Raw genomic sequence first — 60,948 nt, 5'->3', positions numbered from 1 at the left:
TTTCAGAATCTTTTTTTAAATGTTTACACGTAACCTGGCTCAATATAGTGGTAGTTTGTTTCAGTGTTACATAGAGGGAACGTGACACCTCCCACGAAGGCATGTCTGGTGTCATAATAATGTCACTGGTGTGTGTTAGGTGCATGTGAAAATAAGTAAGATATATAATATATAATATATATACTGTACTGTATGTATAATTCTTAAACTATATATACTTAGCTAACGGCAGTCCCCAAGGGTTTTATACTAGGCCCCCTCTTTTTTCCCTCTATAATCTACACGCTCACAAAGTTGTGTGCTTGTAGATCTGCTATTTCTGTTATACTGTTCTACGCTAGGATTCATGTGGTTAAGACACAAATGCTTCTTACTAGACCAGTCTCTCTTACACCCTCATCCATGACAGCCTGGTATGGACTGATATGCATCCCTTACACACTGTCCATTAGCAGACAGAGCTACAGTACGTGAGCAGCTCTGTTTTGAGTGAGTTCGATCTTATTAAGCTCTTTTTTAAATAGACCAGACTGCTGCACAGTAAATCGAGGTTGGATAAGACTAAAGATTGTTTGTTGTCGCTGTTAAAAAGTAAGTACAACTTCTGATGCTGGAAATGCCTCTACTTATTTTGCCAGCCATATGCCTGACATATATTTTGTTTTGTGTGAAAATAGCCGATCCCCAAGCTCAGAGGCACACTAGGTGTACACTGTGTCAGGATACAAAGTTCTTTAACATGTTTAATTTTTATCAGTGATACTATTAATCATTCACCAAACACCACTTTGATCTGCATACTGGGTTAGGCGTCTAGTGTTCCAAATCCTGTGTCTCCCGTGATTCCTCGACTGTGACATGACAATGTGGCGCGTTTTGCTCCTCCTTAGAAAAACAGTTTGTGGAATATCCCCCCCCCCCCTCCAAACAAACAAAACAAAAAACTATATCCAGGTAAAAATGTTTTAAGATTCATTCTCATTGTCCAATTGTTTTTCTTTTTCTGCAAGGAAGACACATAAAACAGAACCAGTTGGAAACCGGATGGGAATTAGCCGAAAGAACAAGAAGAAGAATTGTCCAATTATCTCATGGTCCTGTTTGAAAGACGGATCTTAGCTATCCTTGGTAAAGAACACCAGACGTACGGAGTAGACAGCGTCCACTGTATAAACAATGAAATTGACAATGGTCATGAAGGTCACCACCACCAGTCCATCCCAGGGACAGAATCGGGGACAGTCGGCGGGTCTCCCGCTGTAGCCCTTGAAGCTGTACAGTGGCCAGATCACCATGGCCGTCGTGTACATCACCGCCGCCACGACATTGTAAACAGTCGCCAGTTTGTCAAAGGAGAACGGGAAAAATGACCGCAGCTCTCCGATAGTCAGCAGGACGATGAGGAGGGCAAAGATGAAGCACAGGGAGTAGGCAGCGATGCACCACTGGAGCGCCGGCGACAGGGAGTAGTGGTTTGGTTTCAGCGATGTGAAGATAATGCAGGCCACGAACGTCTCCAGGATCTTCAGGACCCCTGGTACCGTGGTGAGGAACCCGCTGACCTGCCCAGCGGGGCGAATACGGGCCAGGACCACTATGCCGGCGTATGTGCCAAAACAAAACCAGGACACAACCGTGGCGCCGATCTGGCGGTAGCAGATCTTGCAGGTAAAGAAGGTGGGATAGATGACAGAGGCGGCCAGGCATAGGAGGGCCGCCAGCATGGCAAAGGCTGTGGTGAAGTCGTCCCAGGAGATGGGCACTTTGGCACTGAGGGTGGTGAACTCCAGGACGAGGATGAGGAGGGTGAAGAAGCAGCAAAAACACCAGGTGAACATGCACCAGGCCCAGTACGAGGACGCATGATATCCTACCGACGCCACCAGGCTCAGAGATAGACAAGTGAGGACGGTCGCCACGATGCGTAAGACGCCCTCAGGCTGGGTGAGTGAGCGCACGTCCACGTGCACCATGATGAGATTGGATTGGTGCGGAATGAGGTCAGTTTCTCACCTTGATGTGACTTTCATACAGCTCACGCTTCTTCTGTGTCTATGGTTCAAAGTTCTAAACGTTTCAGAACCTCGATGATTCCTTTCGACGATCTCCAGGAACCTTTATCTGCCATGTCGTTCAGTAGACACCTTGGCACCTTGTTTCCTCTCCTCTTTTCCCTCCGCACATGTTCTTCTTGCTGTGCATGCCCCCTCAGCACCTGACAGAACCTGTCAGGAATTGAACAGGAACAGGTTGGTTTTCCGCCCAATTTCCACACACTAGAAGCATTCCATGTAGACTACTATAGGGCCTAAAACGGGTGTGTTCTCTGAGTGAAACACTCAGGTGAATGATGGCATGTGTTCAAACAGAGCATCCTGTGTGTTTCTCTGGGCTTATCTGTGCAGTTTATGATCCTCGCTTCTAGTCCCTGATTGGACGCTGACAGACTGTTATCATGCTCACCTCACAACACAAGCACTGGACTCTGTTCCCAAACCATCAACCACGAACTGCTTAGATGCTAATCTCCATCCAATCCCTCAAGCACGGGTCCCCGCCCAAGGGAGGTCTAATTTATAATAAAATGGAAAAGAAAAGTCTCAATTTTTCCATTTTTGTCGAACGACACTCGAGTGGGACGTGTCGTGCGATACAGTCTTTTTGTTCTAAAGTCTCAAGTTCAGCCACTCCAGTGTTGTCTTGGTCAAAGTGAAACAGGGAGTGGGGATGATTCATAGAAGGGAAGGGTACAGCAGAGATGTTTCCACTGATAAGCAATGTGATATGGTATGATGATAACTGATATGGTTATTGATTTATTGATTTATTTGTATTGTTAATATGCCTCTAGGGATAAATCTGAAAGCTACAAAGAAATAATAAACATCTTGGGGGGGAAAGCATGATGGACATAAACAAAAGGCAACATCCACAAAATCTGCAACAGCGACCTTTAAAGTTTACAATGAATATAACAGCTTGTCGGCTGGTCTTGGTCTGTGATTCAGCATCTTACTCCTTTTCTTTATATATTTTCTCTCTCCCTCCTCTTCACCTTCCCTTTCCTGCCAACAGGAAGTGCTGTAAGATCCTCAGTTAGACCTTTGAAGAGAGTAATAATCCCTGGTCAAAAGTTAACCACTTTCAACCTGATGTCCCCATTTGGGGCTTGTAATTAATAGGCAAGACATTTCCAAAAATGCCAAAATGTTCAATAATAGCAGATAATCACTACACTTAGTGAGCTTGTAGATCGCCTTGTTTCACTATTCGTTGTGTGAAAAAATATATAAAACGAATCACCACCATGAACATAGGCATATAGCACACTGCAGAATTATATTTTACAAAGACTTTTGCTGTTTATTATAGTTTATTCATTGTAAATTGTTTGGATCACTTCTTCATACATTATTTTTATTTTAAGGTGTGTTGTGTTCATAGTATACTTGTATGCACTACTGATATTAGTTAAAGCATCCAGCCGCTAGAGGGTGGTAGAGTGTTAGAAGTGAGGAGAAGGAGGAAGTGAACGTGCTGCTCTGTTGTATACATGTGGGAGAGAAGTAAAGAGATGGTCCCCTGAATACCTTGTCCTTGTGATTAATCTTTGCACTAACATAACAAGGTGTTCACATGATGTCCACCTGCCATGACAGTGAGGTTGACTGTTTGTGGAGTGTGACCACGGTCCAGGACCCCACCTCCTCCTACACATTCCATCCTAATGGGTACACACACACACTCAGACACACCTTGTCAAACACACCGGGACAAAGGGTGACAATGTACAAGGACAACTACACATTTTCACACCAATGTACTGCACCAAATAGTGCAGTCAGTCAGTCCCATAGCAGTAAATTCATAATTGATATACTTATTTATATCTATTATGGCTGTATGGATTTAATATGCTAGATTACAACTACAACTTAAATAGTGAAGAAAAAAAACAGACAAATGATAAAACAACAACTTAAATAGCTTTATATCAAAATGCAAGATATGGTTCAAAGCTTCAAATGAAAAAGGCTGTCAACATTCCTATCCCTATATGTTAAACAAACATAATATCTTCTACACTAGGGGTTCCTAAGCAGTGTATGACCAGGCACACTGGTGTGCCGAGGCGTGCGCAAAGTCCAGGTGATGCGCCATTGGGATTTTGTGACAAGCACACATTATTGTTGTTGCAATATACAGTATACTGTACAACAATACAAAAAGTGCTGAATTATTCTTTTTTATTTACTGGATTTTTTATCCAACTGGCTCTGTTTTATGCGTCTTCCTTGCAGAAAAAGAAAAACAATTGGTCAATGAGAATGTAAAATATTGTAATCTTAAAACATCTTTACCATGGATTTTTTGGGGGGGGTATTCCACAAACAGTTTTTCGAAGGAGGAGCAAAACGCGCCACATTGTCATGTCAGTCGAGGAATTGGAACACTAGACGCCTAACCCAGTATGCAGATCAAAGTGGTGTTTGGTGAATGATTAATAGTATCACTTATAAAATTAAACATGTTAAAGAACTTTGTATCCTGATTCCTGACACAGTGTACACCTAGTGTGCCTCTGAGCTTGGGGATCGGCTATTTTCAGTGGCAAAATAAGTAGAGGCATTTCCAGCATCAGAAGTTGTACTTTTTAACAGAGACAACAAACAATCTTTAGTCTTATCCAACCTCGATTTACTGTCCAGCAGTCTCGTCTATTTAAAAAAGAGCTTCATAAAATCAAACTCACTCAAAACAGAGCTGCTCACGTAGCTCTATGTCTGCTAATGGACAGTGTGTAAAGGATGCATATCAGGCCATACCAGGCTGTCATGGATGAGGGTGTAAGAGAGACTGGTCCAGTAAGAAACAATTTTGTGCCTTAACCACATGAATCCTAGCGTACCGATTCTGGGGCGAACATTCAACAAAAATAGCAGATCTACAAGCACACAACCTTGTGAGTGTGTAGATTGGCTTTTATAGGTGAAGATATTTAGTGTATAGAGGTAAAAAATAGCAATAGCATTCATTTAGCGATTTCCTAATTCAGAGGCAGATTCTATACACCCAAAACTATATGCAGTATTTTAACCACTTTCAATCTGGCATGTCCCTATTTTGGGCTTGTCATTAGGCGAAACAAAGTAAAAAGAAATCTGAAAATAGTTGATCTACAAGCTCAAACAGGCAGGCAAACCTGCGACCTATTCTGAACGGACGAAAAAAGACAACTTGACAGAATAAACACTATCCACGATGTAAGCAATGAGGTTGAAACCGGTCAGGACGGCGACCACCACCGCCAGTTCGCCTGGATTTGGATTGTTCTTGAAGAAGTAATAGGGCCAGATCACCACAGCGGTCATGTACATCATCACAGCCAGCACGTTGCAGCCGGTCAGAACTTTCTCAAAGGGCGCGGGGAAGAGAGTCAGCAGACGGCCGATGGTGAAGATGATGACGAGAAGGGCGACGATGAAGCAGATGGAGTAGACGGCTATGCACCACTGGATCCCTGGGTGTGTGATTTTGCCGGAGCCCAAACACGTGAAGATAATGCAGGCCACGAACGCCTCGAGAACTTTGAGGAGGCCTGGGACTGTGGACAGGAAGCCACTGATCTCTCCAGGTTTGGCGCGGGTCAGCCCCACCTCTGTGGCGTACAGGATGAAGGCGATGCAGGAGGTAACCGTGGCTCCAATAGGCCTCCCACAGGAAGAGCAGGCAAAGAATCTGGGGTAGATGATGGAGGCTGCCAGCATCTGGTCGAATGAAAAGTCATAAGATGATATAACATGGAGGTGGTGGTGTTTAGAAAGTACTGTCACTACTTGTTTACATAATTACTGTACATTTTTTAGGTACTTTTACTTTAATGGAGTATTTCCATTTGTCAGTACTTTATACTTTATACTCCACAACATTTCACAGGCACTTTCTAATTATTTGAAAACCTTAGTTAGTTAGATGAAAGATTAAACCCTAGTATTTTATACCTTGGCTATTCAGAAATAGCTAGTAGATCTGCTATTTTTGAAAGATTTAGACAAATTTGTATTTTCTGCATAATAGTACTTTTACTTTTGGTGCTTTAAGTAATTGATGCCAATATTTTTGTACAATTTTGAATACAGGACTTTTACTTTCTAGATTGTGGTATTGCTAATTTTACTTTTAAAATTGTCACTGCTTTGTCACTCTGGCTTGAGAAACAACATGATCAGACATAAGGTCAGACATGATGATGATGACGAACTTTAGACTTGATTTTCTTACCTTAATAAACATAAATACTATATGCTTTCAGTCGCTAGTTTAAAGTCTTCTTTCAATCATCATGATATGCGTTTTGGTAACGTTCCCATTTATTTTAAAATTGACGATAAAGTAGGTTATGCTCTAGGAGGGGCGGGATGATTTGATTGACAAGCTACACAACCAATAGCATTCATTCCCTGCCCCCGCTCTTGATTGACAAGCTACCCAACCAATAGCATTCATTTAGCGATTGATTTCCGGTTGCTTTTTTTTGTATACATTAAAGATGGCGGATTTGAAATCGTTGATAAATAGGCTTCATTTACGGTCTGTAGAGTCTAGGGGTGTGACTTTGTCCATCTCTTTTATACAGTCTATGGTATATATATATATATTTCCTTCCTTTTAACACGACACAACTTTTTTATTTGACTACCGTGTGGCTATCCCGCCCCCCCCCCCCCCCCCCCCCCCCCAACCATCCAATAGTAGTCATTGAATGTCAACCCACCATGAGAGTGGCCAGCATGGAGAAAGCAGAAGTGAAGTCATTCCAGGAGATGGGTATCTTAGTGTGGAGCGTAGATAACTCCAGGCCCAGGATGAGCAGGGTGACACAGAAGCAGAAGCACCAGGTGAACATGCACCAGGTCCAGAAGGAGAAGGTGGAGTGTCCCACTGACCCCACCAGGCTGAAGGAGATACAGGTGAAGAGCAATTCCAGGAGCCTCACGATGCCCACGGGCACCGTCAGCGTGCCAACGTCCAGCGTAACCATGGTGATGGCGATCTGGTAGATAGTGTAAGCCTGTGCGCCAAAGTTTGGCTTCTTTTAGGATTCCCCAGCAAGTTGTCGTCTATGTTTTGTCTCCTCGGTATTGATCCGAGATGACTGCACCCTTGCGGTTTAATTCTTTGAATGAGCATTTGCTCTCTCTCAGTTTCCTTCTGTTAGGTGTGTCTAACACACATTTGGATTATAAAGCCGCTCCCTACGCAACCTTATCAGTCATTCTTTCTGAAATGGCCACCTGTGTGTGTGTGTGGGTGGGTGTGTGTGTGTGTGTGTGTGTGTGTGTGTGTGTGTGTGTGTGTGTGTGTGTGTGTGTGTGTGTGTGTGTGTGTGTGTGTGTGTGTGTGTGTGTGTGTGTGTGTGTGTGTGTGTGTGTGTGTGTGTGTGTGTGTGTGTGTTGAAGAGGATGTTGACTGTTGACTGACACTTATCAGTTGCAAGGGTGATGCACATTCAATAAAAGGTAGTTAAATCATAAACATTCATGTCTGACTAATAGACTGCCTGCCTATCAGTCCAATAGCTCCCTTAATGGAGGCCAGCTCTGCAAATGTGTCACATGAGTGACTATCAGAGTCAGAGGTGGACAAAGTACTCAACCCCAGTACTTGAGTAGAGTACAGATACTCCTGGTCAAATTTACTCCACTACAAGTAAAAGTAGCTCAGTCAAAATGTTACTCAAGAAAGAGTAAAAAAGTAATTGCTTTTAAATATACTTAAGTATTCAAAAGTACATGCTTTTAAAAATACTTAAAGTACAAGTAAAAGTAAAAGTCCTTTGAAGTCCTCGACTACCTCGAGCCAGATCCTTGAGGCAGATCTTCCTGCACTCCATTTCTACTGCCAGTAGTAGTTCCCTTACATTCTCTGCTGTGTCTGAGACTCAGGTATTGTCATCTGATAGTCAGTCATCATGATGGGAGTTACTAGCTTATCAATCAATCAATCAAACCGTATTTATAGAGCACATTTTCACTCAACCTTAGTTGACCAAAGTGCTGCACAGGTAAAAGAAAAGCAACACATCAAATCAAAGAACAAAAACAAAAACACAAAAACAAAAACATGTATAAAACACATAACATGCATGCATATAGGAGACACAGACATAGAGCGAGATTGTTCATTTACACCTTTACAGTATGTACACAGAAGGTACACATTAGATATGAGTTAAAATAGGAATATTTCGGAGTGGATGTTGTTAAAAGCCAGAGAGAAGGTGAGTTTTTTGTAAGGACTTAAACATCTCGATGGATTTTGCCGATCTGATGTGGGCCACCACAAAAGCGCGGTCAGCTTAGTCTTCCTCGGGACCAGTGTGAACCCCAGTGACTCAAAAGAGAATTATTTTCTAATGAGGAAATAACAGGAGTCACTCATGAGTGACTCAGATCACATTAATTATATTCCAGTTCTTAATGTACTTTGGTGGTAAAGACAATCTATTTGGTACAAATTCTCAGATCCAGGGCCATCAACTGTGACCTTTTTGTCAAGATACAATAATATTCAGCTTCAACGATTAGGACATGGAGCTAACTTTAAACTGCGGCCATCTGTCCTATAAAAAATAATAATAATAAAAATAAATGCATAGAGTAACTGTCATGAAGGGCGTTTTGATTACCGTGATTACACATATTTTTTCATCAGAACATCTGGTGATTACCTTACATGCTCATTCTGCATGCATACAGGTGACATAGAAAACAGAACATTCTCTCTGTTCAGTGTATGTTTGTGCAGAGACCTGCAGACATTAGCGCCAATCCTGTGGGTGCCGGGGAGCCCGAGCAGTGAGCACCCAATGAGAAAGCCGAGCACCCACAGGAAATGTGTCGGTCGGATGACTATTGTGTGATGCTTTGTAACGTGCACAGGATGCATGATGTACCCGCTCTGATACCGTGTGTTATTGTGAACAGATTTCTGTCATTCAAACTCTCTCCCTGTAATCTGCAAAGTCCTTATACCAGTTATGGTTTCATCATCAGCCAATAATCAAATTGTATGACTTGAAATGTAGTTAAAAAATAATAATCATTTTGCACACCTACTGGGACAGGTGCGTACAGTCATTGCCTATTGACTTTGTCGTTTTTTTTCTGGCATCTCATGCGTGTCACGCAGGACATGTGTTATTTCCACTTATTTCCACTCTGTGCCACTAGGGGCAGCAGCGGTCTACTGCCTAGAGCTGCCTACAGTTACTGTATCCTCTCCCTTTACTTTACACTTTTGTATTATGTTTTGACACTTGCTTTGGAAAATGTAAACGTATTTTTTCTCATGCCATAGCTCATTTGAATTGACAAATTGTTTGTTTGTTTATTTCTGTGGTGGTGTTTCAGTGGCACTGATGAATAAAATAATTAAGCATTTTGAAATAGCCTAATGTTGCTATATTAAATAATTAAAATATATATTTAACTCTTAACTTCCTAGAAAGACAGAGAGATATCATGTCTGTTGCATACAGTACACATGTGACATTTATTACCTCGCGCTCCTGCATTAATAAATAAATACAATAAAGTAACGGGCGTCAACGCTCCTATCTGCCCCTTTTAACCGTTATTTCATTATTTCTATTAACCGGTTATTCTATGAAATATATTTATAAGATTTTCCATATTGCTGTCAAGTTTAGTTTAGTTTTATGAGCACATTGTTATAATATAGAAACAATACATGACGAGGCACAAAGCTCTGCGGCTTTCATCATAAAGTTTAAAAATAAAAACTTCGACATTAAACAAATATATTTAGCTCATCATCAGCTATATATTCTCAGTTATCTTGGCATATGCTTACATTTTTTATAAGATGATTGGATCATCTGTGACAGCACGTTTAATAAACGTCGCATTTTCATTTTGCGCTGATGTCTCGTTAAACCCATGGTGCTGGTGAATTCTCTCTCTCTCTCTCTCTCTCTCTCTCTCTCTCTCTCTCTCTCTCTCTCTCTCTCTCTCTCTCTCTCTCTCTCTCTCTTGCGTGTGCGGCTTTCATCATAAATTTAAAAATAAAGATGATCGGATCATCTGTGACAGCACGTTCATGTTTACTGCATTAAATTTGTAACAACAGCATAATATTGGGTTGTGCAGGTGAGATTTAGAAAACCCTTAGAAAAATCTTCAGTGAATGCTTTTAGGGACTATAGGCCTACATAGAATGTGGAGGGAGAAAGGTACCAGCTGCACCCCTTATTAACTGTAATATGCTCATTCCATGCAGCTCGGCAGAATGCGAGTGCGGCTTTAGTTTGATGAACATTGAACCTCATAACATCACTCCGTTCGCGACTGCATACAGAACGTGTGTCGGCTCTGATGTTTATTAGACAGTATGGACCTCCGCTCAGGTCCTGGAATCCAGAGCCTTATGTCAAGACTTGGCTGCGAGCACATCGCGCGGCAGAAAGCACAAAAACCAGAGTGGCACAGCCTGTCATGTCAGATAACCCAGACCCACTTTGGCAATTTTTATAAGACAGGGGTTATTGGCGTCTTTTTGGTTTGTTTTATTTTATTTCTATTCTTATTTCTTCCTCAATATTGTTTAAGAATTAATGTGCTATCCATGACATGCTGTCACCAGTTTACAGTTCACTGTCTGTTATTTAATGATGATCGAATATTGGCTAAATGTTTATAATGTCTTCTGTCCAAACAATGAAAAGCACTAAGAAAAGGCAAGTGAGTCTCTCTTTAATTAAGCATGATGAGCCATGCGTTTTCCACAAAACAATTAAATATCATTGAATATAATTGCACCCTTGTCATTACTACTATGTTATTATAGCTTTCAGTAGGCCACCACAGGCACAGACAGTGCGTTTTAGCGCAGCGCGGCCTGGCTCAAGAACCGCGCTCCCCCACTTCCAAAATTAGCGCTAGCCTACAACACTGGCCCAGGCTCTTGCCAAACCGGTTATGTTAATGATATGCAGCCTATTCAAATAAGCCAAGTGAGGAACTCTGCTATCCCCCCTACAGTAGCCTACCTCTGTATCTCTTCTATCAAAGTATTTGTTCAGATACAAATTCAGAGCGGCCAATTTTTATATTTTTAATGCACCAATTGGCCTACATGAAGTTAGAGGGATGGGCAGAAATGGTGTAGGCTATTTTCAACTGTTAATGGGGTTTTCTTTCTTCACAAATGAATTCTACTTTGTTGTACAACAGTGTCCCATAAAAGTTGCATCATGATTTGAATTCCGGACTGAAAACGCCACCCTTGCGTCTGCGTGTGTACAACCAAATACGCATCCCCGTCAGCAACAAGTGGACATGGAGTAAATGTACTTAGTTACTTTCCGCTTAGTTACTTTCACGTGCATATAAATGAGCCATGCGGTCTTATAAGAATGAAAACAAACGCCTCGCTGTTGGCCTTTCATTTACGCGACCCTATCGGTTGGGAGGAGTATTGCACTCTGATACATTATAACTCTATGAGAAAATGGCCGCCGATCGGATTAAAATGCTTTTTATTGAACAATACGGAAGATACAGGTACTTATACCCACTCGAAGTGAATTGTAACATCCATGGCCATGAGTTAAGCACTTTATATTTGAAATCTGAACGTTTATGTAGATGTACGGGTTGTAAATAGAGAAAGTACGAACACCCGGTTGAATTCAGCCAGAACGGTAGTGACTGGTTAAAAAAAAAGAAAAAAGACGCACGACATTCCATAGGCTAAATCAATGCATTTTGTGATCAAATCGCACAGAGGCTGCTCTACACACTCACACAGACACAAGCACGCAGAGATTTAGCTATTTTATGGATAGATATATTAGATGTCATTAATTTATTTACCGCAATATTTCACCCGTGGTTTATCCGATATTAATTAATAATTATATTTGATTGACCCAAATCCACCCAAACTGCGGTTAACTGCGGCAACCACGGCTAAAACCGCGATCCATTTGTACACTCTCAGAGTTACATTAACATTGATTTTACGATATAAATTCAAAAATAGCAATTATATTTGTTCATGGAGTGGGATTCGAACGCGGATCGTGGAATCAATGGTCGTCAGCTTTCACCACTACGCTAACTGAGCATTTTCAAAACAATAGAAAGAAGTAACTTAAATACTACACAGCAAATGATGCGAGAACAGAAAAAAAATAGCCAATCTACAAGTATAGGCCTACACGACGTGTATAGTAGTATATAATAGTATATTATATTAATTATAATTATAATTATAATCACACACACACGCCAGGCATTGTGAGCTTGTAGATCTGCTATTTTTCAGTCCCAGGTCAGGACTCACATCTCGTCTGTCTGTCTGTCTGTCTGTCTGTCTGTCTGTCTGTCTGAAACAAAAAAAAAGTGACTCCAAAGCGCCACCTCGTGGTAGTATTTGGAACTAGATTTACTGCACGAGTGAGTGAGGCAAATGAGGAGTGTGATGTCAACATGAGAAACGACAAAGTCAATAGGCACCGACTGTAGGAGCAGGCAGCCAGTGCATATAGGAAAGAATGATGATCGTGCACACTGTCTTCACTTACAGCAAAAAAAGTATTTTATTGCGAGTACAATGTTTCCAACTGACATTCATCTCTACCCACCCAACATAAATCGGCATCCATGCCTGCAGTCAGAGATGGTGGTTGCAGAGAGGCAGGTGTTGTTTGCAAGAAATGTTCTTTGTGACCACATCCTCTGCTCTCATGAGAGCAGAGGATGTTTCATATACCCACACACACGAGAGCAGAGGATGTTTCATATCTACCCACACGCACAACCGTTAACTTCACCTTGTCAAAACAAGATGGCGCCGACATGCACAGCGGTGAACTTCACCCTGTCAAAACAAGATGGCAGACAGACAAGTCGACTTGCTTGGTCTCCACACAAACAACCTTTGATTTCCTATACTGACACATCAGGTCACAATTCATGTCAGTGTCTTGGTGAGACATGACCTTTGACACAAAATAAATGTCTCAATAGAAGAGCAGGGAGTCAAAATATAACCACCCCAATTGGATAAGTTATATTGTATTAACATACTCTACCATACAGATTCGACAAAATTACATTTCATTCATTAAAAAAAAGTTACATAGTGCCTCTTTTAGTAGATCTCATAACTCTTGTTTCAGAGAAGTAACTCTCTGAAACCACCTGCACTGCATGCACTGATGTGCTTGTAGAACCACTACGTTATACAAAGCCTGCAGAAACACCTATACAAAATAAAATAGAAATGACTGAGTAACCAGAACTAAATACTTTTACTCCTATACAACCATACAAGATGTAACAAAGAGGCGAGCGGAGAGGGAAGCCAGAAACATGCTAGTGTGAGAGCAGAAGTGTGGAAAAAACAGCCAACCTAAAAGTACTCAGTACTTTACAGCCTTCTTAGAAATGTACTCGAGTAAAAGTAAAATATTTGTCTCGGATATGTACTCAAGTAAGAGTAATAAGTATCAAAAAAATCTAATACTCAAGTAAAGTACAGATCCTCAGAATCTGTGCTTAAGTACAGTACTCAAGTACATTTCCTCCGTTACTGTCCACCACTGGTGACTATTGTGATTGTCACTTTGCTAGAGAAAATATAAGGGCAGGAGGAAGAAAGAAAGGAAGATTCTTTTTTACTTATGTAGCTTTAACATTTTGTGAACATCCACGGCTCTACAAAGCCAAAGTGCAGTAACTACGTTTTTGGACCCACTGACTTATTTGTGGTGAAATTAGGCTTTGTGATTTGGGGGATAAACAATTACCTCACAAACAGATATACAATTAGTGTGAAGTATCTGAAGTGCAATTCACGACAGCCATATTTTAACCAGGGCGTAACAATACAGGTTATATGATTGGGGTCTATTAAATACCCTTATATGGGCATGTAGGAAGGAAAGTGGCCATTTGGTCATGAAGGAGGCCAGGGGTAACCCAGTGGGTGTCTGAGAATAATCAGATAAACACCTCTCACCAGATTAACCAAAGCGTCCCCACAGCGCGTACATCCAGAGAGTTACTTCAAGTGTAATATATCACTTATATGCCGATAACCCATTTTGCTGACCAATTGAAACAATTTGAAACCCTATTATCTGTTGCACTGCCTACTGAATGCCAGGGCTCTATAGACACACACACACACACACACACACACACACACACACACACACACACACACACACACACACACACACACACACACACACACACACACACACACACACACACACACACACACACACACACACACACACACACACACACACACACACACACACACACACACACACACTTTAGGCATTTAGCATCTGGAAAGGTCCTAGACCTTGGTAGTCATGTGGTAATTCAGAAACACTTTGGGTTCCAGAAGAGTTTCGCCTATGCAATCTAGCGCAGATTTCTTTTTTTTTCATCAAGGTAGTTGAATTTATACGATTTAACTTATTGAGTTGGTGTGACATTTGACAGGAACAGAGATTCATGAAAATCCATTATATTTGTGTTTTGAAAATTTAGGGGAAAGAAGTAATGGTTGCAATTTTTTTTCTTTTTGATTGTCTAAAATATATATTGTCTGAAATATGCAATCATCAATTACAGCCTTGGAGTGAGAGAATGATAGAAAGTACAGTAGTTGATGTTCAACACCTTGGACCTGATGCCAGTGAGCCAGCAGCACTCTTGCTCCCTCTGTCAGCAACATAGTGGTACTGTTAAACCTCAACAGCTGTTTCCTTGGGCCCTTACAGTTTTTCTTCTGAATTGCTAGTACATTTAACCGCATTCGCTGAACCAAATGCTCTGCCAACTAAACCCATTTTCCGTCAGTCACTCATTTGGTAAAACCTTCTTGGCAGGAGATGTCAAGTCAAATGATTTGTGGAACATGGAAAGTGTCCTTTCCATGTTCCCTTTAATCACCATCGCTGAAAAAAAAAATATGGTTGTGCTCTGCTGATATCATATTACAGTCAGACCTTTGTCTATTATTAACATTTTAATTTGTCTTCTCTTTTGTTTGTGAAAAAAAAAGATCCATGTGTGGTTGCAAGGGGCGGGGTTTGGGGTTGGTTGGCTGTGGTGCCATACACTGTACGCCCCAATGTAGAAGTGAAACTTTAGGCACATGCACACCCATGTGATCTTTGCATTAAGGTATATCTCAGTCTATAATGTGTATAGGATCTATGCATACAGCAGAAGGTTTTGGCATATACTAGAGTGAAGTTTTAATAATCAGTCACTCCCATTATACTTCCAAACCCACCGCACACAGTGGTCGAAAAAGTACTCAATTGTTTTACTTAAGTAAAAGTATCAATACTAATGTTGAAGTACTCTGTTACAAGTAAACGTCCGGAATTCAACATTTACTTGAGTAGAAGTACAAAAGTAGTGGTATCAAAATGTACTTAAAGTACCAAAAGTAAAAGTGCTGAAATGTTTGAAAATAGCAGATCTACAAGCTCACAACGCGCCGCATCGCGACACGTTGTTATAGCTTGTACATCGGCTATTTTCAAATAAAAGATAGGGCTAAAGTGGTTAATGTATGTTTTATAATGTAATCATTTATATCTGCAAAGTAACTAGTAACTAAAGTTTTCAAATAATTGTAGAGGAGTAAAAGTACAATATTTGCCTCTGAGATGTAGTGGAGTTGAAGTAAAAGTATTGGAAATTGGAAATACTCAAGTAAAGTACAAATACCTCAAAATTGTACTTAAGTACAGTACTTAAGTAAATGCACTTAGTTACTTTCCACCACTGACCGCACAAATGCATACATTTACTTGCGTGTGACAGAAGGGAGCGTGACAGAAGGCGCACACATAAGAAACCCTTTTATAGCAGAAGTATATACCACCATATATTTTGAAGTTAACTGTATCAAAGTGCTGCAAGTAGTACCGCCTCAACAATTACGTGGCGTCAGCCGTATGTATTTGTTGAGGTGGCACTCTTTGCAGCTCACACATTTCAGAAGACCTTCAGAGTCATCTGAGCTCCTCAGCATTCATAGAGTTTGAACAGGACAGTTTTCTGGCCGACATCCCTTCGCCATATTGAAAGAGGTATCTTTACTTTTTAATCCAGAGCATGGGTCTTAGGGAGTCCGGGACCCCAAAGGGGGTCCTCAGAGTTACTAAAAAGGGGCTGCCAAATGTATTTTGAAATGAAATGTATTGATATGTCCTAATGTCTGCAATTCATTAATTATTAATTAAAATACCTGGCAGTTGACAAACACTTTTCTTTTTAAATGTATTTCATGAATGTCATATCAGTGTTAATTGAGGCTTGTAAGTGTTGTGTGAAATGTTTCATCAACAAGTTTAGGCAATTATACTGCAAATGGTTATGGAGTTTTACTGACACTTGTAGCAGGTAGAACTTAAAGGATAAATTGGGCCCTAAACCCTAGTATTAGTAAGTAAGTAAGTACATTTTATTTATAAATCACCTTTCGAAACAATGTTACAAGGTGCTGTACAATGGACAATAATAAAACAATCAAGTTAAAACAAGGCACATAAGAGCAATAGCACAACAAGAAGTAAAGCAAAACATTGACCTGCACAGGTCAGGTAAGAACTTCTTAAGACAAAGTGCTTACGAAACAAATTGTTGTTTTTAAACACTTCTTAAAACCGTCAACTGACTCAGCATTTTTTATCGCCAAGGGTAGAGCGTTCCACAGTGTAGGAGCAACCACCGCAAAGGCCCGGTCACCCTTAGTTTTGAGTTTGGTCACGGGTATTTCCAGAAGGCCTTTCTTTGTCAGAGGACCTGAGAGATCTCACATTGGGCTTTGAGTGCAGTAAGTCCGTGATATAAAGTGGTAGTGCTTTATAGGTTATTAAAAGGATTTTAAAATCTATTCTGGAATTAATGGGCAGCCAGTTAATGGCGCGGCCAACACCGGTGTGTGCTCTACGGTTGGTGTTGGTGAGGATTCTGGCAGCCACATTCTGTACTAGTTGCAGTCGGTGAATAGAGGAACGGCTCAGGATAGTATGGAGTCCGTTACAGTAGTGAAGACGGGAAGAGACAAAGGCTGCATGTATGATGTTTTCTAGGTCGTGAGAAGTAAGGATTGGTTAGATTTTTGCAATATTGCATAAGTGGTAGAAACATGACTGGGTAACCTTTTTTTTACATGCAACGCAAAGTTCATGTGGTTGTCAAAAAAGACACCCAGGTTCTTTGCGGTATGTGTAATATTGGATGCCAGTGAACCCAGGGACAGCTGATTTGCATTAGAAATACTCTCAGGGCCTATAATAAGGATGTTTTGTCAGTGTTAAGCTGTAGGAAGTTTTGTGCCATCCAGTTGTTAATTCCAGTTAAAAAGTCATGCATGACTGTGAATTTGCTGAGGTCATTTTGCTTAAAAGACACAACTGTGTATCATCAGCGTAACAATGATAAGAAATGCCTTCAAAACTGTTTATAAGAGCACCAAGGGGTATTATGTAGAGGGAGAACAGGACTAAGATCAGACTGAATAGTTATTGAGATATAGCCATTTTAAGCTCCTGGCAGCCATCTTGGACGGCAAATTGAGAATGACGCCTTTCTGGAAGATATACAGTATTTTTAGTATGCTATTTAGCATGCCCAATAGTGTCAGAATCCATTGAAAAACATTTTGTACACATTTTTGGGGGGTTCAACCATTTTGACCTGTCTATACCCAGAGACAAATAAATCCAGAGACAACTTGAACAATAAATAATATAAGCCTGTATTTGTAAAATTCACCTGAATGTCCCCTGAAAGTGAAATGGCTAGGAAGCGAACAGATGGACAATACTTTTCACTCCTGCTGTACCTTTCCTATGGTGACCACACAATCCAAAAATGGGGCACAGGTTGAAAATTCTGACAATTCTCTCTGCTATTAAGAAATGTGAGATAAAACCAAGCATGTACCTTTGTTTTGTTATTTTCAGGTTTTAGGACAATAATGGAGCTTATGACCACAGCTGCTGCCTATAACGCATCTGAACACGACCCTGCTGAACAATCTCTAAAGATCATATCCATCATCGTTTTCAGCCTGGCCTTCATACTTGGCGTGCTGGGGAACGGAGCCGTCATCTGGGTGACAGGCTTCAAAATGAGGAAAACCATCAACACCATTTGGTACCTCAACCTCGCTGTGGCCGACTTCCTCTTCACAGCGTTCCTGCCCCTGACCATCACATACATGGCCATGGACAGGCACTGGCCTTTTGGCAAATTCATGTGCAAACTGAACTATACCGTTCTCTACCTGAACATGTTTGCCAGTGTCTACATTCTGATGGTCATCAGTGTTGATAGATGTGTTTGTGTGGTGTGGCCAGTGTGGGCCCAAAACTGGCGCAGCATGAGAAAGGCATCTTGCATGGTTTTGGGCGTGTGGGTTCTGGCCTTGGTTCTCAGCTCCCCAGACTTAATCTTTCGGGACACAGAGACCTACTCCCACAATAATGAGAACATCACCGACTGCTACAACAACTTTGCATTCTCCGATGACATGAAGACACCCGCAGTGGTCCAGCTGAGGAAGTTTCGACACCGGGCCGTGGTTATCTCTGGCTTTCTCCTGGGATTTGCGGTCCCTTTCACCATCATCATCTCCTGCTATGGCGTTATCATCCACCGGCTTAGGAGGAATCGCTCGCTGGCTAGCCACTCAAGTCGCCCCTTCAAAATCATAGCAGCTGTCATCACCACATTCTTCCTGTGCTGGGCCCCCTATCACATCATGGAACTCATTGAGTTGATGAATTACATGGCGACAGAGCGCGATGAAACACTGGATCATGTGACCACCATCGGGATTCCCATAACCGCCGGCCTGGCGTTTATTAACAGCTCCCTGAACCCGCTGCTGTACCTGTTCATGGGCCGGAATTCCAAGCGTGAAGTTTGCAAGTCTATCCTAAAAGTGCTGGAGGTCACCTTCGAAGAGGTGTCTCGATCCAACACTAACTCTGAGATCACCAGTCGTAGCAAAGATAATTCCGTTTCTGATACAAGGGTATAGATTCATAAATAATGCCTAGCTGAAAGGGTCGAGAAGCAGCCTGGGAATCAGAGGGTCCCCGGTTCGTCCCCTGGCCCCAGCACTATACCTTAGCAAGACGCTTCACCCCTAACTGCTCCATGGGTGCTGTATTAATGCTTACCACTCCATATTACTATTATTATTAGATTTTTTTTTTTAATATACACAATCGTAAATATATATATTTTTTCTCAGTACATTCTCTGAAATTTAAATGATAATGAAAATTTGCCAAAAGGATATGTTGATAATCGTACACAGTCACAAAACACATTTGAGTTTTGTGCTTGTTTGTTTGTTTTGGCCATTATCAGGTGTAATAGTACACAGAGTAAAGGTAATTTCAGACGGAAAGCGGCCGAGGCGCCAATGTAATTCATTTTCAAAGAGAGGCGGGCGATTATTTGGGACGAGCGGAGAAGTTGAGGGGCGCTGAGGCGAGCGGGCGCCGTCCCGTGAAATTCTCGCGCTCGTGCTCGTTTGTGGACGCGCACGCGGGCGGCAAGAGCTGGATTGTGGTGAGCTTTTCTTTTCCCCGCACCGTGCAGGAGGACAAAACAACAATGATCGTGGCGAGATCCCCGCTGATCTGAGCGGTAACGCCCGTGTCTACCGCTCTCCGTCTGTTTAGTGTTGTTTAATATATGCAAAATGATGCATTTTAATGCATCATTTTAATATATGAAAATGATTTAAGTTTATATTTTACTTGCAACTATAACATTGTTTGGTGACCATATTAATAATGCCTACATTCAAAATAAAAATGTGCCTTTACTTACAATTACAAATGTGTTTGGTGACCATATTTATAATGGCTACATTCTAAATATAAAAGCGCCTTTATGTCTCCACTGAAGTCAATGATGCCATATTTTCTGGATGCAACTGTGTAACATTACACATCGTAAAACTGCTACAGTGGCATGAGTGAGTTGATAAGGTGTAGTGAATTTTTCGGTCCCTGCTGTATCAAGGTGGACCCAGCATAACAGCAAGTGTCTTGTCCTTTCAGGACAAAAGAGGGGGACTGTTATGATTTATTTTAGGCTTGATATCCTTAACCATTTTCTAAATCCACTCTCATCTGCGCAATACTGTAGATATTTGTGACACCATGGTCACTGCTTTATCATACTGCATGCCCAATGAAACAAGATTTCATCTACAATGTAAACATGTTTTATTGTGCATTTATTCATATCATACTGTTACTATCTGTTCCTGTCTATATATCTCTTATGACTCATACCATCCGGTCATGTAATGGTTGCTGATATGCAACGTTTTAAAGTTTTTTGTTGAGAAATGTCAACATTCAATATAATTATCATTATCATTTATTTATTTAAAACCTTGGAAAACACGTTGATGGCGAGCCCTCATTTTCAGTGGTGCCAAGGTACGATACAAGCAATGCAGACAGAAAGAGCAAAACAATTGATTGCTGTATCACATTAAAACAATTAAAATCAATTAAAGTAAAATACATTTAAATTAAAAATAAAATAAGAATAAAAATAAAACATCCATAAAAGGTCAAAACAATGACAGTTCAAATTGACCAAATCTGCAATTAATCCACGAAACTGACTCAGTCAAATGAACATGGACAATTGGGTTTGAAGCATTTTCCAAACATAATAGCAAAAAGCGGATCAGTCTAACACACAGATATGAGCACACACACACACACACACACACACACACACGCACACGCACACGCACACGCACACACACACACACACACACACACACACACACACACACACACACACACACACACACACACACACACACAACTTCTTTAATTTGGCTGATCACACAGAGAAGACAGTCCTTGAACTGTGAAACACAGGACCAGCGGCAGCACTCCTGGTTCACTTCCTGTCTCCGCCCACAGCCGTCCAGCCTCTGTCCTGAGGGTCACATTGGATGTGATGACCAGCTGTTGCACCCAATGGAAAGCCTTGTCATCCTGTAGGGAGAGGGGCAGGGACTCCAGAGGAAGAGAAGAGCAGCTCTTCTGCTGATCTTTTAGATCTAGCATGTGCAGCTGTGGGAAGGATATGACAGACCAAGCAAAAAGACAGACAAACAGACCAATCAGTAACTTCCACAGATTAGGAATACAATTTAACAGGACATCAGTGGTTTAAAGTAACTAAGTACATTTGCTCAAGTACTGTACTCAAGTACAATTTTGAGTTTTTTTTTTTTTTTTACCTTACTGGAGTATTTCCAATTTCCAATACTTTTATTTCTACTCCACCACATCTCAGAGGCAAATATTTTATTTTTACTCCACTACAATTATTTGAAAACTTTAGTTACTAGGTACTTGCAGATATACATTATTATATTTGAAAACATACATTAACCACATAAGCCCTAAAACAGCCGATCTACAAGCTCACAACGCATTGTGAGCTTGTAGATCTGCTATTTTCAAACATTTTAGTAATTTAACTTTTGGTACTTAAAGCTTATTTTGATGACAGACAGACAGACAGACAGACAGACAGACAGACAGACAGACAATGTTAGACTGACCAGGGTATTGACGGCCACCAGAACATCAGGACTGCTCTCACTCAGGAGGTTCAGTGCTTCATCAGGTAAAGCTACAACAATAAACAACAAAAGTTAGATTACATTATGCACAAGTTTAAAGGACAACTTTGTTTTTTTACAACGAGGGTTATTTTATTAGTTTGTAATGATAATAATTAAAAGATGAGTCATAGCGATTTTTTAACAGGGGGGCGGTGGTAATTGGTCAAGTCTATTTTACACAATAAGCAGGCTATTTTTATATCCGCAAGGCCGACAAGGCACGGAGGCCAGGGCAGAACCTCTGCCCCAATGTTTTATTTTTTTTACAGTGCCAATTTCTGCAAAACACATTTTTTTATATTACTCCTACAAATTGTGTCCTAACACCACACAAATCGGTACACAGTATCTCTATAGTCATGTGATCAAGACCGATTTGTCGGATTTTTCATATCCCATCCTTATTGGTTAATATTGGCTTCCAAAGTTTGCAGGAGTAGTTCGTTTTGTACAAAATGCCTCAGATCATGAAAGTAGCGCCCGATTTCCGTGAAACTTTCTACGCACATCCCCACAAGGCCAAGGAAGAAATGCCAACCTTTTTTTTCTGTGGCATTTCTTGCTTGACCTAGTGGAGATGTGCGCGCAATATTTCACGGCAATCGGACGCTGCGTTCATGATTTGAGGCATTGTGTATACCTGTGAGTTGTCAAACAATCTCAGCTCCTGCTAAAAGGATTTTTTTTTAACACATTGAATGCCAAAAACGGTCCGGACCGTTTTTGAGGGTCCAAACGAGAAGTGCCGAAAACGGTCCGGACCGTTTTTGACCCAATTCTATTTTTATACATGTGGGCCACGTGGGGCGCTAAAACGAAACTTTGACATCACCCAAGCAGTTTCTGAGAAGAAGAGGCTGGATCTGGCTCCATGTCAAAAATCCTTCCGGTCGGCGTTTTCAATGTTATCTCCTTGATTAAAAGCTTAATATCTCCATTTCTTTTTAATGTGGTGGAAACGAGCCGTTTTCGATCGGCGATCACGCTGCAATGGAGGGTCGCGTTGGAAATATTATTGTTCCAGGCGTTAGTCGGGACCCTCCGCCGTCTCGCACGCACGCTTTGTTTACATGCATTTCCGCGTCGGGGCTTCTCACAGCACGAAATGTATAACGCAAGTGGATGGAAGAAATGCTGGCACTCAACGTATAATATTTTAATAAACCTCTGGCACCCAATGTGTTAAAAGAAGAAGATTTTTTTCACTTTGTGAGTCTTATCTTCCTGTTTATGTAGTTTTTGCACGCTAACCTTCCATGGCGCTGACCAATAGATGAACAGCAGTCAGGGGGCTCCCTTGGGTGCCAGGGGTCCCAGTAGGGGTCCCAGGTCCTTCACTCTCCATGTGACTGAGCAGGTCTAATACAGCACTTGCAGAGTTGCTGTGACTGACTGAGCCGTCTTGTTCAGTCTGCACTGGTGTATCACCCGTGCACCACTCATCCAACTGAAAGAAAGACAAAGAGATACAGTAGACCCATTAACAAGAGAGACAGGTGACAGTGACAACAACAGACACATTGATAGACATAATATGTGGATGGAAATACAGATGTACATGTGGAGAGACAAATACATAGATAATATAGACAGATGGATAAACAGACAACACATAGAAGACAGACAATGGGTAGATGAGAGACAAACAGATTGAGAACATTGTGAGCTTGTAGATCTGCTATTTTCAACAACAAAAAAATTAAACATTTTATACATTGAATAAAAATGAAGTGTCAGGTCTCTGTGTCACTCACAGTGTTCTCTACATCCGAGAGAGCATCTCTGTCCTTCAGCACTTCACACAACCTCTGGAACAGAGCAGAACCAGTGGACCGGGGAAGCTCTGCCAGCGGCCGCAGGTTCTCTAGCTCTGTGGATTAATAGAGAATTAATACATTCCACCATCATTATTATCTGCAGCAATTTTTTTTTTGATATGGGTTCCCAGATTGATGAGTGAGTAAGTGTGTGTGTGTGTGTGTGTGTGTGTGTGTGTGTGTGTGTGTGTGTGTGTGTGTGTGTGTGCGTGCGTGCGTGCGTGCGTGCGTGCGTGCGTGCGTGCGTGCGTGCGTGCGTGCGTGCGTGCGTGCGTGCGTGCGTGCGTGCGTGCGTGCGTGCGTGCGTGCGTGCGAGTGAATAGAAACGCACCGGGAACCAGTCCATCATCATCTTCCGGCATGGCATCAGACACAATGTCTCCATCACCAAACAGGCACAGCTCTGAGAAAAATACACATGTATGAACACATATACAGGTATGCATTCATGCACAGACAGTGGTCACATATAGTCCGGACAGTACATTTGCCAGTGGTGGAAAAAGTACTTAAAATATTTTACTTAAGTAAAAGTATCAATACTGCAATGTAGAAGTACTCTGTTACAAGTAAAAGTCCGGAATTCAAAATTTACTTCAAAAGTATTGGTATCAAAATGTACTTTCAGTACCAAAAGTAAAAGTACTAAAATGTTTGAAAATAGCTCTAATCTCTCAAGAACAGATTCTGCTCTCCACTTGAATCTGTCGGGGGGTTTGTCATATCGCGTACGCACTGGCCTACAAGTGGGCGTGCCTTCAGATCAGGAAGCAGGCCGCGCTTTACCCAATCAAATGTAGTGGGCGGCATTTACGTGTGTACCGATCCTTCCCCACTAGAAACAAAAACTCATTTAACAATAGCATCCTCGGAGCAGACAAAACCACGGAAAGATATTCACATTTTAACTTGTTCTTTCATCATAGAAACAAGTGGGCTTATAACCAAAACGATCCATGTTCTCTGGGAGAAGTGGTCTTAGTGTTCCGTGTAGAAATATTGTTAGTGGGAATGAAAACATAGTCGCACCACCGGAAGTGAAAGGCTGAAGGCAGACCAAAACCCTGGTTTCCTTGCACATGGGTGCTCCATTTTGCTCCCCCCAGAGCTAAGTGAAAGAGTAAAAAACAGCAGAGGGCGCTGTTTTTCCTTTTTTATTTGGCGATGGGTTCCCAGAATGGAAAATAGCAGATCTACAAGCTCACAAGTAGATCTGCTATTTTCAAATAGCCTAGGCATAAAATAGGGCTAAAGTGGTTAATGTATGTTTTATAATGTCATAATAGATGTAGTGGAGTAGAAGTAAAAGTACAGAAAATGAGTAAATGTTCTTACTTTACACCACTGGCATTTGCTGTGATCTGATCTGGGGCCAGTGGCACTTTAGATGTCAGAAAGGTTGGTCAATGTGACCTTGAAAAGTCAAACAAAATTCCTATCAGGCTACTTACCGAAGAAACCATCTTTCTCAATGTCCAGTTCCACAAGCTTGTAGGCGAATACCGTGCCGGGAGGGATGACCATGGAATCATCTTTGTCGCACCGAACCTTGGCGCAGGTCTTCACCTTCGCCTGAGAACAAACAAACACACACACACACACACAATGAAATGAAAGAAAATGTATACAATAAAACATTTTTAAAAAATAGATGAAAAAAGTTATCGAAAAAACACGGCCCCCTCACGTATTAGGAGGGCAGGGTGAGTCAGCAGAACCAAGGACGGGTGTTTTTGATGATAACATGTTAAAAATGGAGTTTGAAGTTACAATGGGTTCGTATATATAGGGAGCTAGGGGGCGTGTCTGATAAAATGAATATTAAATATCTAAATACTGAATCAAGTGGGTCTATGGGGCTCACAAAAGCCTGAGTAGACAAGGCGTTGTGAGCTTGGAGATTGGCTATTTTCGGTGCGAGATGCCGCACTCAACTAAGTATAAACAAGATTCAAGCCAACACTGGAGATGCAATTCTTTCAACATAAAATGCTGCATTCAAGTTCGGGAGAATTTGGAAAAGGCAATTATCTTGAACAATGCATTCAGGTACGGCATGGAAAGGGTGCGTTTGCATTTCTTTCAAACTAGTGTGCTAGTTCATGGTCTGGAGAGGGCACTTTTACAGATGGGTAAAAGGGCAGGGGCTCAAGCCCCCTTTGACGTCTATGTGTGCACGTGCCTGCTCTACACCAGTGGTTCTCAAACTTTTCCATGTCAAGGACCCCCAAAATGATATGTATTTGGCCACGGAACCCTATCTCAAATATGTTGTTCCAGAGACCCCCAGAAGCAAAGATTTGAGTTACAAATGTTCGCTTAAAAAATATATATATATTCAAAAGTTTGCACACATTTTCACGATTAAAAACAAATAGCAGATCTACAAGCTCGTAGCTATGAGCTTGTAGATCTGCTATTTTTGAATAGCCAAAGTAGGCTATAAAAGGTTAAAATTATTGTGATGCTATATTAACACATTTGGCTGGGGACCCCCTGGAGAACCAATGCTCGTCTACACCACTGCACATATCCAATCACACGCTCAGCCCCCAATGCTCACCGGTGTGCCGGTCTCAACCGTCAGTCCCAGGCTCTCTTCAAAGCTAAAGTGTTCAGAGAGGGTGCAGGTACTGGTGGTGACGAGCCTCTCCGTCAGCACGGCCAGGACAGGCTGACGAAGCTTCTTCAGCTGCTTCACCAACACATGTTTCATGTTCACCTTCCTGGACACAGAGGAGATGGGACACATGATGTGAGGTAGAGAGAGTGTGTGTGTGTGTGTGTGTGTGTGTGTGTGTGTGTGTGTGTGTGTGTGTGTGTGTGTGTGTGTGTGTGTGTGTGTGTGTGTGTGTGTGTGTGTGTGTGTGTGTGTGTGTGTGTGTGTGTGGTGAGTGTGTGTGGTGTTTGTGGTGTGTGTGTGTGTGTGTGTGTGTGTGTGTGTGTGTGTGTGTGTGTGTGTGTGTGTGTGTGCGCGCGCGCGTGTGTGCGTGCGTGCGTGTATGGGGGAGAGAATTCTTAGTCTCAAAGGGATACAGTAGTTCACCCCCAAAACATTTTTCCTAACGATTGGTCACCCCATGGATTCATGGATATATATATATATTTTTGTCACATTCTTAAGCCGATAATTTGATGACCGGCAGCGGTTCCGGTAGGAGACACAAAGAGTCTCTTTTGTGTTTCCTACCGGAACTACTGCCTACCGGTCCGCTGGTCAGCAAATCTTGGCCTCGATCTCCAGGCTTTTATTGTTTAGTTTTGCTAAAAAATAAAAGCCTGGACCAGCGCGTCGGTGTACCCGGTATAGGAAGTGTTTAATTTCCCCAACCAACCAGAGTGCAGTGGGCGTCGCTCGTAATGTTGTGTTGACGGGGCGGGGGCTGACGGACAGATCGGTGAACCAATGGGATCAGGCGCATCCGTGCTGATTTTAAACCCGCCCCTTTATACACGAAAGCAGGAAGGCTAGTGCAGCCTAGCAAATGATTGGCTTAGGAATGCGACTAAAACCAAAAAAAAAATCCATGAATTCAAGCCTCCATGGGGTGACTAACCGATATTTTTGGGTGAAGGATACCTTTAAAATATAATTATTTAAATACTGTGACTCCAACCTGTCGTTGGTATCACTCAGCAGCTTCTTGACATCCACTTCCTCTCTCTTGAGCGTGCCGACAGATCTTTTGTCCTTGGCAATGACCTTCGCCCCCAGCGTGACGCCGGCTACGCCAGCCTTGACACCCACCATCCCATCAACCATGTTCTCGGATGCACCCTTGTAAGAGAGTATATCTTTTTCAGGCAGAATTGCTGCCCCCCCAAAACACACACACACACACACACACACACACACACACACACACACACACACACAGAGAGAGAGAGAGAGAGAGAGAGCACAAACACTGTGAAGATAACAGTGACGGGCGATACAGTAAAAGTCCGGAATTCAAAATGCACTTGAGTAAAAGTAAAGTAAAAGTACAAAATTAATGGTACAAAAATAGCAGATCTACAAGCTCAAAACGCGGTGCGACGCGTTTTGAGCTTGTAGATCGGCTATTTTTGCTACTTGTGTGTGTGACATAGAATGGCGAAGTACGACATTCATTTACGAAAAAAGTTAAAATACGGACATAAGAGGTGTCTGCCCAGCAGCATAATGCAATGTGGCCCTCTGGAGTGAGTGTTCAAATATAGTGGCCCTCTCCATCATCAAAGTTGCATCACCCCAGCATGATGTAGGACATACCTGAACTTAGTGTTTCACCCAGCAATAGATCACTGAGTGTGAAGCGGGATGGCTCGTACTTGGTTTTATTCCAGATGAAAGTCTTCTTTTTCTTGACAACTAGCCTCATGAGAACCAGCCTATCTGCGTTGTAAACACTGTAGACGGGGATGAGGCCGACGCTGCCCTCTGGGTCGAGCTGACGGACAATTGTTTCAGTGGCCTTGGAAAAGGTCGCCATCGTTGCGGTCAGGTGAGAGGTAGCTGTGGATGGATGTAAGAGAAGGATTTGAGTAGCTTTAAAAGATGCACCTCGATCTTGTTCGGTACCTTGCAAGATCGAGATGCATCGAGAGTGTGTAGGGGTGGATGTCTGTTGGGCTCGCCAGTTTTAACCCATTAAGACCTGGAACTCATCTGTGTGTCATTTGTAGATGCCGCGCTACGAGCTTGTAGAAATCTTGAAAATGTGTGCAAATCTTTGAATATATATATATATATATATATATATATATATATATATATATATATATATATATATATATATTATTTTTTTTAAAGTGTATATATATTTACTTCTGGAGGTCCCTGCATGGAACAAACTATTTTTTACAAATGTTCGCTTTCAAAAATTATATATTCAAAGATTTTCACGATCTGTGCATATTTCATATGCACAGATTTACAAATAAAATACATTTTCATGTAAAGCCATGTCCTGGTCCGAGTGAGGTGAGACCGAGGGAGAGAATAAAACATGCCAGACAATCAATCTGTGATATGCCCCGCCCTGTTTTCAGACGTTTTCATGACATACAGTATTAAATATTAAACATGAAATGCACTTCATACATAGTGGACTGTTCCTCTATCTGAACCTGAACAAACCCTCATATAGTATATTATTTGACTTCACAAAGTGCTTCCCAATAGACTGCATTTGTATTTAATTAAGACATTATTAAAAGATTTCATCAGCATCGTCTTATAATAGTATATAATGTACAATACAGTCATTCAATTATATTGTAAAATGTAACACCATCAAACGTATGTGTTGGTTTTCTGGTGCAGCTGTCCTTACCTTTAAGGTATGTTTAAAGTAATGAATCCAAGGTCCTTGCCAGTCGTTGGAATTTAAATGTTGAACGTTGTAGTTGATCTGTAGTCACACAGCACCATGTACAAGCTGATTCCTGAGTAATACAATGTTTTCTCTCTGCTGGTTATATAGTGTTGAGCTGGGCGGGGAAACACAGAGAGATGTTGTCAAACTGAGAGCCGTCCCCCAAAATATGTTTCCTGCACAAAAGTGTCTATTATCCACTTTACTATGTTCTAGGGTCAGACAAGAATGTCATAGTAACAAAAGGAAATTGACATCTATTAGTAAGAGCTTTGCACGGGGTTAACAGGTGGAGTGGCAACTCCACCTGTTAGTTCTGTTTCTAAATTCTCATGTCCAAGACCACATATCTTGAAATGTCAACATTGCTCGTTTCTTTTTTAAACGGCCACATTAAATCATCATACAAGACAGCTGTGTTGCGACCGGTGTTGCCAGATTTTTAAAAGTTTTTCACTTTAAGGTGAATGGTGATACTTACCTACCTCGCTACCTGAGGCTCTATTCATGCCGTGTTTGGCAACGTAAGAGAGGCCATGGTCAGGGTACCTTGGACGAATTTGTAGAAGCATGGCTGCCATATAAAAGGGATGAGTGGTCAAATGTTTTGTGTATAGGAGTGACGGAGGATGCTAGTTAGTTGTTATACTAATTGGGAGGCAGGGGATGGATACAAATGGCTGAGCTGTATTAGTAGTTTCGTTCCCTACCTATGTTGAATGCACTTATTGTAAGTCGCTTTGGATAAAAGCGTCTGCTAAATGACTGTAATGTAATGTAATGTAATGTAATGTAATGGAAGAGATGATGTTGGCAGCAATATTGTGATTATATACTGTATTTACATACGCGTTTTAACATTATTGTAGTCCTGGTGAAACATTACTCAACTACAAATGAAAGTTGCTCAGTCAAATTTGTTTCCAGTAGGTGCTTTTAAAAATGCTTAAGGATTCAAAAGTAAATTTTCTTTGTTAATATCAAAGCATGCTGTATCAAAATGTACGCTTTCCAAAAACTGGAAGGAAAGTTTTAAGCGACACACACACACACACACACACACACACACACACACACACACACACACACACACACACACACACACACACACACACACACACACACACACACACACACACACACACACACACACACACCTTAAACTAAAGATTGTCTGAGATAGTCTGAGATCTCAGTGTGTACCTGCCCTTAGGCCTTGAAAACAAGGCTCCAGACATCCCAAAACAAACTGGTAAGGCTACTTCTTGTACCCCATGGGACATTATTTCAGTCTGGTACCTGGCAGAATCTTAAAATGCACACTTCAAGGATTAAGAAAATGCATTTGGTGAGAACTCCATTTCTTGTGTGCTGTTTTTTCCCCCCTGTAATAGAGTCAAGATGTGCTTAAATCTTAATATCCACTTTAATGAATTCCTTGGATCCAAATTGTATGGGATCTTACCCCCATTCCAAAGCTATGCTCTTTTCAATTGTTTTCCATTTTTGGGTTTGGGTTCAGGATATGTATAGTAAAGGGTGAAAACGTAACCCAATGGGCCATTTTTGATTTATTTACTTGAGTAAAAGTACAAAAGCATTGGTATCAAAATGTACTTAAAGTACCAAAAGTAAAAGTACTAAATGTTTGAAAATAGCAGATCTACAAGCTTGTAGATCGGCTATTTTCAAATAGCCTATGTATAAAATAGGGCTAAAGTGGTTAATGTATGTTTTATAATGTAATGTCGTCAAAGCCAGTGCAGTGCTACGTTTGATTACCTCATGAACAAATGACCTGCCTGGTGAAACATGTTCAACAACTCTTGTGAAGGTGTGGTGTGGTGAAGTAATTAAGTATGTACATTGTATGTGTATATAACACTTCTCACAGAGAGAACTCACATTGTGCTTTACGTACAGCAGAAATAAAAACACGGCATGAAACATTCAAATGATTGAAAAAAATCTAAGACATTCCATAAATGCTTGTTTATTTTGTAAGTGTTTGTAAGTGGTTCTTAAAAATGTCCAAAGAGGCTGAAATGTTTTCGTCCCAGCTCTGACCTGTGGAAGTGCATTCCATTCCTTTTTGTTTTTGACCTTTCTCCATTTAAGAAAGTTAAGTTAAGTGTCTTGCAGGAACATTAACCATTCAACTATGGCCGCCCAACCTGGTACGAGGAATGACCAATAGACTCTGGGCAGCAGACTCAAATAATATGGTAAATACAATTTAATTGTGTGTTTGGCATTGAAAATTGGAACTTCTGTTTGCTTTTCAGGCTTCAAATATGACAAAATAATTCAAATATACAAATAAATTATTGACATGTTTAATAATTTTATACATGTAACAATAATAAGGGTGTTCACGGCAGGTAGTGCTCAATGTTAAATGCTATGGCCCGTGAACAGACTAGGCTCGGTGTACACGTAGTCGTTCACTTCCCATAGTTGCTATGGGAAGTGAACACTTGCGACTACCTTTCGTGAACACTTCTATGCCGACTATATTTTCTCAATGGGGGGCAGTGGAGAGCCATAGTCAGCCTAATATTAGAACTATGGGCTGTGTACATTGTGTACACCTCCCATACTATGCTATGGTAAATGGCGTTTACCATCATGTGACCTCCCGGGACGCTGTTTCTCGCCAATTCCCGCCTAGTACAGCCTAGTCCAGCCTATTACAGCCTAGTCCAGCCTAGTCCAGCCTAGTCCAGCCTATTATAACCTAGTCCAGCCTATTATAGCCTAGTCCAGCCTATTAAAGCCTAGTCCAGCCTAGTCCCACCTATTATAGCCTAGTCCAGCCTATTACAGCTTAGTCCAGGCTAGTCCAACCTATTCAAGCCTAGTCCAGCTTAGTCCCGCCTATTAAAGCCTAGTCCAGCCTATTACAGCTTAGTCCAGCCTATTACAGCCTAGTCCAGACTATTACAGCCTAGTACAACCTAATAGAGCCTAGTAGAGCCTAGTTTAACCTAGTCTTAACTAGTCCAGTCTGTTCCATGCTAGTAGAGCCTATATCGCCCTCCCCTAGTCTGTTCCATCAAAAGGCTGGACTATTGCTTAGTCTCTAATAGGCTGTTTTAAGCTCTAGTAGGCTTTTCTAGGCTTTACTGGGCTCTATTAGGCTATAGAAGCCAGTACTTTACTTTGGCCTACAAAGGCTCATGCAAAACAATTGCTCGTGAACACACAAGCTATGGCCCGTGTACTCAGTGGTTAGTCCCTATGGTCTGAGTATCTACAGGGCTGACAAGGGACTAGTAAAGCCTAATAGAGAGTATTAGAGTCTGGTACAGCCTAGTAAAATCTAGTCTAGCCTAGTCCAGCCTGTTCCATGCTAGTATAGCCTATACCACCCTCCCCTACTCTGTTCTCCCAACAGGCTGGACTATACTAGTCTTGGGTGCACTAGGCTGTACTGTACTGTACTGTACTAGACTATACTGGTCTCTGATAGGCTGTTTTAAGCTCTAGTAGGCTTTGCTAGGCTTTACTGGGCTCTATTAGGCTATAGAAGCCAGTACTTTACTGTGGCCTACAAAGGCTCATGCGAAACTATTGCTCGTGAACACACAAGCTATGGCCCGTGTACGCAGTGTTTAGTCCCTATGGTCTGAGTATCTAGAGGGCTGACAAGGGACTAGTAAAGCCTAATAGAGAGTATTAGAGTCTGGTACAGCCTAGTACACTCTAGTCTAGCCTAGTCCAGCCTGTTCCATGCTAGTATAGCCTATACCAACCTCCACTACTCTGTTCTCCCAACAGGCTGGACTATACTAGTCTTGGGTGCACTAGGCTGTACTGTACTGTACTGTACTGTACTGTACTAGACTCTACTGGTCTCTAATAGGCTGTTTTAAGCTCTAGTAGGCTTTGCTAGGCTTTACTGGGCTCTATTAGGCTATAGAAGCCAGTACTTTACTGTGGCCTACAAAGGCTCATGCGAAACTATTGCTCGTGAACACACAAGCTATGGCCCGTGTACGCAGTGTTTAGTCCCTATGGTCTGAGTATCTAGAGGGCTGACAAGGGACTAGTAAAGCCTAATAGAGAGTATTAGAGTCTGGTACAGCCTAGTACACTCTAGTCTAGCCTAGTCCAGCCTGTTCCATGCTAGTATAGCCTATACCAACCTCCACTACTCTGTTCTCCCAACAGGCTGGACTATACTAGTCTTGGGTGCACTAGGCTGTACTGTACTGTACTGTACTGTACTGTACTGTACTAGACTCTACTGGTCTCTAATAGGCTGTTTTAAGCTCTAGTAGGCTTTGCTAGGCTTTACTGGGCTCTATTAGGCTATAGAAGCCAGTACTTTACTGTGGCCTACAAAGGCTCATGCGAAACTATTGCTCGTGAACACACAAGCTATGGCCCGTGTACGCAGTGTTTAGTCCCTATGGTCTGAGTATCTAGAGGGCTGACAAGGGACTAGTAAAGCCTAATAGAGAGTATTAGAGTCTGGTACAGCCTAGTACACTCTAGTCTAGCCTAGTCCAGCCTGTTCCATGCTAGTATAGCCTATACCAACCTCCACTACTCTGTTCTCCCAACAGGCTGGACTATACTAGTCTTGGGTGCACTAGGCTGTACTGTACTGTACTGTACTGTACTGTACTGTACTGTACTGTACTGTACTAGACTCTACTGGTCTCTAATAGGCTGTTTTAAGCTCTAGTAGGCTTTGCTAGGCTTTACTGGGCTCTATTAGGCTATAGAAGCCAGTACTTTACTGTGGCCTACAAAGGCTCATGCGAAACTATTGCTCGTGAACACACAAGCTATGGCCCGTGTACGCAGTGTTTAGTCCCTATGGTCTGAGTATCTAGAGGGCTGACAAGGGACTAGTAAAGCCTAATAGAGAGTATTAGAGTCTGGTACAGCCTAGTACACTCTAGTCTAGCCTAGTCCAGCCTGTTCCATGCTAGTATAGCCTATACCAACCTCCACTACTCTGTTCTCCCAACAGGCTGGACTATACTAGTCTTGGGTGCACTAGGCTGTACTGTACTGTACTGTACTGTACTGTACTGTACTGTACTGTACTGTACTGTACTGTACTGTACTGTACTGTACTGTACTAGACTCTACTGGTCTCTAATAGGCTGTTTTAAGCTCTAGTAGGCTTTGCTAGGCTTTACTGGGCTCTATTAGGCTATAGAAGCCAGTACTTTACTGTGGCCTACAAAGGCTCATGCGAAACTATTGCTCGTGAACACACAAGCTATGGCCCGTGTACGCAGTGTTTAGTCCCTATGGTCTGAGTATCTAGAGGGCTGACAAGGGACTAGTAAAGCCTAATAGAGAGTATTAGAGTCTGGTACAGCCTAGTACACTCTAGTCTAGCCTAGTCCAGCCTGTTCCATGCTAGTATAGCCTATACCAACCTCCACTACTCTGTTCTCCCAACAGGCTGGACTATACTAGTCTTGGGTGCACTAGGCTGTACTGTACTGTACTGTACTGTACTGTACTAGACTCTACTGGTCTCTAATAGGCTGTTTTAAGCTCTAGTAGGCTTTGCTAGGCTTTACTGGGCTCTATTAGGCTATAGAAGCCAGTACTTTACTGTGGCCTACAAAGGCTCATGCGAAACTATTGCTCGTGAACACACAAGCTATGGCCCGTGTACGCAGTGTTTAGTCCCTATGGTCTGAGTATCTAGAGGGCTGACAAGGGACTAGTAAAGCCTAATAGAGAGTATTAGAGTCTGGTACAGCCTAGTACACTCTAGTCTAGCCTAGTCCAGCCTGTTCCATGCTAGTATAGCCTATACCAACCTCCACTACTCTGTTCTCCCAACAGGCTGGACTATACTAGTCTTGGGTACACTAGGCTGTACTGTACTGTACTGTACTGTACTGTACTGTACTGTACTGTACTGTACTGTACTGTACTGTACTGTACTGTACTGTACTGTACTGTACTAGACTCGACTGGTCTCTAATAGGCTGTTTTAAATACTAGTAGGCTTTGCTAGGCTTTACTGGGCTCTATTAGGCTATAGAAGCCAGTACTTTACTCTGGCCTACAAAGGCTCATGCGAAACTATTGCTTGTGAACACACAAGCTATGGCCCGTGTACGCAGTGTTTAGTCCCTATGGTCTGAGTATCTAGAGGGCTGACAAGGGACTAGTAAAGCCTAATAGAGAGTATTAGAGTCTGGTACAGCCTAGTACACTCTAGTCTAGCCTAGTCCAGCCTGTTCCATGCTAGTATAGCCTATACCAACCTCCACTACTCTGTTCTCCCAACAGGCTGGACTATACTAGTCTTGGGTGCACTAGGCTGTACTGTACTGTACTGTACTGTACTGTACTGTACTGTACTGTACTAGACTCTACTGGTCTCTAATAGGCTGTTTTAAGCTCTAGTAGGCTTTGCTAGGCTTTACTGGGCTCTATTAGGCTATAGAAGCCAGTACTTTACTGTGGCCTACAAAGGCTCATGCGAAACTATTGCTCGTGAACACACAAGCTATGGCCCGTGTACGCAGTGTTTAGTCCCTATGGTCTGAGTATCTAGAGGGCTGACAAGGGACTAGTAAAGCCTAATAGAGAGTATTAGAGTCTGGTACAGCCTAGTACACTCTAGTCTAGCCTAGTCCAGCCTGTTCCATGCTAGTATAGCCTATACCAACCTCCACTACTCTGTTCTCCCAACAGGCTGGACTATACTAGTCTTGGGTGCACTAGGCTGTACTGTACTGTACTGTACTGTACTAGATTCTACTGGTCTCTAATAGGCTGTTTTAAGCTCTAGTAGGCTTTGCTAGGCTTTACTGGGCTCTATTAGGCTATAGAAGCCAGTACTTTACTGTGGCCTACAAAGGCTCATGCGAAACTATTGCTCGTGAACACACAAGCTATGGCCCGTGTACGCAGTGTTTAGTCCCTATGGTCTGAGTATCTAGAGGGCTGACAAGGGACTAGTAAAGCCTAATAGAGAGTATTAGAGTCTGGTACAGCCTAGTACACTCTAGTCTAGCCTAGTCCAGCCTGTTCCATGCTAGTATAGCCTATACCAACCTCCACTACTCTGTTCTCCCAACAGGCTGGACTATACTAGTCTTGGGTGCACTAGGCTGTACTGTACTGTACTGTACTGTACTGTACTGTACTGTACTAGACTCTACTGGTCTCTAATAGGCTGTTTTAAGCTCTAGTAGGCTTTGCTAGGCTTTACTGGGCTCTATTAGGCTATAGAAGCCAGTACTTTACTGTGGCCTACAAAGGCTCATGCGAAACTATTGCTCGTGAACACACAAGCTATGGCCCGTGTACGCAGTGTTTAGTCCCTATGGTCTGAGTATCTAGAGGGCTGACAAGGGACTAGTAAAGCCTAATAGAGAGTATTAGAGTCTGGTACAGCCTAGTACACTCTAGTCTAGCCTAGTCCAGCCTGTTCCATGCTAGTATAGCCTATACCAACCTCCACTACTCTGTTCTCCCAACAGGCTGGACTATACTAGTCTTGGGTGCACTAGGCTGTACTGTACTGTACTGTACTGTACTGTACTGTACTGTACTGTACTGTACTAGACTCTACTGGTCTCTAATAGGCTGTTTTAAGCTCTAGTAGGCTTTGCTAGGCTTTACTGGGCTCTATTAGGCTATAGAAGCCAGTACTTTACTGTGGCCTACAAAGGCTCATGCGAAACTATTGCTCGTGAACACACAAGCTATGGCCCGTGTACGCAGTGTTTAGTCCCTATGGTCTGAGTATCTAGAGGGCTGACAAGGGACTAGTAAAGCCTAATAGAGAGTATTAGAGTCTGGTACAGCCTAGTACACTCTAGTCTAGCCTAGTCCAGCCTGTTCCATGCTAGTATAGCCTATACCAACCTCCACTACTCTGTTCTCCCAACAGGCTGGACTATACTAGTCTTGGGTGCACTAGGCTGTACTGTACTGTACTGTACTGTACTGTACTGTACTGTACTAGACTCTACTGGTCTCTAATAGGCTGTTTTAAGCTCTAGTAGGCTTTGCTAGGCTTTACTGGGCTCTATTAGGCTATAGAAGCCAGTACTTTACTGTGGCCTACAAAGGCTCATGCGAAACTATTGCTCGTGAACACACAAGCTATGGCCCGTGTACGCAGTGTTTAGTCCCTATGGTCTGAGTATCTAGAGGGCTGACAAGGGACTAGTAAAGCCTAATAGAGAGTATTAGAGTCTGGTACAGCCTAGTACACTCTAGTCTAGCCTAGTCCAGCCTGTTCCATGCTAGTATAGCCTATACCAACCTCCACTACTCTGTTCTCCCAACAGGCTGGACTATACTAGTCTTGGGTGCACTAGGCTGTACTGTACTGTACTGTACTGTACTGTACTGTACTGTACTGTACTAGACTCTACTGGTCTCTAATAGGCTGTTTTAAGCTCTAGTAGGCTTTGCTAGGCTTTACTGGGCTCTATTAGGCTATAGAAGCCAGTACTTTACTGTGGCCTACAAAGGCTCATGCGAAACTATTGCTCGTGAACACACAAGCTATGGCCCGTGTACGCAGTGTTTAGTCCCTATGGTCTGAGTATCTAGAGGGCTGACAAGGGACTAGTAAAGCCTAATAGAGAGTATTAGAGTCTGGTACAGCCTAGTACACTCTAGTCTAGCCTAGTCCAGCCTGTTCCATGCTAGTATAGCCTATACCAACCTCCACTACTCTGTTCTCCCAACAGGCTGGACTATACTAGTCTTGGGTGCACTAGGCTGTACTGTACTGTACTGTACTGTACTGTACTGTACTAGACTCTACTGGTCTCTAATAGGCTGTTTTAAGCTCTAGTAGGCTTTGCTAGGCTTTACTGGGCTCTATTAGGCTATAGAAGCCAGTACTTTACTGTGGCCTACAAAGGCTCATGCGAAACTATTGCTCGTGAACACACAAGCTATGGCCCGTGTACGCAGTGTTTAGTCCCTATGGTCTGAGTATCTAGAGGGCTGACAAGGGACTAGTAAAGCCTAATAGAGAGTATTAGAGTCTGGTACAGCCTAGTACACTCTAGTCTAGCCTAGTCCAGCCTGTTCCATGCTAGTATAGCCTATACCAACCTCCACTACTCTGTTCTCCCAACAGGCTGGACTATACTAGTCTTGGGTGCACTAGGCTGTACTGTACTGTACTGTACTGTACTGTACTGTACTGTACTGTACTGTACTGTACTAGACTCTACTGGTCTCTAATAGGCTGTTTTAAGCTCTAGTAGGCTTTGCTAGGCTTTACTGGGCTCTATTAGGCTATAGAAGCCAGTACTTTACTGTGGCCTACAAAGGCTCATGCGAAACTATTGCTCGTGAACACACAAGCTATGGCCCGTGTACGCAGTGTTTAGTCCCTATGGTCTGAGTATCTAGAGGGCTGACAAGGGACTAGTAAAGCCTAATAGAGAGTATTAGAGTCTGGTACAGCCTAGTACACTCTAGTCTAGCCTAGTCCAGCCTGTTCCATGCTAGTATAGCCTATACCAACCTCCACTACTCTGTTCTCCCAACAGGCTGGACTATACTAGTCTTGGGTGCACTAGGCTGTACTGTACTGTACTGTACTGTACTGTACTAGACTCTACTGGTCTCTAATAGGCTGTTTTAAGCTCTAGTAGGCTTTGCTAGGCTTTACTGGGCTCTATTAGGCTATAGAAGCCAGTACTTTACTGTGGCCTACAAAGGCTCATGCGAAACTATTGCTCGTGAACACACAAGCTATGGCCCGTGTACGCAGTGTTTAGTCCCTATGGTCTGAGTATCTAGAGGGCTGACAAGGGACTAGTAAAGCCTAATAGAGAGTATTAGAGTCTGGTACAGCCTAGTACACTCTAGTCTAGCCTAGTCCAGCCTGTTCCATGCTAGTATAGCCTATACCAACCTCCACTACTCTGTTCTCCCAACAGGCTGGACTATACTAGTCTTGGGTGCACTAGGCTGTACTGTACTGTACTGTACTAGACTCTACTGGTCTCTAATAGGCTGTTTTAAGCTCTAGTAGGCTTTGCTAGGCTTTACTGGGCTCTATTAGGCTATAGAAGCCAGTACTTTACTGTGGCCTACAAAGGCTCATGCGAAACTATTGCTCGTGAACACACAAGCTATGGCCCGTGTACGCAGTGTTTAGTCCCTATGGTCTGAGTATCTAGAGGGCTGACAAGGGACTAGTAAAGCCTAATAGAGAGTATTAGAGTCTGGTACAGCCTAGTACACTCTAGTCTAGCCTAGTCCAGCCTGTTCCATGCTAGTATAGCCTATACCAACCTCCACTACTCTGTTCTCCCAACAGGCTGGACTATACTAGTCTTGGGTGCACTAGGCTGTACTGTACTGTACTGTACTGTACTGTACTGTACTGTACTGTACTGTACTGTACTGTACTGTACTAGACTCGACTGGTCTCTAATAGGCTGTTTTAAGCTCTAGTAGGCTTTGCTAGGCTTTACTGGGCTCTATTAGGCTATAGAAGCCAGTACTTTACTGTGGCCTACAAAGGCTCATGCAAAACTATTGCTCGTGAACACACAAGCTATGGCCCGTGTACGCAGTGTTTAGTCCCTATGGTCTGAGTATCTAGAGGGCTGACAAGGGACTAGTAAAGCCTAATAGAGAGTATTAGAGTCTGGTACAGCCTAGTACACTCTAGTCTAGCCTAGTCCAGCCTGTTCCATGCTAGTATAGCCTATACCAACCTCCACTACTCTGTTCTCCCAACAGGCTGGACTATACTAGTCTTGGGTGCACTAGGCTGTACTGTACTGTACTGTACTGTACTGTACTGTACTGTACTGTACTGTACTGTACTGTACTGTACTGTACTGTATTGTACTGTACTGTACTGTACTAGACTCTACTGGTCTCTAATAGGCTGTTTTAAGCTCTAGTAGGCTTTGCTAGGCTTTACTGGGCTCTATTAGGCTATAGAAGCCAGTACTTTACTGTGGCCTACAAAGGCTCATGCGAAACTATTGCTCGTGAACACACAAGCTATGGCCCGTGTACGCAGTGTTTAGTCCCTATGGTCTGAGTATCTAGAGGGCTGACAAGGGACTAGTAAAGCCTAATAGAGAGTATTAGAGTCTGGTACAGCCTAGTACACTCTAGTCTAGCCTAGTCCAGCCTGTTCCATGCTAGTATAGCCTATACCAACCTCCACTACTCTGTTCTCCCAACAGGCTGGACTATACTAGTCTTGGGTGCACTAGGCTGTACTGTACTGTACTGTACTGTACTGTACTGTACTGTACTGTACTAGACTCTACTGGTCTCTAATAGGCTGTTTTAAGCTCTAGTAGGCTTTGCTAGGCTTTACTGGGCTCTATTAGGCTATAGAAGCCAGTACTTTACTGTGGCCTACAAAGGCTCATGCAAAACTATTGCTCGTGAACACACAAGCTATGGCCCGTGTACGCAGTGTTTAGTCCCTATGGTCTGAGTATCTAGAGGGCTGAAAAGGGACTAGTAAAGCCTAATAGAGAGTATTAGAGTCTGGTACAGCCTAGTACACTCTAGTCTAGCCTAGTCCAGCCTGTTTCATGCTAGCATAGCCTATACCAACCTCCACTACTCTGTTCTCCCAACAGGCTGGACTATACTAGTCTTGGGTGCACTAGGCTGTACTGTACTGTAGTGTACTGTACTGTACTGTACTGTACTGTACTAGACTCTACTGGTCTCTAATAGGCTGTTTTAAGCTCTAGTAGGCTTTGCTAGGCTTTACTATTAGGCTATAGAAGCCAGTACTTTACTGTGGCCTACAAAGGCTCATGCGAAACTATTGCTCGTGAACACACAAGCTATGGCCCGTGTACACAGTGTTTAGTCCCTATGGTCTGAGTATCTACAGGGCTGACAAGGGACTAGTAAAGCCTAATAGAGAGTATTAGAGTCTGGTACAGCCTAGTACACTCTAGTCTAGCCTAGTCCAGCCTGTTCCATGCTAGTATAGCCTATACCAACCTCCACTACTCTGTTCTCCCAACAGGCTGGACTATACTAGTCTTGGGTGCACTAGGCTGTACTGTACTGTACTGTACTGTACTAGACTCTACTGGTCTCTAATAGGCTGTTTTAAGCTCTAGTAGGCTTTGCTAGGCTTTACTGGGCTCTATTAGGCTATAGAAGCCAGTACTTTACTGTGGCCTACAAAGGCTCATGCGAAACTATTGCTCGTGAACACACAAGCTATGGCCCGTGTACGCAGTGTTTAGTCCCTATGGTCTGAGTATCTAGAGGGCTGACAAGGGACTAGTAAAGCCTAATAGAGAGTATTAGAGTCTGGTACAGCCTAGTACACTCTAGTCTAGCCTAGTCCAGCCTGTTCCATGCTAGTATAGCCTATACCAACCTCCACTACTCTGTTCTCCCAACAGGCTGGACTATACTAGTCTTGGGTGCACTAGGCTGTACTGTACTGTACTGTACTGTACTAGACTCTACTGGTCTCTAATAGGCTGTTTTAAGCTCTAGTAGGCTTTGCTAGGCTTTACTGGGCTCTATTAGGCTATAGAAGCCAGTACTTTACTGTGGCCTACAAAGGCTCATGCGAAACTATTGCTCGTGAACACACAAGCTATGGCCCGTGTACGCAGTGTTTAGTCCCTATGGTCTGAGTATCTACAGGGCTGACAAGGGACTAGTAAAGCCTAATAGAGAGTATTAGAGTCTGGTACAGCCTAGTACACTCTAGTCTAGCCTAGTCCAGCCTGTTCCATGCTAGTATAGCCTATACCAACCTCCACTACTCTGTTCTCCCAACAGGCTGGACTATACTAGTCTTGGGTGCACTAGGCTGTACTGTACTGTACTGTACTGTACTGTACTGTACTGTACTGTACTGTACTGTACTAGACTCTACTGGTCTCTAATAGGCTGTTTTAAGCTCTAGTAGGCTTTGCTAGGCTTTACTGGGCTCTATTAGGCTATAAAAGCCAGTACTTTACTGTGGCCTACAAAGGCTCATGCAAAACTATTGCTCGTGAACACACAAGCTATGGCCCGTGTACACAGTGTTTAGTCCCTATGGTCTGAGTATCTACAGGGCTGACAAGGGACTAGTAAAGCCTAATAGAGAGTATTAGAGTCTGGTAGAGCCTAGTACACTCTAGTCTAGCCTAGTCCAGCCTGTTTCATGCTAGTATAGCCTATACCAACCTCCACTACTCTGTTCTCCCAACAGGCTGGACTATACTAGTCTTGGGTGCACTAGGCTGTACTGTACTGTACTGTACTGTACTAGACTCTACTGGTCTCTAATAGGCTGTTTTAAGCTATAGTAGGCTTTGCTAGGCTTTACTGGGCTCTATTAGGCTATAGAAGCCAGTACTTTACTGTGGCCTACAAAGGCTCATGCGAAACTATTGCTCGTGAACACACAAGCTATGGCCCGTGTACGCAGTGTTTAGTCCCTATGGTCTGAGTATCTACAGGGCTGACAAGGGACTAGTAAAGCCTAATAGAGAGTATTAGAGTCTGGTACAGCCTAGTACACTCTAGTCTAGCCTAGTCCAGCCTGTTCCATGCTAGTATAGCCTATACCAACCTCCACTACTCTGTTCTCCCAACAGGCTGGACTATACTAGTCTTGGGTGCACTAGGCTGTACTGTACTGTACTGTACTGTACTGTACTGTACTAGACTCTACTGGTCTCTAATAGGCTGTTTTAAGCTCTAGTAGGCTTTGCTAGGCTTTACTGGGCTCTATTAGGCTATAGAAGCCAGTACTTTACTTTGGCCTACAAAGGCTCTTGCAAAACTATTGCTCGTGAACACACAAGCTATGGCCCGTGTACGCAGTGTTTAGTCCCTATGGTCTGAGTATCTAAAGGGCCGACAAGGGACTAGTAAAGCCTAATAGAGAGTATTAGAGTCTGGTACAGCCTAGTACACTCTAGTCTAGCCTAGTCCAGCCTGTTCCATGCTAGTATAGCCTATACCAACCTCCACTACTCTGTTCTCCCAACAGGCTGGACTATACTAGTCTTGGGTGCACTAGGCTGTACTGTACTGTACTGTACTAGACTCTACTGGTCTCTAATAGGCTGTTTTAAGCTCTAGTAGGCTTTGCTAGGCTTTACTGGGCTCTATTAGGCTATAGAAGCCAGTACTTTACTTTGGCCTACAAAGGCTCTTGCAAAACTATTGCTCGTGAACACACAAGCTATGGCCCGTGTACACAGTGTTTAGTCCCTATGGTCTGAGTATCTAAAGGGCTGACAAGGGACTAGTAAAGCCTAATAGAGAGTATTAGAGTCTGGTACAGCCTAGTACACTCTAGTCTAGCCTAGTCCAGCCTGTTCCATGCTAGTATAGCCTATATCAACCTCCACTACTCTGTTCTCCCAACAGGCTGGACTATACTAGTCTTGGGTGCACTAGGCTGTACTGTACTGTACTGTACTGTACTGTACTAGACTCTACTGGTCTCTAATAGGCTGTTTTAAGCTCTAGTAGGCTTTGCTAGGCTTTACTGGGCTCTATTAGGCTATAAAAGCCAGTACTTTACTGTGGCCTACAAAGGCTCATGCAAAACTATTGCTCGTGAACACACAAGCTATGGCCCGTGTACACAGTGTTTAGTCCCTATGGTCTGAGTATCTACAGGGCTGACAAGGGACTAGTAAAGCCTAATAGAGAGTATTAGAGTCTGGTAGAGCCTAGTACACTCTAGTCTAGCCTAGTCCAGCCTGTTTCATGCTAGTATAGCCTATACCAACCTCCACTACTCTGTTCTCCCAACAGGCTGGACTATACTAGTCTTGGGTGCACTAGGCTGTACTGTACTGTACTGTACTGTACTGTACTAGACTCTACTGGTCTCTAATAGGCTGTTTTAAGCTCTAGTAGGCTTTGCTAGGCTTTACTGGGCTCTATTAGGCTATAGAAGCCAGTACTTTACTGTGGCCTACAAAGGCTCATGCGAAACTATTGCTCGTGAACACACAAGCTATGGCCCGTGTACGCAGTGTTTAGTCCCTATGGTCTGAGTATCTACAGGGCTGACAAGGGACTAGTAAAGCCTAATAGAGAGTATTAGAGTCTGGTACAGCCTAGTACACTCTAGTCTAGCCTAGTCCAGCCTGTTCCATGCTAGTATAGCCTATACCAACCTCCACTACTCTGTTCTCCCAACAGGCTGGACTATACTAGTCTTGGGTGCACTAGGCTGTACTGTACTGTACTGTACTGTACTGTACTGTACTAGACTCTACTGGTCTCTAATAGGCTGTTTTAAGCTCTAGTAGGCTTTGCTAGGCTTTACTGGGCTCTATTAGGCTATAGAAGCCAGTACTTTACTTTGGCCTACAAAGGCTCTTGCAAAACTATTGCTCGTGAACACACAAGCTATGGCCCGTGTACGCAGTGTTTAGTCCCTATGGTCTGAGTATCTAAAGGGCCGACAAGGGACTAGTAAAGCCTAATAGAGAGTATTAGAGTCTGGTACAGCCTAGTACACTCTAGTCTAGCCTAGTCCAGCCTGTTCCATGCTAGTATAGCCTATACCAACCTCCACTACTCTGTTCTCCCAACAGGCTGGACTATACTAGTCTTGGGTGCACTAGGCTGTACTGTACTGTACTGTACTAGACTCTACTGGTCTCTAATAGGCTGTTTTAAGCTCTAGTAGGCTTTGCTAGGCTTTACTGGGCTCTATTAGGCTATAGAAGCCAGTACTTTACTTTGGCCTACAAAGGCTCTTGCAAAACTATTGCTCGTGAACACACAAGCTATGGCCCGTGTACACAGTGTTTAGTCCCTATGGTCTGAGTATCTAAAGGGCTGACAAGGGACTAGTAAAGCCTAATAGAGAGTATTAGAGTCTGGTACAGCCTAGTACACTCTAGTCTAGCCTAGTCCAGCCTGTTCCATGCTAGTATAGCCTATATCAACCTCCACTACTCTGTTCTCCCAACAGGCTGGACTATACTAGTCTTGGGTGCACTAGGCTGTACTGTACTGTACTCTACTGTACTGTACTAGACTCTACTGGTCTCTAATAGGCTGTTTTAAGCTCTAGTAGGCTTTGCTAGGCTTTACTGGGCTCTATTAGGCTATAGAAGCCAGTACTTTACTTTGGCCTACAAAGGCTCTTGCAAAACTATTGCTCGTGAACACACAAGCTATGGCCCGTGTACACAGTGTTTAGTCCCTATGGTCTGAGTATCTAAAGGGCTGACAAGGGACTAGTAAAGCCTAATAGAGAGTATTAGAGTCTGGTACAGCCTAGTACACTCTAGTCTAGCCTAGTCCAGCCTGTTCCATGCTAGTATAGCCTATACCAACCTCCACTACTCTGTTCTCCCAACAGGCTGGACTATACTAGTCTTGGGTGCACTAGGCTGTACTGTACTGTACTGTACTAGACTCTACTGGTCTCTAATAGGCTGTTTTAAGCTCTAGTAGGCTTTGCTAGGCTTTACTGGGCTCTATTAGGCTATAGAAGCCAGTACTTTACTTTGGCCTACAAAGGCTCTTGCAAAACTATTGCTCGTGAACACACAAGCTATGGCCCGTGTACACAGTGTTTAGTCCCTATGGTCTGAGTATCTAAAGGGCTGACAAGGGACTAGTAAAGCCTAATAGAGAGTATTAGAGTCTGGTACAGCCTAGTACACTCTAGTCTAGCCTAGTCCAGCCTGTTCCATGCTAGTATAGCCTATACCCACCTCCCCTACTCTGTTCTCCCAACAGGCTGGACTATACTAGTCTTGGGTGCACTAGGCTGTACTGTACTGTACTGTACTGTACTAGACTCTACTGGTCTCTAATAGACTGTTTTAAGCTCTAGTAGGCTTTGCTAGGCTTTACTGGGCTCTATTAGGCTATAGAAGCCAGTACTTTACTTTGGCCTACAAAGGCTCTTGCAAAACTATTGCTCGTGAACACACAAGCTATGGCCCGTGTACACAGTGTTTAGTCCCTATGGTCTGAGCATCTAAAGGGCTGACAAGGGACTAGTAAAGCCTAATAGAGAGTATTAGAGTCTGGTACAGCCTAGTACACTCTAGTCTAGCCTAGTCCAGCCTGTTCCATGCTAGTATAGCCTATACCAACCTCCACTACTCTGTTCTCCCAACAGGCTGGACTATACTAGTCTTGGGTGCACTAGGCTGTACTGTACTGTACTAGACTCTACTGGTCTCTAATAGGCTGTTTTAAGCTCTAGTAGGCTTTGCTAGGCTTTACTGGGCTCTATTAGGCTATAGAAGCCAGTACTTTACTTTGGCCTACAAAGGCTCTTGCAAAACTATTGCTCGTGAACACACAAGCTATGGCCCGTGTACACAGTGTTTAGTCCCTATGGTCTGAGTATCTAAAGGGCTGACAAGGGACTAGTAAAGCCTAATAGAGAGTATTAGAGTCTGCTACAGCCTAGTACACTCTAGTCTAGCCTAGTCCAGCCTGTTCCATGCTAGTATAGCCTATACCAACCTCCACTACTCTGTTCTCCCAACAGGCTGGACTATACTAGTCTTGGGTGCACTAGGCTGTACTGTACTGTACTGTACTGTACTGTACTGTACTGTACTAGACTCTACTGGTCTCTAATAGGCTGTTTTAAGCTCTAGTAGGCTTTGCTAGGCTTTACTGGGCTCTATTAGGCTATAGAAGCCAGTACTTTACTTTGGCCTACAAAGGCTCTTGCAAAACTATTGCTCGTGAACACACAAGCTATGGCCCGTGTACGCAGTGTTTAGTCCCTATGGTCTGAGTATCTAAAGGGCTGACAAGGGATTAGTAAAGCCTAATAGAGAGTATTAGAGTCTGGTACAGCCTAGTACACTCTAGTCTAGCCTAGTCCAGCCTGTTCCATGCTAGTATAGCCTATACCAACCTCCACTACTCTGTTCTCCCAACAGGCTGGACTATACTAGTCTTGGGTGCACTAGGCTGTACTGTACTGTACTGTACTGTACTAGACTCTACTGGTCTCTAATAGGCTGTTTTAAGCTCTAGTAGGCTTTGCTAGGCTTTACTGGGCTCTATTAGGCTATAGAAGCCAGTACTTTACTTTGGCCTACAAAGGCTCTTGCAAAACTATTGCTCGTGAACACACAAGCTATGGCCCGTGTACGCAGTGTTTAGTCCCTATGGTCTGAGTATCTAAAGGGCTGACAAGGGACTAGTAAAGCCTAATAGAGAGTATTAGAGTCTGGTACAGCCTAGTACACTCTAGTCTAGCCTAGTCCAGCCTGTTCCATGCTAGTATAGCCTATACCAACCTCCACTACTCTGTTCTCCCAACAGGCTGGACTATACTAGTCTTGGGTGCACTAGGCTGTACTGTACTGTACTGTACTAGACTCTACTGGTCTCTAATAGGCTGTTTTAAGCTCTAGTAGGCTTTGCTAGGCTTTACTGGGCTCTATTAGGCTATAGAAGCCAGTACTTTACTTTGGCCTACAAAGGCTCTTGCAAAACTATTGCTCGTGAACACACAAGCTATGGCCCGTGTACGCAGTGTTTAGTCCCTATGGTCTGAGTATCTAAAGGGCTGACAAGGGATTAGTAAAGCCTAATAGAGAGTATTAGAGTCTGGTACAGCCTAGTACACTCTAGTCTAGCCTAGTCCAGCCTGTTCCATGCTAGTATAGCCTATACCCACCTCCCCTACTCTGTTCTCCCAACAGGCTGGACTATACTAGTCTTGGGTGCACTAGGCTGTACTGTACTGTACTGTACTAGACTCTACTGGTCTCTAATAGGCTGTTTTAAGCTCTAGTAGGCTTTGCTAGGCTTTACTGGGCTCTATTAGGCTATAGAAGCCAGTACTTTACTTTGGCCTACAAAGGCTCTTGCAAAACTATTGCTCGTGAACACACAAGCTATGGCCCGTGTACGCAGTGTTTAGTCCCTATGGTCTGAGTATCTAAAGGGCTGACAAGGGACTAGTAAAGCCTAATAGAGAGTATTAGAGTCTGGTACAGCCTAGTACACTCTAGTCTAGCCTAGTCCAGCCTGTTCCATGCTAGTATAGCCTATACCAACCTCCACTACTCTGTTCTCCCAACAGGCTGGACTATACTAGTCTTGGGTGCACTAGGCTGTACTGTACTGTACTGTACTAGACTCTACTGGTGTCTAATAGGCTGTTTTAAGCTCTAGTAGGCTTTGCTAGGCTTTACTGGGCTCTATTAGGCTATAGAAGCCAGTACTTTACTTTGGCCTACAAAAGCTCTTGCAAAACTATTGCTCGTGAACACACAAGCTATGGCCCGTGTACGCAGTGTTTAGTCCCTATGGTCTGAGTATCTAAAGGGCCGACAAGGGACTAGTAAAGCCTAATAGAGAGTATTAGAGTCTGGTACAGCCTAGTACACTCTAGTCTAGCCTAGTCCAGCCTGTTCCATGCTAGTATAGCCTATACCAACCTCCACTACTCTGTTCTCCCAACAGGCTGGACTATACTAGTCTTGGGTGCACTAGGCTGTACTGTACTGTACTAGACTCTACTGGTCTCTAATAGGCTGTTTTAAGCTCTAGTAGGCTTTGCTAGGCTTTACTGGGCTCTATTAGGCTATAGAAGCCAGTACTTTACTTTGGCCTACAAAGGCTCTTGCAAAACTATTGCTCGTGAACACACAAGCTATGGCCCGTGTACACAGTGTTTAGTCCCTATGGTCTGAGTATCTAAAGGGCTGACAAGGGACTAGTAAAGCCTAATAGAGAGTATTAGAGTCTGGTACAGCCTAGTACACTCTAGTCTAGCCTAGTCCAGCCTGTTCCATGCTAGTATAGCCTATACCCACCTCCCCTACTCTGTTCTCCCAACAGGCTGGACTATACTAGTCTTGGGTGCACTAGGCTGTACTGTACTGTACTGTACTAGACTCTACTGGTCTCTAATAGGCTGTTTTAAGCTCTAGTAGGCTTTGCTAGGCTTTACTGGGCTCTATTAGGCTATAGAAGCCAGTACTTTACTTTGGCCTACAAAGGCTCTTGCAAAACTATTGCTCGTGAACACACAAGCTATGGCCCGTGTACGCAGTGTTTAGTCCCTATGGTCTGAGTATCTAAAGGGCTGACAAGGGATTAGTAAAGCCTAATAGAGAGTATTAGAGTCTGGTACAGCCTAGTACACTCTAGTCTAGCCTAGTCCAGCCTGTTCCATGCTAGTATAGCCTATACCAACCTCCACTACTCTGTTCTCCCAACAGGCTGGACTATACTAGTCTTGGGTGCACTAGGCTGTACTGTACTGTACTGTACTAGACTCTACTGGTCTCTAATAGGCTGTTTTAAGCTCTAGTAGGCTTTGCTAGGCTTTACTGGGCTCTATTAGGCTATAGAAGCCAGTACTTTACTTTGGCCTACAAAGGCTCTTGCAAAACTATTGCTCGTGAACACACAAGCTATGGCCCGTGTACGCAGTGTTTAGTCCCTATGGTCTGAGTATCTAAAGGGCTGACAAGGGACTAGTAAAGCCTAATAGAGAGTATTAGAGTCTGGTACAGCCTAGTACACTCTAGTCTAGCCTAGTCCAGCCTGTTCCATGCTAGTATAGCCTATACCAACCTCCACTACTCTGTTCTCCCAACAGGCTGGACTATACTAGTCTTGGGTGCACTAGGCTGTACTGTACTGTACTGTACTAGACTCTACTGGTGTCTAATAGGCTGTTTTAAGCTCTAGTAGGCTTTGCTAGGCTTTACTGGGCTCTATTAGGCTATAGAAGCCAGTACTTTACTTTGGCCTACAAAGGCTCTTGCAAAACTATTGCTCGTGAACACACAAGCTATGGCCCGTGTACGCAGTGTTTAGTCCCTATGGTCTGAGTATCTAAAGGGCCGACAAGGGACTAGTAAAGCCTAATAGAGAGTATTAGAGTCTGGTACAGCCTAGTACACTCTAGTCTAGCCTAGTCCAGCCTGTTCCATGCTAGTATAGCCTATACCAACCTCCACTACTCTGTTCTCCCAACAGGCTGGACTATACTAGTCTTGGGTGCACTAGGCTGTACTGTACTGTACTGTACTAGACTCTACTGGTCTCTAATAGGCTGTTTTAAGCTCTAGTAGGCTTTGCTAGGCTTTACTGGGCTCTATTAGGCTATAGAAGCCAGTACTTTACTTTGGCCTACAAAGGCTCTTGCAAAACTATTGCTCGTGAACACACAAGCTATGGCCCGTGTACACAGTGTTTAGTCCCTATGGTCTGAGTATCTAAAGGGCTGACAAGGGACTAGTAAAGCCTAATAGAGAGTATTAGAGTCTGGTACAGCCTAGTACACTCTAGTCTAGCCTAGTCCAGCCTGTTCCATGCTAGTATAGCCTATATCAACCTCCACTACTCTGTTCTCCCAACAGGCTGGACTATACTAGTCTTGGGTGCACTAGGCTGTACTGTACTGTACTGTACTGTACTGTACTGTACTAGACTCTACTGGTCTCTAATAGGCTGTTTTAAGCTCTAGTAGGCTTTGCTAGGCTTTACTGGGCTCTATTAGGCTATAGAAGCCAGTACTTTACTTTGGCCTACAAAGGCTCTTGCAAAACTATTGCTCCTGAACACACAAGCTATGGCCCGTGTACACAGTGTTTAGTCCCTATGGTCTGAGTATCTAAAGGGCTGACAAGGGACTAGTAAAGCCTAATAGAGAGTATTAGAGTCTGGTACAGCCTAGTACACTCTAGTCTAGCCTAGTCCAGCCTGTTCCATGCTAGTATAGCCTATACCCACCTCCCCTACTCTGTTCTCCCAACAGGCTGGACTATACTAGTCTTGGGTGCACTAGGCTGTACTGTACTGTACTGTACTAGACTCTACTGGTCTCTAATAGGCTGTTTTAAGCTCTAGTAGGCTTTGCTAGGCTTTACTGGGCTCTATTAGGCTATAGAAGCCAGTACTTTACTTTGGCCTACAAAGGCTCTTGCAAAACTATTGCTCATGAACACACAAGCTATGGCCCGTGTACACAGTGTTTAGTCCCTATGGTCTGAGTATCTAAAGGGCTGACAAGAGACTAGTAAAGCCTAATAGAGAGTATTAGAGTCTGGTACAGCCTAGTACACTCTAGTCTAGCCTAGTCCAGCCTGTTCCATGCTAGTATAGCCTATACCAACCTCCACTACTCTGTTCTCCCAACAGGCTGGACTATACTAGTCTTGGGTGCACTAGGCTGTACTGTACTGTACTGTACTGTACTGTACTGTACTGTACTGTACTGTACTGTACTGTACTAGACTCTACTGGTCTCTAATAGGCTGTTTTAAGCTCTAGTAGGCTTTGCTAGGCTTTACTGGGCTCTATTAGGCTATAGAAGCCAGTACTTTACTTTGGCCTACAAAGGCTCTTGCAAAACTATTGCTTGTGAACACACAAGCTATGGCCCGTGTACACAGTGTTTAGTCCCTATGGTCTGAGTATCTAAAGGGCTGACAAGGGACTAGTAAAGCCTAATAGAGAGTATTAGAGTCTGGTACAGCCTAGTACACTCTAGTCTAGCCTAGTCCAGCCTGTTCCATGCTAGTATAGCCTATACCCACCTCCCCTACTCTGTTCTCCCAACAGGCTGGACTATACTAGTCTTGGGTGCACTAGGCTGTACTGTACTGTACTGTACTGTACTAGACTCTACTGGTCTCTAATAGGCTGTTTTAAGCTCTAGTAGGCTTTGCTAGGCTTTACTGGGCTCTATTAGGCTATAGAAGCCAGTACTTTACTTTGGCCTACAAAGGCTCTTGCAAAACTATTGCTCGTGAACACACAAGCTATGGCCCGTGTACACAGTGTTTAGTCCCTATGGTCTGAGTATCTAAAGGGCTGACAAGGGACTAGTAAAGCCTAATAGAGAGTATTAGAGTCTGGTACAGCCTAGTACACTCTAGTCTAGCCTAGTCCAGCCTGTTCCATGCTAGTATAGCCTATACCCACCTCCCCTACTCTGTTCTCCCAACAGGCTGGACTATACTAGTCTTGGGTGCACTAGGCTGTACTGTACTGTACTGTACTAGACTCTACTGGTCTCTAATAGGCTGTTTTAAGCTCTAGTAGGCTTTGCTAGGCTTTACTGGGCTCTATTAGGCTATAGAAGCCAGTACTTTACTTTGGCCTACAAAGGCTCTTGCAAAACTATTGCTCGTGAACACACAAGCTATGGCCCGTGTACACAGTGTTTAGTCCCTATGGTCTGAGTATCTAAAGGGCTGACAAGGGACTAGTAAAGCCTAATAGAGAGTATTAGAGTCTGGTACAGCCTAGTACACTCTAGTCTAGCCTAGTCCAGCCTGTTCCATGCTAGTATAGCCTATACCCACCTCCCCTACTCTGTTCTCCCAACAGGCTGGACTATACTAGTCTTGGGTGCACTAGGCTGTACTGTACTGTACTGTACTAGACTCTACTGGTCTCTAATAGGCTGTTTTAAGCTCTAGTAGGCTTTGCTAGGCTTTACTGGGCTCTATTAGGCTATAGAAGCCAGTACTTTACTTTGGCCTACAAAGGCTCTTGCAAAACTATTGCTCGTGAACACACAAGCTATGGCCCGTGAACACAGTGTTTAGTCCCTATGGTCTGAGTATCTAAAGGGCTGACAAGGGACTAGTAAAGCCTAATAGAGAGTATTAGAGTCTGGTACAGCCTAGTACACTCTAGTCTAGCCTAGTCCAGCCTGTTCCATGCTAGTATAGCCTATACCAACCTCCACTACTCTGTTCTCCCAACAGGCTGGACTATACTAGTCTTGGGTGCACTAGGCTGTACTGTACTGTACTGTACTGTACTAGACTCTACTGGTCTCTAATAGGCTGTTTTAAGCTCTAGTAGGCTTTGCTAGGCTTTACTGGGCTCTATTAGGCTATAGAAGCCAGTACTTTACTTTGGCCTACAAAGGCTCTTGCAAAACTATTGCTCGTGAACACACAAGCTATGGCCCGTGTACACAGTGTTTAGTCCCTATGGTCTGAGTATCTAAAGGGCTGACAAGGGACTAGTAAAGCCTAATAGAGAGTATTAGAGTCTGGTACAGCCTAGTACACTCTAGTCTAGCCTAGTCCAGCCTGTTCCATGCTAGTATAGCCTATACCAACCTCCACTACTCTGTTCTCCCAACAGGCTGGACTATACTAGTCTTGGGTGCACTAGGCTGTACTGTACTGTACTGTACTGTACTGTACTGTACTAGACTCTACTGGTCTCTAATAGGCTGTTTTAAGCTCTAGTAGGCTTTGCTAGGCTTTACTGGGCTCTATTAGGCTATAGAAGCCAGTACTTTACTTTGGCCTACAAAGGCTCTTGCAAAACTATTGCTCGTGAACACACAAGCTATGGCCCGTGTACGCAGTGTTTAGTCCCTATGGTCTGAGTATCTAAAGGGCTGACAAGGGATTAGTAAAGCCTAATAGAGAGTATTAGAGTCTGGTACAGCCTAGTACACTCTAGTCTAGCCTAGTCCAGCCTGTTCCATGCTAGTATAGCCTATACCAACCTCCACTACTCTGTTCTCCCAACAGGCTGGACTATACTAGTCTTGGGTGCACTAGGCTGTACTGTACTGTACTGTATTAGACTCTACTGGTCTCTAATAGGCTGTTTTAAGCTCTAGTAGGCTTTGCTAGGCTTTACTGGGCTCTATTAGGCTATAGAAGCCAGTACTTTACTTTGGCCTACAAAGGCTCTTGCAAAACTATTGCTCGTGAACACACAAGCTATGGCCCGTGTACGCAGTGTTTAGTCCCTATGGTCTGAGTATCTAAAGGGCTGACAAGGGACTAGTAAAGCCTAATAGAGAGTATTAGAGTCTGGTACAGCCTAGTACACTCTAGTCTAGCCTAGTCCAGCCTGTTCCATGCTAGTATAGCCTATACCCACCTCCCCTACTCTGTTCTCCCAACAGGCTGGACTATACTAGTCTTGGGTGCACTAGGCTGTACTGTACTGTACTGTACTAGACTCTACTGGTCTCTAATAGGCTGTTTTAAGCTCTAGTAGGCTTTGCTAGGCTTTACTGGGCTCTATTAGGCTATAGAAACCAGTACTTTACTTTGGCCTACAAAGGCTCTTGCAAAACTATTGCTCGTGAACACACAAGCTATGGCCCGTGTACGCAGTGTTTAGTCCCTATGGTCTGAGTATCTAAAGGGCCGACAAGGGACTAGTAAAGCCTAATAGAGAGTATTAGAGTCTGGTACAGCCTAGTACACTCTAGTCTAGCCTAGTCCAGCCTGTTCCATGCTAGTATAGCCTATACCAACCTCCACTACTCTGTTCTCCCAACAGTCTGGACTATACTAGTCTTGGGTGCACTAGGCTGTACTGTACTGTACTGTACTAGACTCTACTGGTCTCTAATAGGCTGTTTTAAGCTCTAGTAGGCTTTGCTAGGCTTTACTGGGCTCTATTAGGCTATAGAAGCCAGTACTTTACTTTGGCCTACAAAGGCTCTTGCAAAACTATTGCTCGTGAACACACAAGCTATGGCCCGTGTACACAGTGTTTAGTCCCTATGGTCTGAGTATCTAAAGGGCTGACAAGGGACTAGTAAAGCCTAATAGAGAGTATTAGAGTCTGGTACAGCCTAGTACACTCTAGTCTAGCCTAGTCCAGCCTGTTCCATGCTAGTATAGCCTATATCAACCTCCACTACTCTGTTCTCCCAACAGGCTGGACTATACTAGTCTTGGGTGCACTAGGCTGTACTGTACTGTACTGTACTGTACTGTACTGTACTGTACTGTACTGTACTTTACTAGACTCTACTGGTCTCTAATAGGCTGTTTTAAGCTCTAGTAGGCTTTGCTAGGCTTTACTGGGCTCTATTAGGCTATAGAAGCCAGTACTTTACTTTGGCCTACAAAGGCTCTTGCAAAACTATTGCTCGTGAACACACAAGCTATGGCCCGTGTACACAGTGTTTAGTCCCTATGGTCTGAGTATCTAAAGGGCTGACAAGGGACTAGTAAAGCCTAATAGAGAGTATTAGAGTCTGGTACAGCCTAGTACACTCTAGTCTAGCCTAGTCCAGCCTGTTCCATGCTAGTATAGCCTATACCAACCTCCACTACTCTGTTCTACCAACAGGCTGGACTATACTAGTCTTGGGTGCACTAGGCTGTACTGTACTGTACTGTACTAGACTCTACTGGTCTCTAATAGGCTGTTTTAAGCTCTAGTAGGCTTTGCTAGGCTTTACTGGGCTCTATTAGGCTATAGAAGCCAGTACTTTACTTTGGCCTACAAAGGCTCTTGCAAAACTATTGCTCGTGAACACACAAGCTATGGCCCGTGTACGCAGTGTTTAGTCCCTATGGTCTGAGTATCTAAAGGGCCGACAAGGGACTAGTAAAGCCTAATAGAGAGTATTAGAGTCTGGTACAGCCTAGTACACTCTAGTCTAGCCTAGTCCAGCCTGTTCCATGCTAGTATAGCCTATACCAACCTCCACTACTCTGTTCTCCCAACAGGCTGGACTATACTAGTCTTGGGTGCACTAGGCTGTACTGTACTGTACTGTACTAGACTCTACTGGTCTCTAATAGGCTGTTTTAAGCTCTAGTAGGCTTTGCTAGGCTTTACTGGGCTCTATTAGGCTATAGAAGCCAGTACTTTACTTTGGCCTACAAAGGCTCTTGCAAAACTATTGCTCGTGAACACACAAGCTATGGCCCGTGTACACAGTGTTTAGTCCCTATGGTCTGAGTATCTAAAGGGCTGACAAGGGACTAGTAAAGCCTAATAGAGAGTATTAGAGTCTGGTACAGCCTAGTACACTCTAGTCTAGCCTAGTCCAGCCTGTTCCATGCTAGTATAGCCTATACCAACCTCCCCTACTCTGTTCTCCCAACAGGCTGGACTATACTAGTCTTGGGTGCACTAGGCTGTACTGTACTGTACTGTACTGTACTAGACTCTACTGGTCTCTAATAGGCTGTTTTAAGCTCTAGTAGGCTTTGCTAGGCTTTACTGGGCTCTATTAGGCTATAGAAGCCAGTACTTTACTTTGGCCTACAAAGGCTCTTGCAAAACTATTGCTCGTGAACACACAAGCTATGGCCCGTGTACACAGTGTTTAGTCCCTATGGTCTGAGTATCTAAAGGGCTGACAAGGGACTAGTAAAGCCTAATAGAGAGTATTAGAGTCTGGTACAGCCTAGTACACTCTAGTCTAGCCTAGTCCAGCCTGTTCCATGCTAGTATAGCCTATACCAACCTCCACTACTCTGTTCTCCCAACAGGCTGGACTATACTAGTCTTGGGTGCACTAGGCTGTACTGTACTGTACTGTACTAGACTCTACTGGTCTCTAATAGGCTGTTTTAAGCTCTAGTAGGCTTTGCTAGGCTTTACTGGGCTCTATTAGGCTATAGAAGGCAGTACTTTACTTTGGCCTACAAAGGTTCATGCAAAACTATTGCTTGTGAACACACAAGCTATGGCCTGTGTACACAGTGGTTAGTCCCTATGGTCTGAGTATCTACAGGGCTGACAAGGGACTAGTACAGCCTAATAGAGAGTATTAGAGTCTGGTACAGCCTAGTACAACCTAGTCTAGCCTAGTCCAGCCTGTTCCATGCTAGTCTAGACTTAGTATAGTGCTTAAAGAGTGACTTTGAGAGCTGTTTTACCGTACAATGTAAGTCAATGAGGAGCAAATTTAGAATGATCAATTTCTAATCAATGGAGCAATTATTTTTGATTTCTTGTCCACCTTTGGAGTTACATCATGGCAAGGTAACTACACAACCCAAACCTCTACCAAAGTGGTCTTGCCCTTTAAGCAGGTAGCTATTGTCAATAGTCAGAGGGAAGTGGCAGTGTGAGGCAGTGTAGTGTGTAATCTTACTTGGGGGGATATGAATGTGTGGCTGCTGCTCACCCTCCTGGTAGGACAAACTTCATTAAAGTTGGGTTCGGGTTAGTTGGCTCGCCATCATGATCCTTTTTCTTATCAAGAAAAGTAACCTGGCCAATTCAATCAGATTCATGCAGGCACAGCCAGCATGTTGTGCCAGCAGTCAGTTTGGGTGGAAATCTCAGAGTAGTGTGCACCTCACTCTGCTACTGCAGACTGTCTCTGCTTCATGCAATTATTGGCAATTGCAAGCACTGGTGTGACTGATTGATTGATTGAGTGAGTGAGACTGAGTGTGTGTGTGACTGTGTTTGTGACTCTGTCAGTGACACACAGACAGCAGTGACACAAACCTTTTGAAAACCTTTTGAAACCTGGGTTACATCAGCCCTGTAGATACTCAGACCATTTGGATTAACCACTGTGTAAACAGGCAATAGTTTGTGTGTGCACGACCAATAGTTTCGCATGAACATTTGTAGGCCAAAGTAAAGTACTGCCTTCTATAGCCTAATAGAGCCCAGTACAGCCTAGCAAAGCCTACTAGAGCTGAAAGCAGACTATTAGAGCCCAGCAGAGACTAGTACAGTAAAGCCTAGTACACCCAGGTCTAGCCTACTCCAGCCTGTTGGGAGAACAGAATAGGGGAGGGGGTACCAGGCTATGCTAGGACTGATAAGGCTGGACTAGGATAGACTAGATTGTACTAGGCTGTACCAGACTCTAATACTCTCTATTAGGCTGTACTAGTCCCTTGTCAGCCCTTTAGATACTCAGACCATAGGGACTAAACACTGTGTACACGGGCCATAGCTTGTGTGTTCACGAGCAATAGTTTTGCATGAACCTTTGTAGGCCAAAGTAAAGTACTGCCTTCTATAGCCTAATAGAGCCCAGTAAAGCCTAGCAAAGCCTACTAGAGCTTAAAACAGCCTATTAGAGACCAGTAGAGTCTAGTACAGTACAGTACAGTACAGCCTAGTACAATCTAGTCTAGCCTAGTCCAGCCTGTTCCATGCTAGTATAGCCTATACCACCCTCCCCTAGTCTGTTCTCCAAATAGGCTGGACTATACTAGTCTTGGGTGCACTAGCCCTTACTGTACTGTACTTTACTAGACTCTACTGGTCTCTAATAGGCTGTTTTAAGCTCTAGTAGGCTTTGCTAGGCTTTACTGGGCTCTATTAGGCTATAGAAGCCAGCACTTTACTTTGGCCTACAAAGGCTCATGCAAAACTATTGCTCGTGAACACACAAGCTATGGCCCGTGTACACAGTGGTTAGTCCCTATGGTCTGAGTATCTACAGGGCTGACAAGGGACTAGTACAGCCTAATAGAGAGTATTAGAGTCTGGTACAGCCTAGTACAACCTAGTATAGCCTAGTCCAGCCTGTTCCATGCTAGTCTAGACTTAGTATAGTGCTTAAAGAGTGACTTTGAGAGCTGTTTTACCGTACAATGTAAGTCAATGAGGAGCAAATTTAGAATGATCAATTTCTAATCAATGGAGCAATTATTTTTTATTTCTTGTCCACCTTTGGAGTTACATCATGGCAAGGTAACTATCCCAAACCTCTACCAAAGTGGTCTTGCCCTTTAAGCAGGTAGGTATTGTCAATAGTCAGAGGGAAGTGGCAGAGTGAGGCAGTGTAGTGTGTAATGTTACTTGGGGGGATATGAATTTGTGGCTGCTGCTCACCCTCCTGGTAGGAAAAACTTCATTAAAGTTGGGTTCGGGTTAGTTGGCTCGCCATCATGATCCTTTTTCTTATCAAGAAAAGTAACCTGGCCAATTCAATCAGATTCATGCAGGCACAGCCAGCATGTTTTGCCAGCAGTCAGTTTGGGTGGAAATCTCAGAGTAGTGTGCACCTCACTCTGCTACTGCAGACTGTCTCTGCTTCATGCAATTATTGGCAATTGCAAGCACTGGTGTGACTGATTGAGTGAGTGAGACTGAGTGTGTGTGTGTGTGACTGTGTGTGTGTGACTCTGTCAGTGACACACAGACAGCAGTGACACAAACCTTTTGAAAACCTTTTGAAACCTGGGTTACATCAGCCCTGTAGATACTCAGACCTTTTGGATTAACCACTGTGTAAATGGGCAATAGTTTGTGTGTGCACGACCAATAGTTTCGCATGAACATTTGTAGGCCAAAGTAAAGTACTGCCTTCTATAGCTTAATAGAGCCCAGTACAGCCTAGCAAAGCCTACTAGAGCTGAAAGCAGACTATTAGAGCCCAGCAGAGACTAGTACAGTAAAGCCTAGTACACCCAGGTCTAGCCTAGTCCAGCCTGTTGGGAGAACAGAATAGGGGAGGGGGTACCAGGCTATGCTAGGACTGATAAGGCTGGACTAGGATAGACTAGATTGTACTAGGCTGTACCAGACTCTAATGCTCTCTATTAGGCTGTACTAGTCCCTTGTCAGCCCTGTAGATACTCAGACCATAGGGACTAACCACTGTGTACAGGGGCCATAGCTTGTGTGTTCACGAGCAATAGTTTTGCATGAACCTTTGTAGGCCAAAGTAAAGTACTGCCTTCTATACTAATAGAGCCCAGTAAAGCCTAGCAAAGCCTATTAGAGCTTAAAACAGCCTATTAGAGACCAGTAGAGTCTAGTATAGTACAGTACAGTACAGCCTAGTACAATCTAGTCTAGCCTAGTCCAGCCTGTTCCATGCTAGTATAGCCTATACCACCCTCCCCTAGTCTGTTCTCCAAACAGGCTGGACTATACTAGTCTTGGGTGCACTAGGCTGTACTGTACTGTACTGTACTGTACTAGACTCTACTGGTCTCTAATAGGCTGTTTTAAGCTCTAGTAGGCTTTGCTAGGCTTTACTGGGCTCTATTAGGCTATAGAAGGCAGTACTTTTCTTTGGCCTACAAAGGCTCATGCAAAACTATTGCTCGTGAACACACAAGCTATGGCCCGTGTACACAGTGGTTAGTCCCTATGGTTTGAGTATCTAGAGGGCTGACAAGGGACTAGTAAAGCCTAATAGAGAGTATTAGAGTCTGGTACAGCCTAGTACAATCTAGTCTAGCCTAGTCCAGCCTGTTCCATGCTAGTATAGCCTATACCACCCTCCCCTAGTCTGTTCTCCAAACAGGCTGGACTATACTAGTCTTGGGTGCACTAGGCTGTACTGTACTGTACTGTACTAGACTCTACTGGTCTCTAATAGGCTGTTTTAAGCTCTAGTAGGCTTTGCTAGGCTTTACTGGGCTCTATTAGGCTATAGAAGCCAGTACTTTACTTTGGCCTACAAAGGCTCATGCAAAACTATTGCTCGTGAACACACAAGCTATGGCCTGTGTACATAGTGGTTAGTCCCTATGGTCTGAGTATCTACAGGGCTGACAAGGGACTAGTACAGCCTAATAGAGAGTATTAGAGTCTGGTACAGCCTAGTACAACCTAGTCTAGCCTAGTCCAGCCTGTTCCATGCTAGTCTAGACTTAGTATAGTGCTTAAAGAGTGACTTTGAGAGCTGTTTTACCGTACAATGTAAGTCAATGAGGAGCAAATTTAGAATGATCAATTTCTAATCAATGGAGCAATTATTTTTTATTTCTTATCCACCTTTGGAGTTACATCATGGCAAGGTAACTACACAACCCAAACCTCTACCAAAGTGGTCTTGCCCTTTAAGCAGGTAGGTATTGTCAATAGTCAGAGGGAAGTGGCAGTGTGAGGCAGTGTAGTGTGTAATGTTACTTGGGGGGATATGAATGTGTGGCTGCTGCTCACCCTCCTGGTAGGACAAACTTCATTAAAGTTGGGTTCGGGTTAGTTGGCTCGCCATCATGATTCTTTTTCTTATCAAGAAAAGTAACCTGGCCAATTCAATCAGATTCATGCAGGCACAGCCAGCATGTTGTGCCAGCAGTCAGTTTGGGTGGAAATCTCAGAGTAGTGTGCACCTCACTCTGCTACTGCAGACTGTCTCTGCTTCATGCAATTATTGGCAATTGCAAGCACTGGTGTGACTGATTGATTGAGTGAGTGAGACTGAGTGTGTGTGTGTGACTGTGTTTGTGACTCTGTCAGTGACACACAGACAGCAGTGACACAAACCTTTTGAAAACCTTTTGAAACCTGGGTTACATCAGCCCTGTAGATACTCAGACCATTTGGATTAACCACTGTGTAAACAGGCAATAGTTTGTGTGTGCACGACCAATAGTTTCGCATGAACATTTGTAGGCCAAAGTAAA

At 43.4% G+C, this 60,948-nt stretch overlaps 3 protein-coding genes across 3 annotated transcripts; 1 reads left to right on the top strand and 2 right to left on the bottom strand.

The window, feature by feature from the left end:
* Nucleotides 1-1,115: 1,115 nt before the first annotated feature.
* Nucleotides 1,116-7,042, bottom strand: LOC308099587 (uncharacterized protein; the record flags this gene model as incomplete). The annotated part of the gene is made up of 4 exons (XM_080448324.1): nt 1,116-2,008; nt 2,153-2,225; nt 5,217-5,768; nt 6,776-7,042. 4 exons carry the CDS (start codon nt 7,040-7,042, stop codon nt 1,116-1,118), a joined length of 1,785 nt encoding a protein of 594 aa, XP_080304450.1.
* An 11,006-nt stretch (nt 7,043-18,048) lies between these two features.
* On the top strand, nt 18,049-19,432 carry LOC308099586 (chemerin-like receptor 1; the record flags this gene model as incomplete). The annotated part of the gene is made up of 1 exon (XM_080448323.1): nt 18,049-19,432. One exon carries the CDS (start codon nt 18,049-18,051, stop codon nt 19,114-19,116), a length of 1,068 nt encoding a protein of 355 aa, XP_080304449.1. The 3' UTR covers nt 19,117-19,432.
* Nucleotides 19,433-20,944: 1,512 nt separating this feature from the next.
* On the bottom strand, nt 20,945-27,333 carry LOC308099585 (gasdermin-E-like; the record flags this gene model as incomplete). Its single annotated transcript, XM_080448322.1, has 8 exons — nt 20,945-21,193; nt 21,691-21,761; nt 23,005-23,200; nt 23,508-23,623; nt 23,902-23,973; nt 25,022-25,142; nt 26,134-26,296; nt 27,188-27,333. 8 exons carry the CDS (start codon nt 27,331-27,333, stop codon nt 20,945-20,947), a joined length of 1,134 nt encoding a protein of 377 aa, XP_080304448.1.
* Nucleotides 27,334-60,948: the final 33,615 nt, after the last annotated feature.

The sequence above is a fragment of the Gymnoscopelus braueri genome (assembly GCF_963280865.1).
Source record: "Gymnoscopelus braueri genome assembly, chromosome: 13".
In the NCBI taxonomy this organism is placed as follows: Eukaryota; Metazoa; Chordata; class Actinopteri; order Myctophiformes; family Myctophidae; genus Gymnoscopelus; species Gymnoscopelus braueri.
Note: the sequence above shows the minus strand (reverse complement) of the source record. Positions and strands in the feature narration are given on the sequence as shown.